The sequence below is a fragment of the Schistocerca cancellata genome, chromosome 4, assembly GCF_023864275.1.
Source record: "Schistocerca cancellata isolate TAMUIC-IGC-003103 chromosome 4, iqSchCanc2.1, whole genome shotgun sequence".
NCBI lineage: Eukaryota > Metazoa > Arthropoda > Insecta > Orthoptera > Acrididae > Schistocerca > Schistocerca cancellata.
In genome coordinates, this window is record NC_064629.1 from 141,354,488 (window position 1) to 141,426,576 (window position 72,089).

At 43.3% G+C, this 72,089-nt stretch overlaps 1 protein-coding gene and 1 pseudogene across 1 annotated transcript; both read left to right on the plus strand.

The window, feature by feature from the left end:
* Positions 1 to 9,426: 9,426 nt before the first annotated feature.
* On the plus strand, positions 9,427 to 51,043 carry LOC126184096 (U-scoloptoxin(01)-Cw1a-like). The gene is made up of 4 exons (XM_049926457.1): positions 9,427 to 9,493; positions 11,652 to 11,717; positions 47,595 to 47,705; positions 50,208 to 51,043. The coding sequence occupies exons 2-4, from the start codon at positions 11,652 to 11,654 to the stop codon at positions 50,385 to 50,387; spliced, it is 357 nt and encodes a 118-aa protein (XP_049782414.1). The 5' UTR covers positions 9,427 to 9,493; the 3' UTR covers positions 50,388 to 51,043.
* On the plus strand, positions 29,746 to 29,863 carry LOC126185792 (5S ribosomal RNA; annotated as a pseudogene).
* Positions 51,044 to 72,089: the final 21,046 nt, after the last annotated feature.

Sequence of the window (72,089 nt, forward strand, 5' to 3'; positions counted from 1 at the left end):
ATACCTCTTATTCATTCTTGCTGTCCTTTACAATCAATCTTTCTTCGTCTAACAGATACAATCACAAGTCCACAGCACTGCAGAGTACGTCGATCACCTGCCATACTTCAATTAAGAATGTATTAGACCTCGCAGAGGCAAAGACAGTGCCACGACAAGACCGAAAGTTGTTTAACAGTAACGTCACTTGCTCTTTGTCTGACGTGCACCTCGAAAACATACAAAAACTAAAATGACATGACCACCTTTCGACGTTACTTCGACATATACTGACTGACAAAAAAGTGAAGCACCCACAAGGCATAGTCGGACGTAAATGTAACTTTGCACAGGAACACACCATCGACGGGTATGTAAATGATTCGAGTTACAATTTTCTATGACAGGTATAACGGTCACCAGAGTGCCTTAGCGTTGTTCATGTTTCGTGTAGTTACTAGGCCTGGTGGGATATACAACGAGCGTGAACAGCGTCTGTCATTGAGTTATCATGGTGAAAGACCTGGAGACGCCACGTACTTTTGCGAGGCAGCGTTCTCAGTAGCTGACAGAGTAGAAAGTGCTACATGTGCGATTAGTCGCACACCAGGGCACACGTCAGAAAACAGGAGAGAAACGATGACGACGCAAGGCGGGAAGACCGCCTTCGGACGGGACTCAAACCCACGCCGGAGTCGAGCAACAGGGCTGACCAAACGGTGGACCTGACACAACAAGAGCAAGTCAGTAACAAGCTATGTAACAAGGAAGTGCAACGAACTTTCAACACAACGTCGTCAACAGGTCAAGTACGCGCCACAATCCAAATCAAGTCCAAAGAAGAAACCCAATATAAGGGCGAAGTCGTTGACGAGTAGTCAGTAGTACAGTGGAGACAGCAGTGAACGCTATCAGACGAAGTACACGACTGACCGAGCGGTCTTTTTTTTTCTTTATTGTGATTTCATTCCCCTGCCCGTGTGGGGCAGGAGAATCCACCATATTTCAGCCAAACGGCTTTATAAAATACAGAAAGGGGGAATCTTACACAAAAAGGGGGATAAAAAAGAGGGACACAAAAAACATCGGAAATGGATATGATAGGAGTTAAAATACAGACTAATATGGGAACATGCACTGGAGGACAGTTAAAAGTCGACATAAAGTTAACAACACACAGCTGGGAATTTGTAGTGCACTTAAAAAACTCTCGAGGCAAAAACAACTTAAAAGCCAGCCACAGTATGAAAACAATCATGGGCTATATACAATCGAGCACACAATTAAAACCACATCACTAGATGACACTGTATAACGGCACCGAACACAAGACTAACGCAGCACACTTAATAATGAATTAAAACCTGTTAGGATCAGCTGGAGAGGGGGGAGGGGACAAGGCAGAAGTGGAAAGGAGGCGAGAAGGAGGGGAGAGAAAGGGGGATGAGGTGGGGAGATGAACCAAAGGAGAGCTGAGAAGGGAATGGACGGGAGAGGAAAACAGCTGAGAAGGGGTTGCTGGGACTCAGGGGGGAAGGAGGAAAATCCACTCTGGGAGAAGGAGGAGAGAGGAAAAAGGGGGCCCTAAGGAGGTCGAGGAACAAGGCAAAGTTAAAGTTGGCAGAAAGCATAGATGTCATGGCGAAGTTCAACATCCAGGAGGGGGAGGGGCTGGAAATTGCCCTGATAAAGGAGATGGAGGGTGTGAAGGTGGAAAGAGGGAGGGATTCAGCGATAGAGGTGCGGAAAGAGGCGGGGGCGGAGAGGAAGGAGGAAACCAGGGGGTGGAGGGATCAAGCCTGCGGACAGTGTAAAGGATGCAGAGATGTTGGAGGAAAAGGATGAGGTGGGGGAAGGGGATGAGGTCATACAGGAGTCGTGTGGGGGAGGGAAGGTGGATACGGAAGGCAAGGCAGAGCGCATGGTGTTTGAGGATTTGGAGGCCCATGTAAAAGGGGGTGGAGGTGGATATCCTGGTAATGCTGGCATAACAGAGGATAGGACAGATGAGGGATTTGTAGGTGTGGAGGATGGTGGAAGGATGCAATACCCATATCTGGTCGGACAGGAGTTTCAGGAGGTGTACGCAGGAATGGGCTTTCCACTGGATGGTCAGGAGATGAGGTGTCCAGGTGAGGTGACGATCGAGGGTGAGTCCAACGTATCTCATGGTGGGGGTGAGCTGGATGGGATGACCATAAATGCTGAGGTAGAAATCGTGGAAACGGAAGGAGCACGTGGTGCGGCCTATGATGATTGCCTGGGTTTTGGAGGGTTTGATATGAAGGAACCAGTGGTTACACCAAGTGGTGAACTGTTAAAGGTGGGTTTGGAGGGCGCATTGGGACTGTTGAAGGGTAGGATAGAGAGCCAGGAAGGCGGTGTCAACAGAATATTGGAGGAGGTGCACAGGAGGGGGTGGCTTTGGGCATATTGGCAGTGTGCAGGAGATGGAGGAGAGGGGAGAGGACAGAGCCCTGGGAGACGCCAGCAGTGGGATAAAAGATACGGGAGTTGGTGTTGTGGAGGGTGACACAGGAAGGATGGCGTGAGAGAATGCCATATGCGGTCGTAGGCATTTTGGAGGTCGAGGGAAACAAAAATGGCTGAGCGACAGGAGTTAAGCGGAGGGTCCGAAGCCACACAGGGTAAGGAGAAGGTGTTGATTAAGGTGCTGATGGATACAGTGGGAGAGGATGGATTCGAAGACCTTATTGAAGATGGAGGTGATGCAGATGGGATGATAGGAAGAGTTGATGGAAGGAGGTTTGTTGGGTTTGAGGAATAAGAGGATGTGGGGAGTCTTCTCAGGTGGAGGTAGGAGCCAGTAGAAAGGATGACGTTGTAGAGACTTGTAAGGACAGTTAGGAAGGAGAAACGGCTTTCTCTAAGGTGTCAGTAGGTGACACAGTCGTGACCAGGTGCCCCAAGCAGTCACAATGCGCCGGCACTTATGTCGGCCACGAGGGACACTGTTGACTAGTGTAGTCTCGTAGCGAGACGGTGGCGCTCTCACTAGGCGCTACTGCCCTCTACCGTCCCTCGATGTCCATTTGCCCCGATGGGCATTCAACTTTCTCGCAGCCCTGTGCCAAAGAAAGAACCCCATTGTGGGTCTCCATTTGATCAGCTTGTCGACTCGTGCAGTATCCAGGTTTGTGGGACATTCAGATACATCAGTCGCCCAGTGCTGGAAGGCCCAGGAAAGTGAGGGCAAGCATACACGTTGTCTAGTTTCCGATCGACCAAGCCTGACCACCACAAGGGAGAATGACCACACTGTGCACCAAGCAAATTGTAAACCCATAACATCTGCGCCTTCCATCCGAGACTATCTGCAACATTCTGTGTAATCCTGCACCATTGGTTGGAGACTAGCAGTAGCCATATTATGGAATTACCATCCAATGTGTAGGCTGCTGTTAACTTCACATAAACAAATGGCTGCTTGTAGTGCAGTTGTGCAATACCTCGGTTGACCGTCGTCGGCGAATATGGGAGTGACTTGCGAAGAGATCGCGGTCTTCCAACATTTTGGAGAGGCGGAACGGTGTTACTCCTGACGCGACAGTGTGGAGAGCCGTCGGGTGTGGCTTCATGTACGGTTGCTAGTGCCTGACGAAACTCTGACTGCACAACGGAAAATACAGACATCCTGCGTCATGATGTGTTACGTCTAATGCGACAGTATCGTGATGCCCTTTCTCAACAGAACAATGCCCAATTGGCCTATTTCTGCTGGAAAAGATTTGTTATTCGTTGTGAGACATAGCGGAATATTCCAGACTGAGCCCCTATAGTTTCACGAAACTCCAGTGACTGACGGCACTACACGTAACCTTGAAAATGGCGTCTGTAACGGAGGTGCGTTCCAAGCAGAGAGGTATCATTGACTTCTTTTGTCGGGAAACCAGAGAATCGGAAATATTTATAGACACTTGCAGAATGTCTACGGGGACCTGGCATCGAACAAAAGCACGGTGAGTTGTTGGCGAGGGGTTTATCATAATCGTAACAACGTCGTGCAAACCTGCCCGATCTTTCATATGCCGGCCGGTCACACACAGCTATGACTCCCGCAGCATTGGAACGTGCAGACACTCTCATTCAAGGTGGTCGGCGGATCGCAATAAAACCTGCTGCTCAAAGGGACATCTCTGTTGGTTGTGCTGACACACTCCTCTACCATTTAGGGTACTGAAATGTGTATTGCCACTGGGTTCCCCGCCGCCTAACAGAAGACCATAAAGTGCAACGAAGGACCATCTGTGTGGAATTACTTGCGCGTTATGAGGCTGATCGTGACAGTCGGTTGTCGAACATCGTCACAGGCGATGAAACATGGGTTTATCACTTCGAACCGGAAACAAAATGCCAGTCCATGTAGTGGCACCACACCGCTTCTCCTCTGAAGGAAAAGTTCAAAGCCACACCCTCAGCCGATAAAGTCATGGTGACTGTCTTCTGAGACTCTGAAGGGGTTATTCTGTTTGATGTCCTCCTTCATGGAGCAACGATCAATTCTAAAGTGTGCTAGTTACTTTCAGGAAATTAAAGTAACGACTTCAGCGTGTTCGTCGGCACAAAAATGCTAACGAACTTCTCCCTCGCCATGACAACACAAGACTTCACACGAGTCTGCACATCCGAGAGGAGCTCACGAAACTTCATTGGACTGTTCTTCCTCATCCACCCTTCAGCACGGATTTCGCAACTTCCAACTTCCATCTGTTTGTCCCAATGAGGGCTGCACTCAGCAGGAAAAAGTGCATGGATGACGGTGAGGTTACTGACGCAACAAGACGCTGGCTCCGACGTCGACCAGTAGAGTGATATCATGTGAACATACAAGATCCCCCAGTACGATAGCGTAAGGTAGTCGCATTAAATGGAGATTATTTTGAAAAATACGATTTTATAGTCAAAGGAGTGGGTAATGGTATCGTGTATTGGAATCCTAAATACAGCCAACCTACTTTCCGAAAAAACAGTGTTGTGTTACTTATTGAACACCCCTAGTATGAATGATTCATTCGTTTCCTAAGCTCTATATTTTCGAAAGCATTACGCGTAAAAATACGACTGATGCAATGAATAGACAGCAAATTTACAACGGAGAAATAACACAGCCAACGGGTTGCAAATAATTTTTAATACATTGACCTAGGTTTCGACACGTCTAAGGATGTCATCTCAGAATGAAATATTATGTCTTTATATTTTTATACAGCCTTAGATACCTGGGCCGGTAGGAATCTTACAGTTTTGAATATGGCTGTCTTTCAGAAACCGTATCTAAGTTTCAACGGAGAGATAACACAGCCAACCGGTTGCAAATAAAGACAGCCGTGTTCAAAACGGTAACATTTCTACTGCGCCAGGTATGTAAGGCTGTATCGAAGTACAAAGATTCAAAAATGCCATTCTGATGAAGACATCCTAAGAGGCGTCGAAACCTAGGTCAATGTACTAAAAAATTGTTTACAACCGGTTGACTGTGTTACTTCTCCGCTGAAACTTATACAGGGTGAGTCACCTAACATTACCGCTGTGTATATTTCGTAAACCACATCAAATACTGACGAATCGATTCCACAGGCCGAACGTGAGGAGAGGGGCTAGTGTAATTGGTTAATACAAACCATAAAAAAGTGCACGGAAGTATGTTTTTTAACACAAACCTACGTTTTTTTAAATGGAACCCCGTTAGTTTTGTTAGCACATCTGAACATATAAACAAATACGTTATAAGCGCCGTTTGTTGCATTGTAAAATGTTAATTACATCCGGAGATATTGTAACCTAAAGTTGACACTTGAGTACCACTCCTCCGCTGTTCGATCGTGTGTATCGGAGAGCACCGAATTACGTAGAGATCCAAAGGGAACGGTGATGGACCTTAGGTACAGAAGAGACTGGAACAGCACATTACGGCTACATGCTAACACCTTTTTATTGGTCTTTTTCACTGACGCACATGTACATTACCATGAGGGGTGAGGTACACGTACACACGTGGTTTCCGTTTTCAATAACGGAGTGGAATAGAGTGTGTCCCGACATGTCAGGCCAATAGATGTTCAATGTGGTGGCCATCATTTGCTGCACAGAATTGCAATCTCTGGCGTAATGAATGTTGTACACGCCGCAGTACATCTGGTGTAATGTCGCCGCAGGCTGCCACAATACGTTGTTTCATATCCTCTGGGGTTGTAGGCACATCACGGTACACATTCTCCTTTAACATAGCCCAAAGAAAGAAGTCCAGAAGTGTAAGATCAGGAGAACGGGCTGGCCAATTTATGCGTCCTCCACGTCTTATGAAACGCCCGTCGAACATCCTGTCAAGGGTCTGCCTAGTGTTAATTGCGGAATGTCCAGGTGCACCATCATGCTGATACCACATACGTCGACGCATTTCCATTGGGACATTTTCGAGCAACGTTGGCAGATCATTCTGTAGAAACGCTACGTATGTTGCAACTGTTTGGGCCCCTGCAATGAAGTGAGGACTTTTGAGGTGGTCGCCAATGATTCCGCACCATACATTTACAGTCCACGGTGCTGTCGCTCTACCTGTCTGAGCCAGCGAGGATTGTCCACGGACCAGTAATGCATGTTCCGTAGATTCACTGCCCCGTGGTTTGTGAAACCCGCTTCATCGGTAAACAGGTGGAACTGCAACGCGTTCTCTGTTAACGCCCATTGACAGAATTGCACTCGATGATTAAAGTCATCACCATGTCCCTGCAGATGCTGCTCGCCGACCGTGGTCCGTGTTTGTTACAACACGCAACTGAACGTCGGAGGTTTCAAGCGTCAACTTTAGGATACAATAACTCCGGATGTAATTAACATTTTACAATGCAACAAACGGCACTGATTACGTATTTGTTTATATGTTCAGATTTACTATCAAAACTAACGGGGTTCCGTTAAAAAAACGTAGGGTTGTGTTAAAAAACATACTTCCGTGCATTTTTTTATGGTTTGTATTAACCAATTACACTAGCCCCTCTCCTCACGTTCGGTCTGTGGAATCGGTTCGTCAGTATTTGATGTGGTTTACGAAATATATCCAGCGGTAACGTTAGGTGACTCACCCTGTCTACTGTTACCGAAAGACAGCCATGTTCAAAACTTTCATCAAATTTACATTCTGCACCCTACAAATGTTTTATGGGAGCCGATCTGGTCAAATGACACATACCCAAGCTGTAGTCAGTTTCGTTCCATACCTTATGTAGTAACATCCTGTCAATGGTCATCACAGCAACATTGATGCGTTCTCGCGTTCTCTGAGCTGCACCAGTGTTCTTCGCAAAGGGGTTCCGTATACACAGTTCTTAACGTAACCTCAGACGAAAAAGACAAAAGGTGTCAGTTCAAGCGACCTGGGGGGGGGGGGGGGCTAGAAAGCAGAGCCACATTATCTTCATCACTACGCTCAATCCAGCAATGCTGAAGTTACTCGTTCCGATATAGAAGAACATCGATGCTTCAACGAGGCGGTGCCTCATCTTATTGGAAGCTGAAACTCACGAAATCCGCAGACAGTTATGGAAACAACCACAACCGCCACATATCAACGTAAGAGGTACTCGTCACAGTCTTCTCACAGAAGAAAAATAGCCCACGCAGCTTCGACTGCAACACTGCATAGAAAATATCAACCTTCGGCGACTATTTTCAGTGTTCCACACCCTCACATTGTGGCGATTAACCTTTCCACATAAATGGGACGTTGCTTCGTCGCTAAATGTCAGCTTGAGGGCGAAAAGTTCATCCTCAAGTGCTGCCTGCATTGTGATGCGAAACTGAAGGTGGCAGCCATAATCTTCCGGTTGTAATTGTTGGACGAACTGCAGACGGTACGGTTGCAACGGCCGTCGCAAAATCTTCAACACGTTATGCCCGGGATTCCAAGTTCGTGGCTTGCACGTACATTTTTGCGGTGTACGATAGTTCCCTCCGCCCTCTCCTGCGCTGTATGCGGCAAACTTGGTCGGCCGATGCTTTTCTGTTTATTCTGTTTACAGAGCAAAGAAACGGCGTCCCTAAATTGTCGATACCAAAGCACGGTGCTGTGGTTACTTGGCAGTTCTTTATCATAATTTGTTATAAATGCGCACTGCACTGTTGTAACAGATAAACAGCTCACACATTCCAACACACAAAAACTCTTTTCTAGCTATGTCGCCATGAACTCGTAATGCCAACTGTGGGGCGCAATGCAAACTCGAAAATGGTTCAAATGGCTCTGAGCACTATGGGAATTAACATCTGAGGTCATCAGTCCCCTAGAACTTAGAACTACTTAAACCTAACTAACCTAAGCACATCACACACATCCATGCCCGAGGCAAGATTCGAACCTGCGACCGTAGCGGTTGCGCGGTTCCAGACTGAAGCGCCTAGAACCGCTCGACCACTCCGGCCGGCAATGCAAACTCGGCGAGTTAACTGTTCTGTCTATGAATCAGTCATATGAGTACATGCAGTACTTTGGAAAATATAGAACTTAGAAAACGAATGAGTCATTCAGCACCCCGGTATAAATACGCGAACTTCTGCATGCCTCACCCGAAGCTGAACCTGAAAAGGTTCTAAAACTAGTTAATTAAAGTGAAGAAACACTTCATAAGTGAATGGTCGCAGCTATCTTTATTAATATTTCGTTTTTGAGAAGTTCCAGAATTGCACTTCAGGGATGAATTCTGCTCACTGAGAGTTTTTGCATAAGTTACTTTTACCTGTAGGGTGACGACATCGTGAAGTAAGAGAATTTATGACCGAAAAAAATACAGCTAGTTAGAAGACCTTTTTTTCCCCTTACCGTCATACTGAAGTACTTAATCCCTAACAATTTATACGCAGCATAAATTAACCTAAATCTGTAAATATTTGAGTTTGGAAAGTTATAGACAGATTATTGGCTCTACGATGAAGTTTCCGCTCAGCGACTGAGCAGTTGTGTAAGAGACAGTAATTCGTTAACAAAGACGACGCAGAGTACTAAGGCGAACAGTTCACGTTAAAATCCATAACTCAAAAGACTTAAACACAAAGCAGTAGTCGTATCCCAACAGCTGTACATAAAGTGTAAGAGAATGTTATCATGTTAACCGCTTGCCATTAAAAGCCGAGAATATCAGTTCTGCCAACTGCAGAAAACTGGGATGATGCAACCCGCTTTAGACGCTCGAATGTCAACGGGATTGCTCCGTGACGGCCGACGTAGCCGCCGCCGCTCCAATTTGGTCGGTGTCCGGTGAGTCCGAGGAGACGCCGGAGGGGGAGGGTCGCGAAACGAGTGTGACCTCCCCCCCTCGACCTTGTGTGGGGCAACGTTTGCAGTTACGCCAACCACCTCCGAGTTTCCGTGAGAGCGCGCGGACTCCGTATATAAACGCGAGTGAGATAGCTCTCTCCTCATCTCCACGGCAAGGCGCATCCTCAGAGGAGCGGCGTCCAGTCGAGCAACCCGCAGCCTGCAGCCAGGACAGCTTCAGAGGTATTTTCTGCTAGACTGCACACCCGAGGAGCATTGGACGGTTGTGCCGCGGAATGCAGACTTCCTACGTGATTGTGCGTGCTAGAAGCTGCGTGTGCCACCTTTAGAATGCGTGTTCAGATATTCGGTGCCCACGTTGAGATATTTGTCACTATCTATTGGTTTCAAATCAATCTTCGGGACTGATTTTTAAAACGGGGATACATAGTAGTGATGCATGTTTGGATACGTATTCAAAAGAGTATACGAGAACAGGAATTTTAATATCTGGTCCTGTTTCTTTGCTCTGATCTTGCTCAGATGAATTCTTTGCAGTAATATTTTTTCTCCAAGCTTCAAATCGTGTTCATCAAAAGATTTATTATTCTAATTTCTTTTATAATGAAAATTTTTAATCAAATCTCCTAGCAGGTAGTTTATGGACAATTTTAGTTACAAGTGCTTCATGTGTGTAGAAATCTGTAGTAAGGGTTGCTACGTGTGTCTCATAGCAGTGGTAGCAAACTTCTTTAAACTTATTTCTCGGTGGCTTGAACCAGTGCGTTCTTCGTTAGTGCCTTGTCAAGCGAATAGAAGTATACAGCCGTGAACGGGAATCCGATTATATTTGTGGTAGTTAATGGGTCTATGTATGAAGTTTTCACATGAATCACCTTCTTGTTCGGATTTTTCTAACAATTTTTTGGTTACAAATTCGTTAGAGCACTTTGATCGACAATGTACAGGAATGCCCGTTACTTTATCGAAACTCTGTTCGAGGCAAAAATCACGGGGCCGTTATGGGCATAACATAACGAGAGTTTAATGCGTATGGTGCCGTTTCACAGAAAAAAAAATTGTTGGAACTGTTTGGTTCGAGAGCACTTGTGGGTCTTGACGTCTCTGGTAGCAATTACTTTAAACACTATAATGAGTATTGCAGCTATCACTTATCGTTTTCGTAACGAATTCAGAAGATAATACGTTTTAAAGTCGTATTGTATAGGGGTAACGTTTGTTAATTGCGACCATGTTCACGTTACATGCTACAAACGTTGCTCAATATGACGACCATCTGCCTCCACGACAGCCTGGAACCGCACTAGAGACACCATGTCACAACTGCTCGCAGCCCTTTTTGAACGGTGCATCAAGGAATGTTTATCTGTCGCGACACAGCTCGTGCTTTGCTTGAAGATCGCACACGGCGTCCAGCTTTCTTAGCCATGACAACCGTTAACTTCTTCAACAATTAGTGGTGCAATTGGCCGTTGGCCTCTCCCAGGAACAATTCCGATATCGCCCGTTAATCAAACTTACGAATCGTATTTCAACTACGGTGCACGAAAAGTACCTCTACGTGTTCCCTTAATGCGCCGATATTCACGAAGAGCAGCACCACTATTATTGTTGTTTCGATAAAACAGCTTTGCAGGTAAAGCCGTGCTCAGTTTGTGCAAACACACGTTGACGTCTGCAACTACAACGCACATTGATGCTTTTGTTCCCTTCCTACGTTGCTGCACCAGTACCGGCGCCTAACAACGCAAATCCTGCAGAGTACAGTCTGAATATCACTCCTATAAAGTTTGGTACCAACAGGGTGAATAGTTTCCCGTCTACACTGTCTCAAGTAGCGAAAGTTTAATTATAATCACCATGTGTATCAGATACTTCACAAAATGTAGATTCTGAGTTTTGCATAACAGTGGCTGTGTATATCGCAGTAGAAACCAAGGCACCAATGTGAATTTGAAAAATGGTTGAGTTAACTGCAGGAATACATGCATTTGCGACAGATGGCTGTTTTCATTAGTTATCCTTTTCTTTGTGTCATATCAGTTTACAGAATGTAGTGGATGTTTTGGCCCTCTGTAACGACCTTCTGTAGGTTCTTTCTTCGCTGCAGAGCTCCGTTATAACAATGGGTGAAACGCAATTTCTGTTGTTTTTCATGATCTAAATTGACATAATTAGATAAGAATTTAAAACAGCCAGAGTTTCCACATAATTTTGTTTCTGTATTTTATAAGTATGTGTACTTACAGTGTAATGTATCAGATTAGAAATTACTTTGGGATTCATGTTAAGGACTATAGCTGCGTACTTTAACATTTTTTCTGTAATAGTTGTGTCTGGAACAGTTAATTTTAATTACTTATGAACTGATTGTTCGCAGATGACGCAGTGGTGCAGTTTTTCGGCTTTCGTGTTGCTTGTGTCTGCGGCGTGCTTAGCCTTAGCGGTAAGCTGGCATTGTTTCTCACTCTTATACTGATCATTATTCTTCACAGCATTTTATGTTGTCGTTGTTCCGCACAGGATAACATTTTTGCTAACTCCTCTATGACTGTGTCTTTGTAAGTCCTCTTTTTTTCAATTGTGTGGTCAAGTCACACGAGATCATTCACGTGGAAGATAACTGAATAGTATTCCACTGGTTTAATATTCCAAGTTTTTCGTAAGTTTCACTCCAAAATTATCCTGGAGCACACAGTGACATATCCCTGTTTGTATACTCGTTGGCTCAACTACACCCTGCGACTGTGTTGAGCCAACATCGAATCTATAGCCGGAGGTAGTTGGGCACGGAAACATCGTAATTTTCCCATGGGGCAATGGAAACTCAGGATGGAAGTTTAGGATGCCGTTGACGACGAGGTTATAAATGACGGAATACAAAGATACCGAGTGAGCTGGCGCAGTGGTTAAGCCGCTAAACTCGCATACCAGAGGAATGGGATTCCAATCTCCGACCAGCCATTAAGAGTTAAACCTTTTATTGTTTCATTAAATCGTTGAAGATAATCACTACGAAGGTACCTTTGAAAAGGTCACATTCAATTTCCATCTCCTTCTTTGCCCTGTCTGAGATAGTGCTTAGTCTCTAGTGACATCGAGGTCACCGGGAAATTAAAAGAACCCTAATCTTCCATTTTTCCTTACAGAAGGATGGGCTAATTAGCTATTGACTTTCCAACGGAACAATCTCGTCATTCAGGCGAAGTATGTTAGGGAAACAGAGAAAAATATTAACATAAATTATCAGGTGACAATTTGATCATCGCTGCTCCCAGTTTGCTAATTGATTGGTCACCTCGCTCGATAACAGTGGTATGATGCTCCGTCTTCCAAGAGAATGCACACTCGGCGTAATTTATATACGCTGGCGGTAATAGTGTTGTGGTTCTTAAAGAAGACACCTTGGAAGCTTTAGGTTACGTCCACATTATTACTGATCATGTGCATCCCTTCCGCATCTACATCTACATCTACATACAAACTCTGCAAGCCACTGTGTACTGTATGGCTAGGGCACACCGAACCAATATAATCGATTTTCTTTCCTATTTCATTTGCGTCCAAAGAGACATGTAAAGATGTTGCAGGATAGGTTGTCCTGTGAAACAACTGTTCAGAAAAAAAATGCGATATGTTGCCCCGTTTCCGAGTTGACAGCATTTAATTTATCCAATCAGGACGTTGCGAGCGCAAATACCAGCGGCCCGCCGCATACAATTAGTGTAAGTTGTTCTCACGAGACTGTTCAACCTTTGGCTTCGGTTCGAGCCTTATTATTGGCCCATGTCCTATTTTTGTATCGCTCTCTAGTTCGGTTTTAGGAAACCAAATAATGAACACGTTTCGCGACGCCGTCTCGGGCGAGCCGCTAGAATTTGCGCGCACAAACACCTGACGGGCTAACACGAATGCTAATTAATTCGGAAACGGGGCATCGTATCGAATTTTTATCTTAGCAGTTATTTCTCAGCGCAGCCCATCATGCAACACTCTTACAAGCTTTTCAGGCTGTTCCTGACCACTATGTATATACATCTGTACATACCCTAATGTAGTATCTTATACTTACGATGCCTACGCGATATATACGACAGCGGTAGCATAATGGTTGTACAGTCTTCTTTGAAAACAGGTTCTCTAAATTTACTCTACAAGATTTCTGGGGAACTATGTCGTCTTTCATCCAGGGGTTCCCTTTTAAGTTCCCTGAGCATTTACGTCACATTTCCTTATGGTCTATAAAGACTTCTGATGAAGTCGCCCTTAGAGGTGACGAAACCTGGTCAAGGTATATAGAAAACCTATGCAACCGGTTGGCAGGTTTTTACATATTTTTCAAATCTATACAGACTTGTTACGATCCTAGTAGCATGTGTCTGAATTTGTTCGATATCTGTTGTCATGCCTACTTGATAAACACTCCAAAACACTGGAACAGTACTCTAAAATTGATTTCATTGCCATTTCGGATGCGACTTCCTTTACATGTGTATTGCACTTTCCCAGAACATTTCCATTAGATTTAAGCCTTCCATAATACCGATTTTGCGAGATCGTCCTATTTACTATCGCTTCTTAGTATAATAATGTGAATGTTCAAGATGCTCACCACTAATTGTTAATCTGATACTACTGGGTTCTTTCTCATTGTTATAGACAGTATTTTACGCTTATCTCATTTAAAGGGAGGTGCCATTCATTAGTCTAAGTGAAAATGTTGTCCAAGTTTTTCTGAAATTCCTTACGTTCGTCCAACGATGATATTTTTCTTTATACTGCAGAACTGTCAGCGGACAATCTTAAAATGCTGTTGAACCTGTCTGATAAATCGTTTATCTATACTGAAAACATCAGACGTCCTATTACGCTTCCTTGGGCACACTCAATGTTACTTTCACTCCTGAGGAACTTTCACCGTCCATTATAACGTACTGGGTTTTTGTAGTCAAATATTCGTCGACCCAGTCATATACACTCCTGGAAATTGAAATAAGAACACCGTGAATTCATTGTCCCAGGAAGGGGAAACTTTATTGACACATTCCTGGGGTCAGATACATCACATGATCACACTGACAGAACCACAGGCACATAGACACAGGCAACAGAGCATGCACAATGTCGGCACTAGTACAGTGTATATCCACCTTTCGCAGCAATGCAGGCTGCTATTCTCCCACGGAGATGATCGTAGAGATGCTGGATGTAGTCCTGTGGAACGGCTTGCCATGCCATTTCCACCTGGCGCCTCAGTTGGACCAGCGTTCGTGCTGGACGTGCAGACCGCGTGAGACGACGCTTCATCCAGTCCCAAACATGCTCAATGGGGGACAGATCCGGAGATCTTGCTGGCCAGGGTAGATGACTTACACCTTCTAGAGCACGTTGGGTGGCACGGGATACATGCGGACGTGCATTGTCCTGTTGGAACAGCAAGTTCCCTTGCCGGTCTAGGAATGGTAGAACGATGGGTTCGATGACGGTTTGGATGTACCGTGCACTATTCAGTGTCCCCTCGACGATCACCAGTGGTGTACGGCCAGTGTAGGAGATCGCTCCTCACACCATGATGCCGGGTGTTGGCCCTGTGTGCCTCGGTCGTATGCAGTCCTGATTGTGGCGCTCACCTGCACGGCGCCAAACACGCATACGACCATCATTGGCACCAAGGCAGAAGCGACTCTCATCGCTGAAGACGACACGTCTCCATTCGTCCCTCCATTCACGCCTGTCGCGACACCACTGGAGGCGGGCTGCACGATGTTGGGGCGTGAGCGGAAGACGGCCTAACGGTGTGCGGGACCGTAGCCCAGCTTCATGGAGACGGTTGCGAATGGTCCTCGCCGATACCCCAGGAGCAACAGTGTCCCTAATTTGCTGGGAAGTGGCGGTGCGGTCCCCTACGGCACTGCGTAGGATCCTACGGCCTTGGCGTGCATCCGTGCGTCGCTGCGGTCCGGTCCCAGGTCGACGGGCACGTGCACCTTCCGCCGACCACTGGCGACAACATCGATGTACTGTGGAGACCTCACGCCCCACGTGTTGAGCAATTCGGCGGTACGTCCACCCGGCCTCCCGCATGCCCAGTATACGCCCTCGCTCAAAGTCCGTCAACTGCACATACGGTTCACGTCCACGCTGTCGCGGCATGCTACCAGTGTTAAAGACTGCGATGGAGCTCCGTATGCCACGGCAAACTGGCTGACACTGACGGCGGCGGTGCACAAATGCTGCGCAGCTAGCGCCATTCGACGGCCAACACCGCGGTTCCTGGTGTGTCCGCTGTGCCGTGCGTGTGATCATTGCTTGTACAGCCCTCTCGCAGTGTCCGGAGCAAGTATGGTGGGTCTGACACACCGGTGTCAATGTGTTCTTTTTTCCATTTCCAGGAGTGTATGTGCGAAGTTGCTCCATATGACCATAACTTCTTCTTGCTCAACCATGTGATACAGTGTCGCATGCCTTTCTGAAATCTAGGAAGACACAATCTACCTTCAAGGCTGATGTCTTTCCTATTATAAATGGCTTTGTGCTGCAGGACACTTATTAAACCCATACGGCAGAGGTGTGACAATCATTACGATGACGGTCTGGCTTAACAAGTTTCTTCGTGTCGACACCGAACGATACGGCAATGCAGGTGAGGCACTGGATTCGAGACAGGGACCGAACGAGGTGGTGCAGTAGTTCAAATACAGTAGTCGCATTCGTGACTGCAGGTGCTTAAGACCCTGTTCAGTCCTCCAGAACAAAGTTTTACGTTGTTTTTCTAAATCAGTTAAACCTATCGACGAGACGATTCCTTTGAAAAGGACATGTCCTATTGCCTTCTTCAACCCTTCCTAATATACGCACGTGCTGACTCCAATTACAGCGTCGTCGACGATGCGTTAAACCCTAACCTTCTTTCCTTCCCTTTTCGAGAGAGGAGCCGTGTTCAGATCTTCTCCTTGCCTGCCTGATTCTAGTTTTTTTGCTTTTAATAAACCAGACTTGTAAATTTCCAGGATGATGCCTTCAGTAAACCTGCTGACGATTCCATTCCAATTTCTTGTCCGGCTGATACCTTCATCTACGACGAGACTTTAAAATAACTATCTTTCTTCCTTCAAGAATTATCTAAAATTGTTCGAGCGTAGTACTTAAGAAGTTCTGAAAACGTATGGCAGTCCATCTCTCCCTTCCAGAACATTGCGAGCTAAAGGTGCGTCCTCACAGAACGCGCAGCCTTCCTCAGAATGGTTACGAGTCGTGAGGCGTTGGTGTTGTTTATGCCACCAAACTGAGCTGCGCCGTAAACTGATAAACTCGATCCACTATAATTTCATCAAAGTGTGTGGTTCGTTCGTGAGCTGTGCATTTAGACGGCTTTTCAGGGGTCGTTGACGCGCTCTGTTGCAAGGGGACTTCACGAGAAAAAATTGCCTTTACAAAGGCTGCCACAGCATCATTAGCCGCCTCCGTTACCGAGGTCTAGAAAGAATCAGTGTACGATGGCGGTGGATGTGGAGGGTTGGGTTGTCTGGGGAAGGAGACCAGACAGCGAGGTCATCGGTCTCATCGGATTAGGGAAGGATGGGGAAGGAAGTCGGCCATGCCCTTTCAAAGGAACCATCCCGGCATTTGCCTGGAGCGATTTAGGGAAATCACGGAAAACCTAAATCAGGATGGACGGACGCGGGATTGAACCGTCGTCCCCCCGAATGCGAGTCCAGGTGGACGTGGAGGTAAGCGGGTTCCAGTCCTGGTGATGAAGGAAATTTTCAGTTGGCTGGCAAGCAAGGAGAGGCGGTGGCATAAACGTAATGATCAGCAGTTTTTCGCCAATATTCTGGATTAAATTCCAAATCTCTCTGCTCATGAAGTGAGGGCATATGACACTACTGATAGTGATCCATCCATCGTATGGGGACGTTAACTTCGGCGCCCCCTTGGTGCTATTCGAGAGGCGAAGGCTATGTGCCAGCACCAGCTTTCGTGCTCTCCCTTCTCTCATCATCATCATATAACACGAACATAGCACCACATTATACACGCATCCATCAAACTCATCTATGCTCTACAAATACGCATACGACGCCACTATCACATATTCGCTAGAAAAGAGGCCAATTTGCGCGGAAGAACTGTTTTTCTTTCCGACACACGCTTTGGGATATCCCAGCTAACAGTGCCATACGACATTTACGTTCAGTGCATGAGAGCGAACCGCGCAAACTTCACTGTCGATAGTTAGCATACTTTGCTCGATAACTTTCAACAGACATATCAAGCTTGCGGATGAATCTCTGCTGCGAAAAGTCCAAGTTTGTTGCGAATATGTCTTTGTAAGCGATCCTGTTATTTGCTCAAATGGTTCAAATGGCTCTGAGCACTATGAGACCTAACATCTGAGGTCATCAGTCCCATAGACTTAGAACTACTTAAACCTATCTAACCTAAGGACATCACACACATCCATTCCCGAGGCAGAATTCGAATCTACGACCGTAGCAGCAGCGCGGTTCCGGACGGAATCGCCTAGAATCGCTCGTCTACAGCAGCCGGCCCTGTTATTTGTCTCCTTCTTTATTTTTGCTGGTTCCGCTAGAGTGACGCGATATTTGAATCTTTGTACAACATTTGATAAATACTATCGAAATGTCCAGTACTGCGTGCAATTATTTAAGTGAAAAGATTTTCCACCTCAGAGTTTTTCCCACTTTTTAATACTTGGATTATTCATTGTTGGCGGTTATTTCTTCTTGTTGTTAAATGATGGCACAGCACAATAAACGCTGAACGTACTATTTTGCCTCGCTCCATCTTAGACAGTGCGCAGTCACTAACCGAACCAGCTGCGCGTCCACAAACATCAGATTTGTGCCGCAGGGTACAGCATGGACGGTGAAGCGAAGCGCAGAGCGATGGATGTGGATCCACCTTAATACGTATGTCCATCGCCAGTGCATACAAACTGGTTGACCACTAACAATTTTGTAGCGTACAAACTGGCTGCTATTCTTAATGAAAAGCTGCGATTTTGACTAGAAAGGCAGCTCAGAGAACAACTCGTTGTAATTCTATTTCTGCGAATCGTGTTTAGAATCCTGGCCCAGGCAATCTATATGAATCTTTTATCGTCTAAAAATCGGCGGCCAAACTCCGTTACGGCTCCACTCAGAAGATTACTTCGTTCTTGTCAAAATAAGAAACGTATAGTCTCTAATAGTCTGCTGAACATTAACTTACGAAAAAGATCTGGAGTTGAACTGTGTTTGGTTTTCATAACGTTAACTTCATCAGGTCATTTTGCTGCCGTTTATGTAATATACGTGTATATAAATTCATTTGTACATTAAGCTTCAGCAATGGTTATGCGCCCTACGTCCTAAGCGGTTATGCTATTGGACAGTTAAAAAAAATCTGATTGTAGACAAAAACGACAAACAATGAGGCGTCATAAACTACTCAGTAAAGATTTGTCCAACTTGCAGGTCTGCAAACGGACATGGGCTTAGATTTTAGGAGAGCAAGGAATGAAAGACTAAGTCTTATGGAACCAAAAAATACGCTGATGCTAAAAAATTAAGGACGAAAGTAATGTGTCACTACCAAGACACGAAGGTCGATAAAACTTACACGATACACAGAAATATCTGCTGCAGTATAGTACAGAAGGTAACTGAAAGAAATACCCAATGAAACGAAATCTATTACTACTTTTATTCAGACATAATAATTACTCTGAAGTCACTGCAGTTTATGAAGGCCCTCTGAACGTTACAATAGGCGGTGCATGCTTCACGATAGGGTGTGTGAGCATCACAGCGAGCAATGCGTGCTCTGTAACGTACTCCTACGTTGGCCACAAGGATTCTACGGGGTTCTTGTGGCAGGGCGTTCTGTTCCTCTACAAGCGTCGCTGACAACTGCTGTAAAAGATCTTTAGGGTGTGTGCAAGTGCTGTAATACACCTCCCCACCGCATCCAACATGTGCTCAATTGTATTTAAGTCGAGGGAACGGGCAGACCACTGCACTCGCCGAATATCCTCTCGTTCCAAGAGCTCTTCCACCAGCGCTGTTCGAAGCGGTCGCGCATTGTCATCCATAAAAATAAAGTCAGGGCCGAAAACATCCCTGGAAAGACACACATCGGGAAGCAGTACAGTGTCACAGAAACTTTAGTTGATTAGTGTACCGTGTTCAAAGATTTTGAGGTTTTGAGGTCAATACGCCAATGCAATATTATGCCTCCCCGCACCGTTAACACCTACACCACCAAGACAATCATGTTTGACAATGTTCCTGGATGCATTACTTGTTCGCACCGTATTAGGGGGCCGGCCGGTGTGGCCGTGCGGTTCTAAGCGCGTCAGTTTGGAACCGCGTGACCGCTACGGTCGCAGGTTCGAATCCTACCTCGGGCATGGATGTGTGTGACGTCCTTAGGTTAGTTAGGTTTAAGTAGTTCTAAGTTCTAGGGGACTGATGACCTCAGTAGTTAAGTCCCATAGTGCTCAGAGCCATTTTGAACCGTATTAGGGCACGTCCAGAATCACTACTCAGACTGAAACTGCTTTCATCAGAGAAGAACAGGTGATTCCACCTCTCGCTGGTCCAGTCCCTACCTTCTGGGCACCACCGTAAACATTGATGCCGATGTACTGGTGTCTACGAAACACGACGAGTTAATCGTCGGTCGGCAAAGATACCACCGCGATTTAGTCGCCGTGCCGCTGTGGAGCGTGAGACTGCAAGCCTTGCAGTCCTGTTAAATGTAGTTGCAATTGCATCCGCCGTTTGACGAGGATCCCTTCTTGTCTGCTCCACAGTGTACTGTAGTAGTTAACAGTGGTCGACCACCTCCTCTATTCCGGGCAGCAATGCCTGCTGTTTGTAACACTCGCCATGTATGTGAAACAATGCTGTGACCAATACTAAACTCTTGGGCTAAACTCGGCTCACTAAGTCTTGCTTCTAGTCTCCCGATGATTCTTTCCTGTGCGAAGATATTCAGGTGTTGTCTCAGGGCCTTGTTGTAATGAAGAACAGCACCACGGCGCAACGTAACTCGTTGATTCATATATACTGCCCTTTCCCGTTCCTTCTACTGCTTGGTTTTGTAGGGCCAGCCCCATTTGGCGCTCTAGTCACGCTGACCTCACGCCATGTGACGCCCACCTTTCTGTGCACTACTTTCATTCATTTCTACCGTTTAATTAATATGTTATGTTACTTTATCTATCTCTCCCTTCAATTCTGCAAAGCAGTGTAATAACTTTACTGTGAAATAAAAATAAAGCGTAAACAAAATAAAAGCAGTCTGTTCGAAAGGGCACCTTTGCATACCTGTGAATTCAAAAGCTGCTTCTACTTAACATTCAGTACCGTATTGACAATCCCTGTGCAGGATAACATGCTTGGATACTCCTTTGGATGGTGTCAAGAAGATAGTTGAGACGTTGCTATTGAAGGTTATCAACACTGTTCGACCGCGGGACCCTTGGGACCATGCACTCTGTGAGGACGATCTCTGCGTCAACACACTGCAGTCGCCAGTTGGTCTCAAGCAAGCTGAGTCTGGCTCTTGTGAACACATACCGCAGGGCACTGCATTCGTTCGATTCCTGGCTTCTTGAGATGGCCGTTCATGAGGTGTACGCGATGTGTTCATGCATTTTCGTCCGACCCATCGCTGAAAGGGGGGCGTTTGATCTGACAATAAGTTGGAGGACCTTTTACAGATACAGCACAACTCTCGAATTACATTCGATAGCGATGAGAGTTGTCTGACATCCGAACATGATACTGGCCCAAAACATGACTGACGTAGCTCCCAGCTGAACCCGGAGACTACATGCCTGACACATTCATTTGTGCTTGGCTCTCTGCACACTCTTCTACGACGATGGTCACGCGTCAGGCAGATGCTGTCTCGTCAGTAAAGTGAACCCGACATCAACGATCCTGCTTCAATTCCAGGTCGTCCCACGCCCGCCTTCTTCGCGCACGACAGTGCCGGGAGGCTTGTAATGTTGCTCGTGATGGACACCCACGGGTTAAATTGTTCGTATGGAAACGGTTGCGTATTGTCTCGGTCGATACAGCCTCACAGTTGCCTCCTAAATAGACAGCGCGCATTGCTGTGGTAGTCTCCCTGGGGTGCCTCCGCGTCACATAGATAGCAGTCATCGGATGGTGTTGTTGACTTCGGGGGATCACTATGAGGCAGATCTTACAATGTTTATTGTCTAACGATAGCAGTTCAATGCTCGAATACTGTCGCTTAGGTGCTCGCGAATTCGGTGAGCAACTTCCAAGACTTACAACCCTTCTTGCCATAATATGGCAACGCGCGGACAGTCAAAGCTTGAAATGATTGCTCAGTGTATGTGGACAGACCAGTGTATCCAAAACAGATTGAGTTTTGCACGATTCGCTACACAGCCCGTTCCAGTGAACTGCTCCGAGAGTGTAAGTTTAGTTTTATATACCATTACGCGCTTGATTACACACTGAAGCGACAAAGAAACTGGTATAGGCATGCGTATTCAGATACAGAGATGTGTACACCGGCAGAATACGGCGCTGCGGTCGATAACGCCTATATAAGACAGCTAGTGTCTAGAGCAATTGTTAGACAAGTTACTGTTGCTACAATAGCAAGTTATCAAGATTTAAGTGTGTTTGAACGTGGTATTACAATCGGCGCACGAGCGATGGGACACAGTACCTTGGAGATAGCGATGAAGTGGGGATTTTCATGAGTGCACCTTGAATATCAGGAATCCAGTAAAACGTCAAATCTCTGACATCGGCCGGCCGCTGTGACCGAGCAGTTCTAGGCAGTCCAGTCCGGAACCGCGCTGCTGCTACGGTCGCCGGTTCGAATTCTGCCTCGGGCATGGATGTGTAGTAGTTCTAAGTATGGCATAGATGTGTAGTAGTTCTAAGTCTATGAGACTGATGACCTCTGATGTTCAGTCATATAGTGCTTAGAGCTATTTGAACATTTCTTCGACATCGAGGCGGCTGGAAAAAAATCCTGCAAGAACGGGACCAACAACGACTGAAGAGAATCATTCAACGTGACAGAAGTGCAATCCTTCCCCAAATTGCTGCAAATTTCAATGCTGGATCATCAAGAAGTGTCAGCGTGCGAACCAATCAACGAAACATCATCGATATGGGCTTTCGTAGCCGTCTGACCTTGATGACTGCACGACGCAAAGCTTTACGCCTCGCCTGGGTCCGTCAACACCAACACTGGATTGTTGATAACTGGAAAAGTGTTACCTGGCTGATCCGACGAGTCTCGTTTCAAATTTTATCGAGCGGATGGACGTGTACGGGTATAGGGACAGTCTCATGAATCCACAGACCCTGCATGTCAGCAGGTTATTTTTGAAGCTGCTGGAGGCTCTGTAATAGTGTGAGGCGTGTGCAGTTGGAGTGATATGGGACCCCTGATACGTCTAGATACGACTCTGACAGGTAACAAAAAATGGTTCAAATGGCTCTGAGCACTATGGGACTCAACTGCTGTGGTCATAAGTCCCCTAGAACTTAGAACTACTTAAACCTAACTAACCTAAGGACATCACACACATCCATGCCCGAGGCAGGATTCGAACCTGCGACCGTAGCGGTCGTGCGGTTCCAGACTGTAGCGCCTTTAACCGCTCGGCCACTCCGGCCGGCGACAGGTAACACATACGTAAGCATCCTGTATGATCACCTGTATCCATTCATGTCCATTGTTCATTCTGACGGACTTGGGCAATTCCAGCAGGACATTGCGACACCCCACACGTCGAGAATGCTACAGAGTGGCTTCAGGAACACTCTTCTGAGTTTAAACACTTCCGCTGGCCACCAAACTCTCCAGGCATGAACATTATTGAGCATATCTGGGACGCCATGCAACGTGTTGTTCAGAAGAGATTTCCACCCCCTCGTACTCTTACGCGTTTATGGACAGCCCTGGAAGATTCGTGGTGTCAAGTTTCCTTCGGCACTACTTCAGACATTAATCGAGTCCATTCCACGTCGTATTGCGGCACTTCTGCGCGCTCGCTGGGCCCTACACGATATTAAGCAGGTGTACCAGTTTCTTTGGCTCTTCATTGTATAACTATACGTAACGAGCGATTGCCTGTGGTCGAAAGAGTATTGACAAAGATAGTGGTTTTACAATACGTGGATGTAAATTTTTGTAATTAAGACTCTAAGAGCCTAACACTGAGTTTAAAGCGACCTAAAATAGATAAAAATGGAAACAGTATGTCTCCAGGACACTCGGAGGTAGCAGTATGGTACATAAAGAGGATACATTCGGTAAAATGAATAAATTTTGTCTCAGTTCTCGATCTCCTAAGAAAAGTTTTTACATTGATCGAGTTATGTCTCGACGAGAAAGAATAATAATAACCTAAGTACTGGAAGCTACTGAATGTTCAGCAGGGTTAAAGCGTCTATTTTTTGCACAGTATAGGATGGCTGTTCGCGTCTTCTTTACGAACTGTGACCGGTGAGCTCCGGTGCATACGCTGGCACATATAGAAGAAGTTTTGAGTAGCTGTCGAAATATTGTATGGAACTTAAAATTCGTTTACCTGGCTGAAAATTGAAAATTTATGTTCTTTGTGTCACACTGAAAATGCGACAAACACAAACTAACGAAGGTGGTAAACTGGTGAAGATCATGAGCTCCTCACTCGGGAAAGTAGGGCTCCAACCTCCATTCGGTCATACCACTTTTAGATTTCTGTGGCTCACCAAAACATTTTACGCAAATGATAACATGCAAAAAACAAAAAAAACGAAACAAAAATTACACGATCGATGACTCGCTTCTCTATGTTTATCAATGTGAGCAGATATTCCGTCTGTCTCGACGAAGTCACTATAAGGGCTTAGAAACGCTTATTTGTTTATGAACAAGAAAATAACTTTAAAGAGAAGAAACTACTCCCATTTCTCGCCATTAGATGATATTTAATCTCATAAAGAGTATATTTTTGGCTGTGTATATTTGTGTGGCAGGGTAACGTGAGAAGAGGGAGCTATTCACTTGAGTGGATGTAGCTGCAGGTATCCGAGTAAGCGTGAACACACACTAATCTAGTTTTCAGAGTCTAATATTCCTTTATCAACAAGGGACACACACTACAGGAACTGATAAAGCCACAGTTTGGTCCATTCCCACACTATTCTCAAGGATGGAAGGTGATGAAGTGCCAAAGGTGTGTTACCTCAGTAGTGACCTCCATACAAAGGGAATGGAGTTCGCCTCCCGCGAATTTCTGTCGAGACAAAGTTCGGCTTTACACGTGGTGAAGCTGAGTTTTCGTCATTATCTGTCGGATTACTTTCTTGCATACCTCAAAGTGGAGAGTTCATTTCTAAACAGGAATTATGTGAAGAGAGTCTTCAATAAACGAGGGCTATTCGGAAAGTAAAGTCCGATCGGTCGCGAAATGGAAGCCACAGTGAAAATAAAAGTATTTTATTTGCAACAGTTTGCTATATCTTCCATCTACTTCTCTTCATAGTCGCCATTTCCACGTAAACATCTGTCGTAGTGTTGTACCAACTTTCCAAACCCTTGTCATAGAAGGCAGGCGCCTGTGCTTTCCACCACTTCTCTACGCTGGTCTGCAATTTGTTGTCGGTGCCAAAATGTTATCTTCATAGCTAGCGGTTCATGTGAGCAGAGACGGTCAGACGGAACCAAGTCGGGGCTGCTTTGTGGTCGATCAAACACTTCCCACGAAAACGTTGCAGGGGACTGTCATTGTTCCTGCAACGTGAGGCCAAGAACTGTCATGAAGAAGGAAATGCATGACAGGTGCGTTATATGGGGTTGCATAAAATCAGGTAAAATCTCGCAACGGGCACCCAAACCTGGCGGGAGTCCGCCTACTTAGCTGGGTGCTAACGTGCTTGCCTCCTGAGCAAGCGGGGTCTGCTTCGATTCCCGGCCGGGTTGGAGATTTTCTCCCCTCGTAGACTGGGTGTTGTGTTGTCCTCATCATCATTTCATCCTCATCACCAGTACGCAAGTCGCCCAATGTCGACTGAAATAAGACTTGCACTTGGCGGCCGAGCTTCCCCAGATGGGGTTTCCCGGCCAACAATGCAATTTCCGTTTTTTATCTGGCGGGAGACACTGTTGTTCTAGGCATCTTTACGTGTTCACTGTGTGCTCAGAACTAAAAAGAGCCACGTGACGCGATAGATAGGCGTGGTAGAAATATTGTCCAACACATCTGTGCAAAAGCTTCATCGGGTTTTCAGTGTCGTTACCATTTCGTGACCTGTCGGACCAGTCCAAACAGCCCTCGTATCATTCATTTGCTTCAAATTTACCACGAGAAGTGGAAAGTCTACGGGTATCCATTGCATTCTCTATAATACTTTTTGTCGCTTAATCATGAAACAATGTAATCTTTACCGCAGAGGCAACAAGAAATACAGCGTAGTGGTAGAGCGCTGATGTATCTCGTTCATAATATCTATCTGCTGTCTTCACCTTAATGTTTCTTCGCCGGCCGCGGTGGCCGTGCGGTTCTAGGCGCTACAGTCCGGAGCCGCGCTGCTGCTATGGTCGCAGGTTCGAATCCTTCCTCGGGCATGGGTGTGTGTGATGTCCTTAGGTTAGTTAGGTTTAAGTAGTTCTACGTTCTAGGGGACTGATGACCACAGCAGTTGAGTCCCATAGTGCTCAGAGCCATTTGAACCATTTTTTTAATGTTTCTTCAGTGTCAGTGTTACTGCTGCCAATGCAGGCGTTTCGAAGGGTATAAGATATTCAGATCTGTAAATATATACAATAATTTTATGTACCATTAGGATCATATTTGACGAAACAGTAGATACATGCATATCTACATTCTTCTTTTTCATGTAGTGATTTTCTTAGATGGCATTGCCTCACAAAACGTGTCAGGTCTGAATTAAAATTTATAGTTCGGGAAAAAAGCTGTTGTGTTTTACAGAATACATTTCTTTTGAAGCAAATACCAAAATCAACAGTTTCATCAATTTCCAAAGTCTTTAATCAGTGACTCTAAGACGTTCTGATTTCCATACTAGTCTCTTCGTGTGATCCCCCAACATAAGTAACAAGTAGAAAACACTGCAATCAGATTTTTGTAATTTTTGCTATTTATGGTACGTGAATTTCAGACCTCAAGCAACAATATCCCAAACCAGTTCGAAGCAACTATCAAAAATTCTCGAAATAATCGACTTTGAAGTTTTCCGAGCGTCCTTCATACACTGAAGTAATGTATGTATTTCGAGAAGTGGTGTGGTACTGTGGTAGACTGCTCCGCTTCCCTGTAGGGGGGGGGGGGTGTTCTATACCCAGCCAATGCAAATTTTTAAAGAAAGGTGCATATTCTACGGGCATTTCCGTGAAGCGTAAAATACATAAAGCTGGGGGAAAAAACAATAGGGCTCGAGATTGGTAATCAGCTCATGGCTACTTCGAGTTTGATTTTAGTCATTTTTTCGTTTCTTCCGTTCATTTCGAATACCTACGTCATCTCAATACAAAATTCATAAAATATAAACTAAGAATCACATATCCAATTGTCATTTTTGAAAGAATTCAAGTCTTTTTATTCCCAAGTGAATATCGCATACAAAAATCCAGTTTTAATTGCAAATATGAACTCTTAATTACCGATCTTTTATAAAAGATTGTCTAGAAATTAATTTTTTCGTCTTTGTATAGCTTACGCATCATGCCGATGTTAGTGGAACAAGTACCTTTATTTAAAAATTTATCATGGCTGGAAATCGAGCTCAGGCTACCCACATGGCAGGCGACGATTCTACTACAGAGCCATGCGGCCCATTGAAAGAACGACCTTGTTTTAGGGTACTGAAGACGCCTAGAAAGCTTCAAAGTCGATTTCCTCGACAACTTTTGGGATCTACAGCGAACTGGTTTGGAACACTGATATTTGAGTTCTCAACTTGACGTACTTTTATCATTACTTACTGTGTTACCAGTAAGATTTTTATAGCATACAACCTCTTTGCACCCTGTGTTCCATTTTCGTCTGTGGATGTAAAATTTGTTTCTTCTCGGAATCTGTCCTTTATTAAGCCTATGTAACTTCGTACCAGGGTGCGACTTTAACTAATGTATATTCTGAATTGTAAAAATAAACCGTAATACAACATTCAAAATCTTGAGATGCCTGAGTGGACCCATTCCGAAAGCCAATAAATTAAAAAAAATTTCACATATCATAAATGTAAAAAAATTAAAATCTATTTGGTATCCCTGTAAGGTCTCCAAAAAATGGCTCTGAGCACTATGGGACGTAACATCTATGGTCATCAGTCCCCTAGAATTTAGAACTACTTAAACCTAACTAACCTAAGAACAGCACACAACACCCAGGCATCACGAGGCAGAGAAAATCCCTGACCCCGCCGGGAATCGAACCCGGGAACCCGGGCGTGGGAAGCGAGAACGCTACCGCACGACCACGAGATGCGGGCTGTAAGGTCTCCAACGCTAGCTACTACGATGGTACACGACACATAGATAGCCGGCTCGAGGCCTAATAACTTCACATTACTAATACTTGGCAAGTAGAGGAGAGGTAATGCCATAGAGATATTCAACACCAGACTCTGTTGTAAGGTACTCGAAGACTACGGATTTCCAGTTAACTCCTACCGTGTCTACCAAGTCTAGGAAACGGATGCGTGTGTCACTTCTAGGAGCTTAGATATCTGTGACACGCTGAGGTGCCATGGCATCCAGATGAATTTCACAATCATGGTACAGTCAAAATCACCAAAAAATGCATTTTCTGCAAAAGTGAGGCATTTCACATTCGCGCTGAAAATGACCTCGAAATGCGACATCATTTGTGCGGGTCTAATAAGCAGCGTGAGACAAACTACCATCAACGTAGGAAAGGCGTTTGTGAAATGCGAGAAAGCAAGAAAACATTCCCTCGGTGCGTGTCGTAAAATGAGATTCTAATCTGAGGCTGCGTAATACTCGGCGCTCACTTTTCCCGAACAAGTGGAAAGAAGTCCGTCCGACCGAGCTGCTCTCACTCACAGCTACTTCTCTGGGTATCGAACAATAAGAACCAAAGGTAGCAGTCGTAATTACGTTTACAGAACTGCAGTTTTTCATTGAACATTGATATTCACATGCACTGGAATCTCACGCCCTGAATCGACTCGTCACTGCTCTACGAATTCCACTGCTGAAAAACTACAGACCAAAGATGTACATTATCTTTCACAGGGTTTGAAGGTCACGAGTGATAACGAGTAAAATCTGAGAAGCCATCAAGTAAACCTTAGATACATTTCCATTGGGAGATCGCTACTTCAGATGAAGTGTAGCTATTACGCTTTTACAACATATCTGACATGCTATATCAGTGCGAAAACGAGACGTTATTTTAAAGAAACAACGTTTAACTGATAATATTCAGTGGACAAGAGTTCTGCAGCACCTTAATGATTCAGATATCGTCATCGTCTAACGGTCACGAGTTTATTTGTGTTGTCTCATTGGAAACTTTCCTTCCCTTGTCTTGTATCTTCTGTGCAAGTTTGTTCTCTCCGTTAGGATTTAATGGACCGTCGATGGTGCTTCTGTTACAGCAGAGATTTATCATAGTAGCGCAAAGACGGTAGAAGAAACTGCCATTGCCTCAGTGAAGGAACATTTACGAAACGAACTTGGAAGTTGCTTAGGAAAAACCACAGAGACCTAACCAGAACGATCAGACCAGGATACGAGCGTAGTTTACAAGCAATACGAATTCATTCCGGTTGATGATTTTACTAAGTGATAAAAGTTGTATTATTGTAACTCACATATATGATATCTTTAAATACAAAGAATCATCTCCCTCTTTTCTTATTGGAAAATACGTGACACTAAACAATCTACCAACGAGAACGAAATGTTCCAAATTTAATATTAATGTTTCACTATTCAACAGTGATAAATCTTACTGAGTGTGATATGAAACTGAATGAACGCATGAAATCAGTCATAAGAATTGCAAATAGAAGTATTCTGGGAAACAGAGCTGCAACTGTAATGGTACGACAAGAAACATAAATGAAATTCATAATCGCGCAGTTGACACCCACTGGAAAGTGTACCTCCAAAGCTACAGGACCTTACGTTGCAATTCTTAGAAAACAGCTGACCTAGTTCTCACGAAAGACTGTTGGATAAATTCAGAGAAGTTATATTCGAGGGTAATTAGAAACAATTCAGCTTCCTACAGAACATATCTCGCTTAGCAACCATTAGGCTAAGACAATGAGAGAACAGGATGTACACCGACGCATGCAGAAAATTGTATTTCACTCATTCCATATACGAATCAAGTAGGACAGAAAATCGCTATAATTGTTCCATAATAGTCTCCAGAATGTGCAGTATAAGGATTTCCGGAATTTAAATGTGGATATCGATTAAAGGGCAACGGCCTTGCCGCAATGGATACACCGGTTCCCGTGAGATCACCGAAGTTAAGCGCTGTCGGGCGTGGTCGGCACTTGGATGGGTGACCATCCAGGCCGCCATGCGCTGTTGCCATTTTTCGGGATGCACTCAGCCTCGTGATGCCAATTGAGGAGCTACTCGACCGAATAGCAGCGGCTTCGGTCAAGAATACCGTCATAACGGCCGGGAGAGCGGTGTGCTGACCCCACGCCCCTCCTATCCGCCTCCTCCACTGAGGATGACACGGCGGTCAGATGGTCCCGGTAGGCCACTCGTGGCCTGAAGACGGAGTGCTTAATATCGATTAAAACTTTGAGCTGAATTGTTATCAAACCTGCACGAAAACAAACGACCAGACATAAACACTATAATACTGTGCAGAGAGAGAACCACATACGACTTCAGTTCAGTTTACAAACGTGAAGTCTAAATAACCAAACTGCAGCGCGAGAAATACTGCAGAATGGCAAAAACTACCAAGTGTATATGTGGAACGAAGTCTTTCGACGTCAACCGCTGCTAAGAAGAATGAGAAGACTCAGTGGTTTGTAGAATATGTAAAGAAACACCGTAATTAACTTGCACTCCAACCTTATATACAAAACGCTGTTTTTAATCTAAAACAACCAAAAATGTACATGAATCCAATTTGCACAATAACCACGGAAAATGCTTTATAAATAAAAGCGAAACGTGTCTGGTGTGATTCTCTATAACTAAATTGCAGTAATCTCAAGACGGAAAACCAATAATAACGGATTGGATATTTGCCTTTTGTAGCCAACCATCTACCACTAGAGCATTCCGAGCACACCTCAGAAACCACCTCTGACATTCTATTACAAGTTCATATTGAATCTTTCAAACTTCAACGCCTAAGATGTGATTAGTAGATATGAGCTACTTCCACGAAAATTGCGTCTTCTTAAGGTTTGCAATATTAGCACAGAGAAAACCAATTTGAGACAACAGGATTTTTAAATGATCTAGTAAACAGAAATAGTATGTCCATTGGATTTACGCTCATAGAGATATTCGCGAAAATCTACAGAAATTTTAGGCGGATACTTTCTTTGCTCATCAGTACATTCCTGAACTTTTTATCTCTTTCATTCAGGATACACATTAAATCTTGGTTCTGCTCTGCTGATAGTGTTCAGCAAAGCCGATGACTTCATTTTTCTTCCATCTACGTTCCTCTGCAATCCATAGCCCTATTGGTTGTTTCCCGACATTGACTATGTCTTATAACCAATAAAATTTTTAACAACCTCTGCTAGTCATAACAAGGTGTTCATTAGGACACAAAAATAACTTCAACTTTAGTAAAAATATTTAATGTTTCTAATAATTGGCGTCTTATGTCACTAAAATACCACCAGCAGGAAAATCAATTAGTGTAATGTAGGCAAAAATAATTTCCGTGTGTAAATGAATGTCTGTTTGGAGTAGGAATTGCCTTTTCTTGAATGAATCGAAGACAGTTTATCAAATCATTAACAGAGATCATCCTGGTGTAAGAGGCCAACTCCTGCCACTGTTAACTGGAAGCAATAATCACAGAATATAAGTACTGGGGTCGTGCCAGACAGAAGTTAAAGTGAGGATGCAAACCAGCAATCTATCTTACTACACTTACTCAAACAAAATCTAAAGTAATATAGTCTCTCCTGAAAGTTTAATTTCCAGATGTATGAGACGTTTATCCAATCAATTACGTTAAATGAAGGTATCCGATAACAAGTCCTCCACAATCTTCTTGTTGTTGAACAGAAAAGAGTAGGGAAATACTTCGGTCCACTGCATGATGTGCATCAGGAAAACTGGTGGATCATGTTCGCTCGTGAATTACATCACATGTACAGCAGACTAACCAGCGTAAGCCTGATGACAAATGAGCGTGATGTGTGGAGAGGTCACATGAACGCCCACACGGTCTGTACAAGAGCTTGCTTTAGTTATCGTTGGAAGAAGGCCACTGGGCAGCCTAAGAAAAAGGAATGGATTCCAGAAAGACCTGCTGAAGATCGGTACAAAGGTCGAGTGGTGGTAGAGTTAAAGAAAGAGAGTAAAATAGAGGAGTCCTGCGAACGGCCGCGGTACGACGATAACGATGAATGAACGCCGGATGATGAGCGTTATGCATTGAAACTCGTAAAATACATAAAATAGGATAAGGACTTCAATAAATTATAAACAACAGTGACCTTAAAAAGCGTTTATTTATTTTGAATATTTTCTTTTCTGTATGCTGTTCTGCAGCTTCTATAAATGGAATTACGAGGGGCACTCAACAAGTGACCGAACGAGGTGGCGCAGTGGTTAGCACACTGGACTCGCATTCGGGAGGACGACGGTTCAATCCCGTCTCCGGCCATCCTGATTTAGGTTTTCCGTGATTTCCCTAAATCGCTTCAGGCAAATGCCGGGATGGTTCCTTTGAAAGGGCACGGCCGATTTCCTTCCCCATCCTTCCCTTACCCGAGCTTGCGCTTCGTCTCTAATGACCTCATTGTCGACGGGACGTTAAACACTAATCTCCTCCTCCCCTCCTCCTCCACTCAACAAGTAATGAAGCACATTTTTTTCCCGGCTAATTTAGTTGAAAAATTTAGAATTTGTTGCGGGACATCGTGGAATATTCCAGCTTCAGCCTCTGTAGTTTTCCTGAAGTTCCGATAGGTGGGGGCACTATTCGTAGCCTTCAAAACCTCAAACGGAGGTTCTTTCCAAGCAGAGAGATGTCACTGAGTATCTTCTGACGGAAAACCAGGGCATCGCATACATTCATAGGCGCTTACAGAATGTCGACGGAGACCTGGCAGTGAACAAACACACGATGAGTCATTCGGCGAGGCGTCTTTCACCATCGCAAGATCGCCCAAACTAGTCCGATCTCCCGCGTGCCCGTCGGCCGCACACAGCAGTGATTGCTGCACTGTTGGAACGTGCGGACACTCTCAGTCGAGGTGATTGATGGACCACAACCAAACACCTCGCTGCATAACTGGGAAGGTTGTTGATGCAGCAAGACGTCGGCTCCAGCATCGACCAATAGACTAGTACCACATGAACACACAACACTCCCGGTAGGGTGGCACAAGGCAGTCGCATTGAACAGAGATAATGTTGAAAAAGTACGATTTTCTAACCAAAGGACTGGGGAATTGTACGGTTTATTTGAATCTTGAATAAAACCAACCCGCTTTCTCAAAAAACTGTGCTGTATTACTTACCGAACGCCGTTCGTTAATTCATTTTTATATTTGTGTTCCACAAGAGCTGCAATTTACTTTTCTGTTTTTCGCCATTTTATTTGTTCTGCTACTAGTTTCGTGAGGTAAAATCTAGCCATTTTAAATATACATATACAGAGTGATTTTTTCCACAGTGTACAAACTCTAGGAACTGATCGATGAGAGGCTACGGAACAAAAAAGGTCTAATTAACTTACGTCCGGAAATGCATAGTTTCCTTGCTAGAGACCATTTAGTCAATCATACATTGTTACAGAGACTGCGGTCAAATACTCGCTGCGCAATGTAGCCACATTTACAGGATGTATGGTTTCCTCGTAGAGGACGGTACTGTTCCTCATACGTTATGCCCTAGCGCCCTCTCCTGCCATAGTAATTGGTAATGTTGTGTCCGATTCACTTCTCTTGTTGACTCACCTTGTAGTGGATGTTATATAGCGTTATACACAATGGTTTCTTATCCGAACTGAGAGCTTGCCGACATGGTGTTTACTTACGGAGAGGCAAATGGCAACGGGCGGTGGGCAGCAAGGTTGTATCGTGAGACCTATCCACACCGACAACAACTACAGTATTCAATGTCTGCAACAGTGTTTCGCCATTTGTCTGAGACAGGGTCGTTTCAGGAAGCAGGAAACCATGTAGGACGTACCCGAAATGTTCGGACACCAGACTTGCAGGAAAATGTGATTAAAGGCAATTGGCCCGCCAATTCAGGGTAAGCCAGACCACCGTGTGGAATATTCTCCATGACAATTGTCACTACCCTTATCACTTACAGCGGGTGCAGGGCTTACTAGCGACAGACTTTCCGCATCAGAAGCAGTTTTGTCACTGGTTTCTTCACCAGGCAACAACGATTCCGGGATTTGTGTCATTCATCCTATTCACAGATGAGGCCACCTTTACACCGAGTCGTATATTCAGATTTCATAACAGTCATCTGGGAGATAGTATGCAGACATCCCATGGTGTTGTGACAGCGAATCAACAGCATCGGTGCAGCCGGGTGGGTCGCGATAATTGGCGACCGTATTTTGAGACCAGTCTTCTTTCCACATCGCCTAACAGGCTGGAACTATTGGTGTTTCTTGTGGGTGACTTTGTCTGCCCTGCTGGAAGAAGTGACACAGATCATTCAAAGGGTAATGTGGTTGTTACATGATGGTGCCCCAGCCCACTTCACCGTTAACGTCCGGTCGCATGTCAGTCGCGTCTTCCCTGGTCGATGGATAGCACGAGGGGGTTCAGTTGCATGGCCTGCTCGTCTACCGGATCTCAACTCGTGCGATTTCTGGTTATGGGGCCATCTAAAAAATTATCGTGTAAGCAGAGCCCATTCCAGATGTGGGGATACTGGAGCAGCGTATTCATGCTGCCTTTGACACTGTTCGGATGCAGCCTGGCCGATGTGACCGTCTGAGACAGAACATGCTACGGCTCGTACACGCATGCTTGAGGCACATGGAAACCATTTTCAACTCAGTCTGTGACTGTGGAAATTTGGAAATTTGTGATAAGGTCTTATGGGACCAAACTGCTGAGGTCATCGGTCCCTGAGCTTACACACTACTTAATCTAACTTAAAGTAACTTACTCTAAGGACAACACACACACACCCATACCCGAGGGAGAACTCGAACCTCCGACGGGGGGAGCCGCGCGAACCGTGACAAGGCGCCCAAGACCGCTCGGCTACACCGCGCGGCGCTGTGAATGTGGCTGCATGGTACAGCGCGTATTAAGACTGCAGTCTCTGTAACAGTGCATGATTGAATTAATTGCCTCTAGCGTGGGAACCATGCATTTCCATACATAAGTTCATTAGACCTTTTTTGTTCCGTATCCTTTCATCGATCAATCCCAAGACTTTGTACGCGGTGGAGAAAATCGCCCTGTGTAGTGAGAGCCAAAACATTGTGCTGCTCCACCTTTGGAACGCAACACAGCAACGATTCTGTGTGGTATATATTCAGCTAGCTGTTGGTGGGTTTCCGGAGGTGTGTCACCAGATGCCTATGTACAGGCCACGCGACTCCCATAAATTGTGACCAGTGGTCTGTGGGCGCGCAGCTGGCGCCCGATAGCGTCCCGGATGTCATCCATCAAGTTCAGATCACAGGCATTTGGTGGCTAAAACATCAGCGTGAGTTCACATTTATGATCGTCAGCCAGTGCGACCTCGTGACACGGACTGCAATCGTTCTGGTAGATTCCTTCGCCGTAGCGTAAAACATCGAGCTTGAAATGGCGCAGGTGGCCCACAATAACGTTCACCTAGTCCAGTGGTTCCCAACCTGGGGGTATTTACCCCCTGGGGGATAAAATGAAATTTTCTGGCCGGCCGGCGTGGCCGTGCGGTTCTAGGCGCTACAGTATGGAACCGCGTGACCGCTACGGTCGCAGGTTCGAATCCTGCCTCGGGCATGGATGTGTGTGATGTCCTTAGGTTAGTTAGGTTTAAGTAGTTCTAAGTTCTAGGGGACTTATGACCTCAGATGTTAAGTCCCATAGCGCTCAGAGCCATTTGAACCATTTTTTTAGAATTTTCTGAAGGGTAAAAACTAAACCATTCTATGGTGTTTCAGTCACGAAACTAAATTATTTACAAAAGATCATTACCGTTATCACTACTGATTATTTAAGTTACCAATAATTACTTTTCTCAGTTAGTAGCATTAATGCAGTGGAGATTACAGGTTCCTCACCATAGTTCATCAACTACACACATATATTGTGCCTTGTCCCAGACATCGCTGATGATAAAAATTAGGCGTATACGAAACAAATGCTAAATATCTTAAGAAAATGTCTTTTCCAGATCGTAGATAGTACCTGCAGTAGTCGAGAAATTGCTTTATTACCCGCTTCGAAACATATATGAATTAACCAATATCACGACACAGCAGTAGCTGCATAAGAGCTACTACAATGTCGTACAAAGTATTGTTATTTTTATTATTAGTATTATTATTTGTGGCTGTGATCAGACAGAAAGCATCAACAGTATAAAGTCCTCCAATCTCTGCCAGTTCAGAAGGAAAGAGTGCAGAAATCAAGTGATTTACGAACAGAAAGTATAGTGCACACATTTTAAGTGGGGTTGAGTTAGCTTTCTTATTTGAGAAGGAGTTGTGGGTAGCACTTGAGAAGCTCTCTCTCTCTCTCTCTCTCTCTCTCTCTCTCTCTCTCTCTAACACACACATACACACACACACACACACACACATACACACAAACTAAATGTCATACATCTTTCATCATTTTAAAAATAAAAGTGTTCCAAGAAAAGTCTTCCATTCTACAGCTTGGTTATGTGCTAAATTTGGTGATAATGTGGGTAACGTGTGTGTTTGGGGGGGAGGGGGGGATGGCAACAGATGGCAGAGGGTGGGGGAGGGGGATGGGTGGGGGTACGAGGTAATGTCTGATTTAACTAAGGGGTAAGAGTCTCAGAAAGGTTGGGAACAAATGACCTAGTCCATAGCTGTCATAGTGCTTTCGATTACTACCAAAGGTCCCTTGGAAGTCCAGATGAATGTATCCATAGCATAACACTACTCCCACCGTCCTGCTGAACTGCTGCTGTGTTCGTTCTGTGGTGCGGTGCATCTTTCGAACAGCCGTATGCCTGGATGTCGGCGTATCAACCTGATATATGTATGTATGTATTAAACTGGGGACCTAGAAACGACGGAAAGGCTTCGACCCGCCGTATCCCTCAGTGGTTCACAATCCCACAACAGGCCACAGCAGTCCACCCACCACCCCGCCACCCCGCACCGAACCCAGGGTTATAGTGCGGTTCGGCCCCCAGTAGACACCCCCCCCTCCCCCCGCCCCGGGAACGTCTCATACCAGACGAGTGTAACTCCAATGTTTGCGTGGTAGAATAGTTACGGTGTACGTGTACGTGGAAACGGTGTTCGCGCAGCAATCGCTGACACAGTGTAACTGAGGCGGAATAAAGGAAACCAGCGCGCAATCGCCGAGGTAGTTGGAAAACTGCTATAAAAACGACCCAGAGGCTGGCCGGCACATCGGACCTCGACATTAATCCACCGGGCAGATTCGTGCTGGGGATCGACACACCTTCCCGCTCGGGAAGCAGCGCGTTAGACCGCGCGGCTATCCGGGCGGGAACCTGATATAATAAGAAACGTAATCATAGTCGGCTACACGCTTTCCGTGATCCGTGATCGAATTTTGACCATCCCGTGCCACCTGAAATCGTAGTTGACGTTGTCGTTGGTTCAACATGGGAACACCTACGGGTCATCTAAGGAGCCCAACAATCGACGGTGCACAGTGAACTGTGTGCTCCGAAATACTCGTCCTTGTGTTGCACCAGTATTCTACTCGACCGTCAGATTTGCCACAGATCGCCGCCTGTGCTGCTTTGCGAAGTGGTCAAGCCTCCGACCACCAAGTTCTGGGACGGTGTGGACGGCGAACACCTTATCGCCTATTCGTGCTTTCTTCGTCTGTTAACCGCTTTCCATACCTGCTTACGACAATAACACGCGAACAGCTGACTAGCTTCGCCGTTTCTGAGATGCTCGTTCCCAGGCGCCGCGCCATAACAATTTGGCCTCCGTCAAAGTCTTTTGTCATTTGATTTGCCCATTTACGGCCCATATTGTAGAATGACTCTCCAGTCTTTCCTGCACCATTTAAATACTTCCCTTATCGTGTCAGGTACACGACACTTTACCAGGCGCCACTGAAGCCAGCGGTGGACAATGGTCATGAAGTTGTGTACTAGCGGAGAAACTCGGCACTAACCAGGTATTTATAGCTGTGCGTCCACGGTCGTACCAAGCAGTGTTTGGCCTTCTGCTTAATGTTTATGACGTCATATCTCCTGAACTATCTGTCGTACAATGATATAACTTTGTAGGTACGTTCAGCGACGTATGTGGATACTGTCTACAAAGTGTGTTGCAACGAAATAACAAATTTACACGACATCCACGATGCCGTAGTTTTTCAAGCATCGTGTGATGTCGTATCTCCTGAACTATGAGTCGTACAATGATATAATACTGCATGCACGTACACGCAGCGGCATATGTTGATACTGTCTGCGGAATTTATTGTGAATAGAGTCAGTAGCAAAGAATTAATAAATTTAAAGGTCATGCATGATACGGCAATTTTTCACGTGTCTCATTGTTCACGACTTCATATCTCCTGAACTTCTCGTCATACAATGATATAACTTTGCACTTATATTCAAAGTGGTATATGTGCATACTGTCTGTAAAATGCGTCACGTCCGCCGCTCGTGGTCTCGCGGTAGCGTTCTCGCTTCCCGAGCACGGGGTCCCGGGTTCGATTCCCGGCGGGGTCAGGGATTTTCACCTGCCTCGAGATGACTGGGTGTTTGTGTTGTCCTTATCATTTCATCATCATCCAGGATAGTGGCGACATTGGACTGAGCAAAAGATTGGGTAATTGTACGGGCGCTGATAACCACGCAGTTGAGCGCCCCACAAACCAAACATCATCATCAAAATGCGTCGCGTACAGTTATTACTAAAAAGTATTAAATTATAACGTCATACCTCATGACGCACTTTTACTGCACGGAAAGTGGAAAAGTAGTAAGCGATAAATATTTTTCCTGTCGTCATTTTTTAGGAGTTGTCAGTGATAAAAAAAAGTCGTGAAGGTTTGAATGCATGTGTAAAGTTTGTTGGAAGTCTTAAGTGCTCTCATTCTCAAATACTGAATGAATAAATTCTGGTTCAAAAATGTTCAAATGTGCGTGAAATCATATCGGACTTAACTGCTAAGGTCATCAGTCCCTAAGCTTACACCCTACTTAAGCTAAATTATCCTAAGGATAAACACATACACTCATGTCCAAGGGAGGACTCGAATCTCCGCCGGGACCAGCTGCACAATAAATTCTGGTAATTCACTCGTCGCTGGCTACGCTTTTACGCTTTTCACCCCCACCCTTACACTCACCCGTACCCCTTTGATAGCTAGGTGGTTCTTACCCCCACAGCGATGGTCGACTAACAGCAAAGTATATGTGTACCAAATTTAATTAAAATCGGTTCAGTGGTTTAGGAGGAGATGTGGGCCGCACACACACACACACACACACACACACACACACACACACACACACATACGTACATTTTTGTAATATGTATGGATGCAAATACACATTTGTTGTCTGTATATACGCTATTTGCTTAATCGAAGCTTCCCGTATTGAGAAAATGGAAGGAGGGACCTACATTTAACTTGAAAACAAAAATTTCATAGCCAAAATCGCATTAATTAATGTTTATTATTGACGACCGGTTTCGAAGGTTGAAACTATCATCTTCTGATCTTCAAAAAATTTATTGGTTATAAATCGTGTTCCATTATGAGTTTACCACTCATGCCATGTCGTCATTATGTTGGAGAATATATAGTGCATTATACATAGGTTTGTCAAAAGTAAAACCATATCGAAAGTACCTTGATCAAATGGACATGTTCACACACGTAGCACTCTACTCAGGCTTGGTAGTTCTATAAGTGCACGATATTTTGTAGAAACGCACATTTGTACAAATTTTTACGGTTACATGACATGTTGTGTACGATATGGCTACATCTCAGTTGAAGTAAGGTCACTTGATGTTGTGATCGATCTGCTCGCGAGTGACTGCTTGTAATGAAGTTTTCACACACTGCAGTCACAGCGGGACCCGTCTGAAATTGCTAAATTTTGCCACTCACTGTTCACGAAGATATTACAGTTGGAGGTTTTTGTGGGTGCTGGATTTTTACTATATGTCGTGCATTTTGAGAAGTAACAAGCCTCAATAGAGTGCTACGTTTGTAAACATATCCATCTGTACTAGGTACTTTTTATCTGTATATGGTTTTACTTTTGACAGACCTGTATGTAATGTGCTGTATAATAAACTCATAACGGTACACGGGTTATAACCAAAGACTTTCTTGAAGAACAGTGGTCAATAATACATATTAATTAACGCGATATTGGCTATAAAAAGTTTTTTTCTATTTACTTATGTTTACGGGTCTTTAATGTTATTTATGAACAATGACATTATGTTGATTTGTCGTATTTATAACGTAACTAGCCTACTTATACCTCCCGAGGAGATCACGAATGTAAAATTAGAGAGATTCGAGCGCGCACGGAGACTTTCCGGCAGTAGTTCTTCCCGTGAACCATACGCGACTGGAACAGGAAAGAGAGGTAATGACAGTGGCACGTAAAGTGCCCTCCGCCACACACCGTTGGGTGGCTTGCGGAGTATAAATGTAGATGTAGATGTCCTAGTATCAATTTCTTTTCCTGTCAGAGATATAGTGTGTGGTTACATTTTACCATCTTTGATTGAAGTCGATTTTCTGATTTGATGTAAAAGTTAGTGGTACCTTTTGTACATAATTATCTATGTACTCAAGAGAATTTGTCAATAAACAGGGTGGAGAAAACTGTGTTACGAAATTTTAACCTCGGATAGCTGATGCCAGTAGGAATCAAAATTACTAATGTTGTGTAGGTCGACAACGCACCATTTTTAAACTACGGAAACTTGGCCCGATTGGCCGTGGGATTGCCCTGTTGCCGTTCGTCGGTTGACGGGCAGCGCTATGGTTGTCCGTTCACACATACCAACGTCCCACGATCCGTCACGGCCCCAATGTGATACGCACACGTATCGAATAAGTCTTACTGTTTGTCTCCACCTCACGTCAGAGGCACTCACACGTAACCTTCGCTTCGGAGCACACCCACGTCACCTGCTATTTAGTCATACAGTAAGCATGGCGGCACAGTACACGATTGAAGAACAACGAGATACGGTTTCTGATTATCGACTAACCGACGGTAATAGACATGAAGCTCGACGGTTTTATGAGGAACGGTACCTAGCAAGACACCACCCACACGCTCAAACGTTTACAGCAATTCACCGGCGACTTGGCGGAACAGGCTCGTTAGTGGGATTTTATGCTGATGCTGAAAGATCTCGAACACGACGGGATGCTGCGTTAGAAGATACTGTTGTCGATCGCTTCCAGGAAGTACCTGCGACAAGTACTCGAGCGGTTGGACATGACATGGGGTCACTCTTCGGTTAGTTTGGGAGGTTTTGAATGATGACGGTCTGCATCCACTTAGTTTCCACCCTGTCCAAGACCTAAATCCTGTGGCGGACTATGAACATATGCTGGGTTTTGCCGGTGGTTTCTGCGACGTGCTGCACGAGATCCGACTTCCCCGCCATTGTGTTGTTTACCGACGAGTGCACCTTCCATCGGGATGCCCTTTACAACACTCGAAACGTTCATTACTGGGCAACGGGAAATCCTCACGTCACGTACGTCCACGGACACCAGGAACGATTTTTGCTCAACATTAGGTCAGGCATTGTGGCTGACCATCTGACTGGGCTGGTTCTGCGTCTAGATGGTTATTCTGCAATTCAAAATTAAGTGTTTGGCAGAAGGTTCATAGAACCACATTGAACCTACTTCTCTACCGATCCACTCTTGAACAGCGAGCGGAAAAAATGAAAACTTAAATCTTTCCATGCAAGTTCCGATTTCTCTAATTTTATTTTGACGATCATTTCTCCCTATGTAGGTGGGCGCCAACAAAATATTTTCACACTCTGAGGAGAAAGTTGGTGATTAAGATTTCATGAAAAGGGCCTGCCGCAGAGATGAAACACCTTTAAAAAATGGCTCTGAGCACTATGGGACTTAACATCTGAGGTCATCAGTCCCCTAGAACTTAGAACTACTTAAACCTAACTAACCTAAGGACATCACACACATCCATGTCCGAGGCAGGATTCGAACCTGCGACCGTAGCGGTCGCGCGGTTCCAGACTGAAGCGCCTAGAACCGCTCGGCCACACTGGCCGGCAGAAACACCTTTATTTTAATGATTGTCACCACAACTCATGTATCTTATCCATGGCACTCTCTCCCTTATTTCGCGATAATACAAAACGGGCTGTCCTTCTTTGAACTTTTTCGATGTCCTCTGTCAGTCCTAGATGATGCGGATCCCACACCACACAGCAGTACTTCAGAAGTGGACGGACAAGTGTACAAGCAGTCTCTTTAGTAGACCTGTTACGTAGTTCTAAATACTCTGCCACTAAATTACAGTCTTTGGTTTGCTTTCCCTTCACAACATTATCTATGTGATCGTTCCAATTTAAGTTATTCGTAATTATAATGTGTAATTCCCAAGTATTTAGCTGAGTTTGCAGCCTTTAGATTTGTGTGATTTATCGTGTAACTGAAATTTAGCGGATACTTAAGAGCGCTCACGTGGTTGACTTCACATTTTTCATGATTTCGAGTCAACTGCCACTTTTCGCACCGTGCAGATATTTTGTCTAAATCATTTTTCAATTCGTTTTGATCAACTGATGACTTAACATGACTGTAATTGACAGCATCACCTGCAGACAATCCAAGAGTGCTGCTCACATTGTCTCCTAAATCGTTTACGTAGATGAGGAACAACAGAGGGCCTAGAACACTTCATTGGGGAGTGCCAGATATTACTTTTGTTTTACCCGATGACTTTCCGTCAGTTATTACGAACTGTGACCTTTCACGAATCCAGGCACACAACCGAGACGATACTCCATAGTTCAAATGGGCTCTGAGCACAATGGGACTCAACATCTTAGGTCATAAGTCCCCTAGAACTTAGAACTACTTAAACCTAACTAACCTAAGGACATCACACACACCCATGCCCGAGGCAGGATTCGAACCTGCGACCGTAGCAGTCCCGCGGTTCCGGACTGCAGCGCCAGAACCGCTAGACCACCGCGGCCGGCACGATACTCCATAGGTACGCAAGTTTCCAGCGCAACAAACAATTAGAATCTACTAGCATAGCTAACGGAAGTTGTGAAAAATTTAAGTTTTTAGAGGAAAGGGCTAGGAGCAGGAATGGAAGCTAAATCACCTACTGCAGGAATGCAGCTGCTTGATGCACGCGAATTGATGTCAGCTCTCGGCAAGTGAGCCCTTAATGGAGTTTCCTGTGACCAGACAAAGTGCAGCGCCCTGCGCGTTACGACATAAGAGGGCAGCGATTAGAAGACGCGGCGTGTGGGCTAGGGCGCCTTCCCGCGCGTAATTGGACCAGCGCTGCGCTAATTTGCGTCAGTGCGTGCGCCTGCCCGCCGCTCGCGATTCCGGTTTCTCACGCCGACGTCCGCCTCCAGTCTTTTCCCGCGTGATGTGTTAAGTCACGTCACCTCAATTATGCAGATAATACAGGTGAGCTAAATAATAGATAGCCTTATATTCTCGTAGAAAGTAAATTTTAAACGTCGTATCGCGTGCCTGCCTTCCCGTGACGACGCTCGAGTTTAGTGGAGGTAAATGCCAGTTCTGTTCCTGGCCTATGTTTCCTATTCTGTACGAGAGAAAATTCGGAATCTCTTTCACCGCCGGCCGAGGTGGCCGAGCGGTTCTAGGCGCAGGTTCGAATCCTGCCTCGGGCATGGATGTGTGTGATGTCCTTAGGTTAGTTAGGTTTAAGTAATTCTAAGTTCTAGGAGACTGATGACCTCAGAAGTTAAGTCCCATAGTGCTCAGAGCCATTTTTCTTCTTCACCATAAGTTCTCTCCGTTTTTTCTCGACTATTGGTTAGCTGTTTACCAGTGTCGGAAGCAAAACATTCTGCAGCAGTCGAGGTGGTTTGATGGTTAATTTTGGTATATTCGATGAAAGTAGAAGCATGTAATGCAAATTGAAGGGCATCACTGGCCTCAGCTGCACAGGGACATTACGAGAAGTCAGCGGCGACGAGTGAAAATGTGTACCAGACCGCGCTTACAACCCAGAGTCTCCAGTTTACGAGGGAGGTGCGTTAACGACTGCACCATCCGGGACACAGCGCGATCGCAACTACGCGAACTATCTCGGACCGCCTTACCGTGTCGATTCACACTCCCACCGAACGCCACCTATCCCCTGTCGGCTGACTCACGCTTGCTACTCTGAGATTTCCACATGAGATCGTACGCATTTGTCCACCCGCATTGATGAAAGTGGCTCCATTGCCCATCTAGGCATATCAATTATGCGAATGCGTAGTGTCTGTTCTTTCGGACATTTCCTAAAGAACGGGCACCACATATTCACAGAAGGCTGTAAACTTGGTACTAAACAAGTCCCATAAGAGGATCAAACAGCGTAACAACTGGCGAACATCATGTCAGCAGGCAATGCGTGTTCAATCTATTGAGCTGACAGTTACCGATTTTGGACCTATATAATGATCCAGAAGTGCAATAGGGGTACAATACCCTAACCATGAGAAACACATCCATACCGTAACGCAAACCTCCACTGCGCTGCACTGCTGTCACTACACATGATGATCGGTAAAAGTGCAATAGGGGTACAATACCCTAACCACGAGAAACACATCATACCGTAACGCGAACCTCATCTGCGCTGCGCTCGATTTATAAATTTCTGTCCTCAAGAACATGTTCTTTGATGCCTGTATGGTTTTGTTGAGAATATTATTGTACAATTTGTAATTCCTACTCTTATTCAGATCATCTGATCTCTTGGCTGCTGCATGAAGCTACCTTTTTCCTCCACAAGAAAGTTAGATGCCCTTAGTAATCGACCTCTGTAACCTGATTTAAACAGATTTTCCCTCACTAACAGTTTAAATAATATTTCTTCAAACATTGGTAAATAAATTAAATTTGGAGTGTACATCAATAGCAAATATACAGGAGGCAACTGGTATTTTCTTTTCTATAAAAATCATTCATTGTGTAAATCATGCTGCAGTCTTGCAATATGTGATATTATGGAGTTAGGGGATAAGTGAACAATGGTCCATTTCAGTTTTCTAACAAGTGACAGAAAGTTGTCCATCATTGTCAACGAACAAAGAGCAGATTTTAATGTGATTGAAGAGTTACAGCATGTGGATACCATAGGATGCTGCTGTGACTTCTTCCTGCTTCCTTAACATACATCAATGATCTGCCACTGAACATGGCAAGTGATTCATTCTTTTTCCAATTTTCAGATGATACAAGTGTGACGGTGAAGGATGTGGAATGTAATGTAATGATTTAGCAAATATGTCAATGGATTGCATTAGTTTATGGCTTACTGATAACTAATACATTTTTAACATCAACACAGTGCACTCAGGTTTTGACATGGAACTCTCATAGAGGTAAAATTTCACTTTCATGAGGTTATCAAAAATCATTCAAACGTTGTTGATTGTCATACTGAAAACAGATGAAATGCTCTCTTGGGAGTCTCACATGCATAATCGTGCACAAAAACTAAAATACTATAAGAATAATCTTCTCTGATTCTGAAATGGATCGCTTATTTGTTTTGCATTCTGTCATTCAGTTATACCCTATGTTATGATATTTATGGGCAGCTTAGTGCACTTAAGTGACTATTTTTAAACTAGGGAAGAATAGTTTTAATGATTTGTGGTGTCAGGTCATGAATTTGGTAAAGATAATTCTTCAGTAGTCCTAGACTGCTGTCTCAGCCATCCCTGTACATACGTTTCCTTCTGAGATTTTTGGTTAATGATGCACTCATCCAAAGGGAACTGCCACAGTCACTCAGTGAACACCAGTCAGAAAAATAATTAGCACTTGGATATAATTTATTTAACAGTTAGGAATGAAGTTGTCCACTATTCCACACATTTCATTTCCACAAATTTCCACCAGAAACGACAAATTTTAATAATAGAACCCATATTTACAAATCAAAATTGAAATGCTTCCTTGTGGTACATTTCTTTCATACTGTAGAGGAGTTATATTTAGAACCAGTTTAGAAGCTTCCACACTAACATACACTCCTGGAAATTGAAATAAGAACACCGTGAATTCATTGTCCCAGGAAGGGGAAACTTTATTGACACATTCCTGGGGTCAGATACATCACATGATCACACTGACAGAACCACAGGCACATAGACACAGGCAACAGAGCATGCACAATGTCGGCACTAGTACAGTGTATATCCACCTTTCGCAGCAATGCAGGCTGCTATTCTCCCATGGAGACGATCGTAGAGATGCTGGATGTAGTCCTGTGGAACGGCTTGCCATGCCATTTCCACCTGGCGCCTCAGTTGGACCAGCGTTCGTGCTGGACGTGCAGACCGCGTGAGACGACGCTTCATCCAGTCCCAAACATGCTCAATGGGGGACAGATCCGGAGATCTTGCTGGCCAGGGTAGTTGACTTACACCTTCTAGAGCACGTTGGGTGGCACGGGATACATGCGGACGTGCATTGTCCTGTTGGAACAGCAAGTTCCCTTGCCGGTCTAGGAATGGTAGAACGATAGGTTCGATGACGGTTTGGATGTACCGTGCACTATTCAGTGTCCCCTCGACGATCACCAGTGGTGTACGGCCAGTGTAGGAGATCGCTCCCCACACCATGATGCCGGGTGTTGGCCCTGTGTGCCTCGGTCGTATGCAGTCCTGATTGTGGCGCTCACCTGCACGGCGCCAAACACGCATACGACCATCATTGGCACCAAGGCAGAAGCGACTCTCATCGCTGAAGACGACACGTCTCCATTCTTCCCTCCATTCACGCCTGTCGCGACACTACTGGAGGCGGGCTGCACGATGTTGGGGCGTGAGCGGAAGACGGCCTAACGGTGTGCGGGACCGTAGCCCAGCTTCATGGAGACGGTTGCGAATGGTCCTCGCCGATACCCCAGGAGCAACAGTGTCCCTAATTTGCTGGGAAGTGGCGGTGCGGTCCCCTACGGCACTGCGTAGGATCCTACGGTCTTGTCGTGCATCCGTGCGTCGCTGCGGTCCGGTCCCAGGTCGACGGGCACGTGCACCTTCCGCCGACCACTGGCGACAACATCGATGTACTGTGGAGACCTCACGCCCCACGTGTTGAGCAATTCGGCGGTACGTCCACCCGGCCTCCCGCATGCCCACTATACGCCCTCGCTCAAAGTCCGTCAACTGCACATACGGTTCACGTCCACGCTGTCGCGGCATGCTACCAGTGTTAAAGACTGCGATGGAGCTCCGTATGCCACGGCAAACTGGCTGACACTGACGGCGGCGGTGCACAAATGCTGCGCAGCTAGCGCCATTCGACGGCCAACACCGCGGTTCCTGGTGTGTCCGCTGTGCCGTGCGTGTGATCATTGCTTGTACAGCCCTCTCGCAGTGTCCGGAGCAAGTATGGTGGGTCTGACACACCGGTGTCAATGTGTTCTTTTTTCCATTTCCAGGAGTGTATTATTTCTTGTCGCCTATGTATTACTCTAAATAATTTTGTGCTCTTTTTCTAATTTTTTGTCTTACTGTTTTGTTTGTAAATTTTCTTACCATCTTTCTGTGCATTGTAATGGCCCACTTAAAGTTCCAGTAGCTTTGGCTCACACAGTCCTGTAGACTCTGATAAATTATATTACATTAATTTAACTTAAAATGCACGAAGGTTACATACTCCACTCAGCTAATATTTTTACCATAATATGTGAAATTTTCCAGCAAGAGCAAGGGCTCGAATACCCCACATACAATGAAGTTCCGCAAGGTCTCACCTTCACCTGCAATCAGAGAGGTCCTGGCTACTATGCAGATGTTGAAACACAGTGCCAAGTAAGTGAACAGAGTCCAAGAGAACCATTCACTAACAAGAAGTCACATATTTGCATGAAATACAACAACTCTTTGCATTGAAAATCATGTCTAAGGCCTTTTTATCTCATGCTTATTATTTTAATGATGAAGTTGGAGTTTTATTCAGAATGAGAAACACCTAAAATTGAGCCAGTTCCCATTTGATTCCATGAACAGATACAGTGTGATAAATATTTAAATAATGCTTTGCTTGAAATCATAACTACAGGGTGTTTCAAAAATGACCGGTATATTTGAAACGGCAATAAAAACTAAACGAGCAGCGATAGAAATACACCGTTTGTTGCAATATGCTTGGGACAACAGTACTTTTTCAGGCGGACAAACTTTCGAAATTACAGTAGTTATAATTTTCAACAACAGATGGCGCTGCAAGTGATGTGAAAGATATAGAAGACAACGCAGTCTGTGAGTGCGCCATTCTGTACGTCGTCTTTCTGCTGTAAGCGTGTGCTGTTCACAACGTGCAAGTGTGCTTTAGACAACATGGTTTATTCCTTAGAACAGAGGATTTTTCTGGTGTTGGAATTCCACCGCCTAGAACACAGTGTTGTTGCAACAAGACGAAGTTTTCAACGGAGGTTTAATGTAACCAAAGGACCGAAAAGCGATACAATAAAGGATCTGTTTGAAAAATTTCAACGGACTGGGAACGTGACGGATGAACGTGCTGGAAAGGTAGGGCGACCGTGTACGGCAACCACAGAGGGCAACGCGCAGCTGGCGCAGCAGGTGATCCAACAGCGGCCTCGGGTTTCCGTTCGCCGTGTTGCAGCTGCGGTCCAAATGACGCCAACGTCCACGTATCGTCTCATGCGCCAGAGTATAGTGCACAGGATTGATGACGGCGATATGCATGTGGGCAGCATTTGGTTTACTGACGAAGCTTATTTTTACCTGGATGGCTTCGTCAATAAACAGAACTGGCGCATATGGGGAACCGAAAAGCCCCATGTTGCAGTCCCATCGTCCCTGCATCCTCAAAAAGTACTGGTCTGGGCCGCCATTTCTTCCAAAGGAATCATTGGCCCATTTTTCAGATCCGAAACGATTACTGCATCACGCTATCTGGACATTCTTCGTGAATTTGTGGTGGTACAAACTGCCTTAGACGACACTGCGAACACCTGGTGGTTTATGCAAGATGGTGCCCGGCCACATCGCACGGCCGACGTCTTTAATTTCCTGAATGAATATTTCGATGATCGTGTGATTGCTTTGGGCTATCCAAAACATACAGGAGGCGGCGTGGATTGGCCTCCCTATTCGCCAGACATGAACCCCTGTGACTTCTTTCTGTGGGGACGCTTGAAAGACCAGGTGTATCGCCAGAATCCAGAAACAATTGAACAGCTGAAGCAGTACATCTCATCTGCATGTGAAGCCATTCCGCCAGACACGTTGTCAAAGGTTTCGGGTAATTTCATTCAGAGACTACGCCATATTATTGCTACGCATGGTGGATATGTGGAAAATATTGTACTATATAGAGTTTCCAGACCGCAGCGCCATCTGTTGTTGAAAATTGTAACTACTGTAATTTCGAAAGTTTGTCTGCCTGAAAATGTACTGTTGTCCCAAGCATATTGCAACAAACGGTGTATTTCTATCGCTGCTCGTTTAGTTTTTATTGCCGTTTCAAATATTTCATTTTTGAAACACCCTGTATGTTTGTTACTTCAAAATAACTTTCTGAATTAGCAAAATATCAGTGAAATGAGATGCATGAAGATTGTGCAGCAAAATACTGATATTGTATAAATGAGCGAACTTAATTTAGTATGGCACTGCCTCCTACTGAGTTTGAGATGTAAATATTGTTGTAGAGGTATTGTTTCTTCAGAAATTCAGAAAAAGTACATTCTATTTCTAAATAATCTAATAAAAATCTCACTATAAATGGAAGTACATCCTCAAGCAACATGCAAAGAAATTATCAAATCACTGAGCTTATTTCAGACTCAGTTTCATAAAGACAAATTTTAACTACAAATAACTGTAATTGTCACTTAGCATGTTTGACACATGAAAACACAATGTTGGCCAATAAAAAAGGAAGAAACTGTAGAATATGAGTGCCTGCCATTTTGTTGTGAGCAATTGTCCAATATTGGCATAAGCCATACTTTTTATTTCACTAAATTATTTAATTAAAGTTTAATATGTAATAGTTAAAGACTAGATATCTTATGTTCCTTTTTCTGATATTAACTTTGTTTCTCCATTAAGATTGATGTTTTCTCACATGATCATTAAAAATGTATAGCTTTTATAATGTTCATATTTCATGACTTAAAAATTCTCATTAGTTTCAACTAAAAGGAAATTTATCGGCTGTGAGACATTTTGAAAGTGTAATACTTACCACCATTGACAATACTTTGTATACCTTGTTTTGAGTTTACTATTATATTCAATACAAATGCTGCACATGTGAAAAGATGTATTGCATTGTTGCAGGTATGGCACTGGTGTCTTCCTTCAGGCCAGCAGTTCAGCTTTCTTTGCCCAAATGGAACAGTTTTCAACCAGAATTTTCGTGTTTGTGACTGGTTTTACAATGTTGATTGTCCTTCTTCAACAGATTTGTATGGGATAAATGATGACTTATACAAGGACAAAGACGGAAATTACATATAGAAAACCTTGAATTTAATTTTCATAAGAAAATACACATCTGAATGTCACAGGTGCACATAAATCATTTCATAGAAGGAGCTAATAAAAAACAGCTAATAACCATCTAAAGTCAAAATACTCACATGTCCAACAAACATGGATTAAAGCAGAATATGAATATGAAATGTGATGAGCCGAGGGTTTCTCTTCTACCTACAGAGAGAAAAAGGAGAAGGAGAATTGTGAGGAATGTATAAGTAGTTAGATCTGCAACACTGAGGAAGAAAGTTGTGAAATAAAAGGACTTATTAACCTTTACTTATACTTATATGGTCTCACAACTCCTCCTTCTTCCATTTCTTCTCAACAGAATTAAAATAAGTAAATTTTGATCAGAGGTACTCACATCTGATTAGTTATTTTAATGTATGAGTTTTGGTCTACCATAATTTCCAGTTTCTACTGGAGGGTGAAGCTGTTTCATCCAGCAGTATTTAAGTCACAAGATTTGTTATGTTATTCAAGGCCAGTTTCAGCCAGAGTTTTTTAGTTTCCTGCATTCTGTGTTTGTTTGTTGTAGTACAAAGAAATATAAAGAATTTTTCAGTGCTGTTAAAAAAAGAACAAAAAAGAGTTCTCAGTCATAACTGTTGTTACATCAATATTTATATAACTTGTGTACAATTTATGGAAGAAATTAAATCATTCTTGCATCATTTTTATACTCAAATTGTAATTTTTTTAAAACCTCCTGTTAAATTATGGTCCATATGTTAATAACTCAATCAGTACAAGTACATTTTGAAAAGCCACAAAACAGTTTAAAAAAAAATAAAAAAACATTTTCAAAGAACATGACAAAACAGAACTACTTATTTATTTTTTGTAGTTTGATCACTGTTTGGTAGTAATGCTGTATTAGACAGAGCACATATACTCAAGCTGTGGATGTGAGGTCTATTTACATAAGACTGGAACCAATGCCGCTAATCTACACTACATGATCAAAAGTATCTGGACACCCCTATGTAATAGAGAAATGACCATTAGAGGTTTTAAAAGGCAGACCTGCCAATAGAAAAGGAAGTGGGGAGATTTGTGTTGTCAGTAGAGAAGCAGTAACAGCAGATTTGGTCAGTTAAGAGTGCTCAGTGACTTAAATGTGAACTAGTCATTGGATGCCACCTGAGTAACAGATGCAACAGAGATGTTTCATCCCTTAAAGCTTTCAAAGGTGACTGCTGCTGATGCGTCTGTGAAGCAACTGCTGCAGCTAAATGAAGACCTCATATTCTTAATGACAAGGACCATTGAGCACTGTGGAGGATGGTTGTAGAAAATCACCTGAAATCAGCCAAAGAAACACTCACGAATTCAAAAGTGCTGCTGGCATCCCAGCTACCACAATGACCAAGACCAGTTTGAGGTCCAAGCATCACAAGCTGCTGTTAGAGGCACCAAGCTTAGAGGGATGCCAGAGGCACCACAACTGTAAGAGTGGTGCACAAATGCTAGCTCTGTGTTTCAGTTTTCAATTTATTGCTTGTAGCACAAATTTTTTATGCACATGAATTTTTAACTAAATATAAAGTTTTTACAATTACAATTCTTTTTAGTTTACCTTACTTCTTATTACATTTTAATTCATGATAAATTCAAGTTATAAGGGCATTTTTGGATAAGCCACTGCTTAACTCTCTTTTTAAAAGTATCCCCTGCAAATATCTGAACTTTGATTGGTAACAAGTTATTGCAAACAGCTCCTTTGACATAGGGGCTTAAACTATGTCTTAGTGTGGCAATGTTGTTTGCAGATAGTATTCACCTGTGCTTGTACATTTTTCTTGATTTGAATTTGGTATTACACTTTAGCATTTGTGTTTGGCCTAATTGATCTGAGAGGTGACGATTTATGACATTTGTTGAGATGAAGTCATAATTCATGGCCATGATCAATTGAACTACTATTTGTGTTAGCTATTCTGGTGGGTACCAGTCCAAGAAGATCTTTAGCCTCATGAAATAGGATACAACCTGTAAAAAGTTTGCTCTCCTGACCATCATGTAAAGCGTTGATGTTCAGATCTCCCAGTATGACAAAATTTACACTTCTACCACCCGACATTAATTTACTTAAAACTTTATGAAGTGATTTTAGAAAAACATCAAAATTTCCACAGGGAGATCTATATACACCTATGACATAAAGGAACAGTGCAAAATGTGAGTCTGAATTCCCTTGTAGCACTTTTTCTGTGGTGGTTATGAACTTACATTTTTTTGAGTAGATGGCAACACTACCACCTTCATTATGTATTCTACAGTGGGATGTAGCTAGGTTGCAGCCTTCTAATTTCAATATTGAATGTAGTCCGCTGTTTTCTGATGTTCTGTAACTATTACTACATGTGGAGATAGTCCCATGATAAATGGTTCAAAAGCATCTATTTTGTTTTCTAAACTCTGTACATTATAATGCAAAAGTGATAAATTATTATTGTGTGGAGTGAAGTCTGTTTGAGACACATGTGAGACGCATACACTTCGATCTGGTGTTGCACTGGTGGAAAGCTTCATTATCCTAAAAAACATCGCTCTTGTCCTGCCAATGTATTGTTTCACTGACCTGGCATTTAAAGGTTGATTCTCCCAAGTATTCATTATTTTTGACCTTGAGAGGGATTTCCTCCGTAGCACCAGCCCCACAATCAATTTTCTGTTTGCTACTTCTTGGATCTGTGTTATAACTAAGTCATTCCCTAGTCTGTTGAGATTAACCCATGGGATGTTTGGAATCTTCTTCCTATGCAGCTTATGTCCACAAATGTAATATATTTCAATCTTGTGCATGTATCTAGATTCTGTTTGGGAGTTTTTTGAGCATTGAGGCTTAAGATTTTGATGACATTTCTTCAAAATTGTTTATTTGTAATTTTCAGTGACGTACGTTATTTTACCAGCTAAGTTCACATGTTCGCTTATGAAAGTTGATCCCTTCCATATTCGAGGCATTGAAAATATTTATCATGTCTGGGGCAAGTAACAGTGCAGAGCTATTATGCATGATAAAGATGGTAACAATTAGTGAAGTGTTTTATGTTTCAGGTCATGCATTGGATATTGTGACATCAGGGACATGTCCACCAAGGACAAGTGAATGTCACAATTAGTAGCAAAAACTGACACAGGGGAGAGTGTAGGAAGGGAAAGGGGGTGAGGGGGCACTAAATGTTAAGTCTCTTGTACAGGAAAACTAGTCCTGACAATGATTGTATGTAGCAAGTTAAAAAGGTTGGTGTACAGTGGTTATACAGCTCCTAATATGCCACACATTTGTAGTCAGCACTAAATAAAATGTGAGTTGGTTTAAAGATTGATGCCACTGGACAGTGGATGACATGAAATGAGTAATCTGGAGCAATGAGTCACAATATGTCCTGTGGCAATACCATAGGAGGGTTTGGGTTTGGCAAATGCCTGGAAAAAGTTACCTACTATTGTGTTGTGCCAACAGCGAAGTATGGATCAGATGGTATTACGATACGGGTGTGTTTTTCATGGTCATGATGTGGTCACCTTATTGTACTGAAGTAGATACTAAATGCTGACAGATTCAAACACATTGTACAGCATTGTGTATTGCATACATTAAGAGAGAGTTTGGAAATGATGATTGTTTGTATCAGCATGGCCATGCACCCTGTTGTAAAACAGCATTTATGTGGCAATGGTATGTGGAAAATAAAATTCGTGCAATGGACTAAACTGCCCAGAATCCCAGCCGGAACACAATGGAACTTCTTTAGGATAGGATACAACATCAACTTAGCTCCAAACCCCAGTGTCCTACACTATGACTTCCTATTATTACCTTCTCTGGTTTCAATTCTTGAAGAAGAATGGGCTGCCATACTTTCTCAGCAATAAAGATACATCACTGAAAGTGTCTCCAGAAGAGTTCAAGTGATCATAAAGGAAAAGTGTGGATACACCACTTATTAATGTCCACTAACAGGTATCTGGATTCCTTTTATCTGATAGTGTACCTTTCAAACCAATGGGTAATTGTAAAGTTGTCAGTAAGCCAAGGCTTGATTTAAACACTGCAACACTTTAGTCCTACTGGAGGAGATATGCCCTTGCATATCTTTGAACTAACTTAACTAGGCATTTTTGTAGAGGAACCAGCAGTTTAATGTGGATTCTCAACCACATTGCAATTCTATGATTTTCAAATTAGCAGATACTGACAGAGGTGAAAAAAGTGAAAAGCGATGGAAAAAAATCCTACGATTGGCTATGAATCAAATACAGAACCTCTTGATCTATTTCCTGGTACTTTCCCACTGAACCATTGAGCGAAACTGTAATTATGTTATGAATTATATACAGTTTTTACAGTATACATATGGAAGGAGACATAATACTTAAGTACAAACAAATTAAGTACAAAGAAACAGCAATAACTTTACAAATGCACAAACTTTAGCAAAGAGAGGAAGTTATTGGAGAAAATGGAAACAAAATTTATTTTTATATAATGATCATTTTATTTCACTTACTCTGAGGACACAAGTAGAATAACTTAGGCTGCTGTATATAATATGAATGCAAACTGGATTCAGACAAATTTAAAAGTTATAATCAAGTCACAGAAAGGAATGGGTTCTACTAGTAATGAAAATACACTCCTGGAAATTGAAATAAGAACACCGTGAATTCATTGTCCCAGGAAGGGGAAACTTTATTGACACATTCCTGGGGTCAGATACATCACATGATCACACTGACAGAACCACAGGCACATAGACACAGGCAACAGAGCATCCACAATGTCGGCACTAGTACAGTGTATATCCACCTTTCGCAGCAATGCAGGCTGCTATTCTCCCATGGAGACGATCGTAGAGATGCTGGATGTAGTCCTGTGGAACGGCTTGCCATGCCATTTCCACCTGGCGCCTCAGTTGGACCAGCGTTCGTGCTGGACGTGCAGACCGCGTGAGACGACGCTTCATCCAGTCCCAAACATGCTCAATAGGGGACAGATCCGGAGATCTTGCTGGCCATGGTAGGTGACTTACACCTTCTAGAGCACATTGGGTGGCACGGGATACATGCGGACGTGCATTGTCCTGTTGGAACAGCAAGTTCCCTTGCCGGTCTAGGAAAGGTAGAACGATGGGTTCGATGACGGTTTGGATGTACCGTGCACTATTCAGTGTCCCCTCGACGATCACCAGTGGTGTACGGCCAGTGTAGGAGATCGCTCCCCACACCATGATGCCGGGTGTTGGCCCTGTGTGCCTCGGTCATATGCAGTCCTGATTGTGGCGCTCACCTGCACGGTGCCAAACACGCATACGACCATCATTGGCACCAAGGCAGAAGCGACTCTCATCGCTGAAGACAACACGTCTCCATTCGTCCCTCCATTCACACCTGTCGCGACACCACTGGAGGCGGGCTGCACGATGTTGGGGCGTGAGCGGAAGACGGCCTAACGGTGTGCGGGACCGTAGCCCAGCTTCATGGAGACAGTTGCGAATGGTCCTCGCCGATACCCCAGGAGCAACAGTGTCCCTAATTTGCTGGGAAATGGCGGTGCGGTCCCCTACGGCACTGCGTAGGATCCTACGGTCTTGGTGTGCATCCGTGCGTCGCTGCGGTCCGGTCCCAGGTCGACGGGCACATGCACCTTCCGCCGACCACTGGCGACAACATCGATGTACTGTGGAGACCTCACGCCCCACGTGTTGAGCAATTCGGCGGTACGTCCACCCAGCCTCCCGCATGCCCACTATACGCCCTTGCTCAAAGTCCGTCAACTGCACATACGGTTCACGTCCACGCTGTCGCGGCATGCTACCAGTGTTAAAGACTGCGATGGAGCGCTGTATGCCATGGCAAACTGGCTGACACTGACGGCGGCGGTGCACAAATGCTGCGCAGCTAGCGCCATTCGACGGCCAACACCGCGGTTCCTGGTGTGTCCGCTGTGCCGTGCGTGTGATCATTGCTTGTACAGCCCTCTCGCAGTGTCCGGAGCAAGTATGGTGGGTCTGACATACCGGTTTCAATGTGTTCTTTTTTCCATTTCCAGGAGTGTATATCTGTTAAATATCTCATTCATTTATATTTTTAGTTACCATCTTTCTGAAATTCATTTCATGAGCCTGTAATGCATTATGTACTTGTTTATTAAACAGTATCTCCCCACACCCCACCCCACTAACCACATGCTTCACCCCCCCCCCCCCCCCACACACACACACACACAAAGAGGCTAGTAATGTGAACTGGCACACACATACTGGAGCTGGTGAAGCGTTGTGCATGCTGAAGTTGATGGAGAGGCATCGATTGGGAGTGGGTGACAGAAAAGAGGAAGGGGAAACTGGTAGGGTAGGGGGAGTGGGGGTACAGTGGGTTAGCGGAGACTGAGGACAGGAGAATTATGGGAGTGAAGGATGTGTCACAAGCATAACTCCCATCTATGTAGGTCAGAAAATCTGATTTTCAGAGGAAGAATCCTGATGCACTTTTTGGTAGCATCCATTGAGCTCAGGCATGCTGTGGTCAGCACCATGTTGGACCGGGTTGGTGAATCTGGCACATCTTACACCTGGGTTTTCCATATGGATATGGTCCATGTGGCAAGGGGCTGACATGGGAGTGGTATAGGCGTGGATCAGGATGTAGTGTAGCATGGGTGGGTGATGGAATAACATTTCATGAGGTATGTGAAGCATCTTGGATAGGACAATCCTCATTTCAAAGTATGATGATAGATAATCAAAGAAATGGCAAAGGACATGCTTTAGTTATTCTGCTACTGCCTGACACCTAGAAGTTAAATGCACAACTCAATGAAAAATAAGTTTTAGTGATTATTATATTTTTACAGCTTAAGTGTGTTTTAGTACTTTTTAATTTACTGTAAGAAAAGCATCATTTGTGATGAATGTGGAAGTTGCTCCAGGTGAATTGGTATGGGAGAAACATGGCAGGACTGTGGGTTAATGTTTCATTGGGAATAATACAGTGGGGAAGCTAAAATAGTGTGAGATAAGGCTCTTGCATGGTGTTGTCAATTCTGTAGTGAAGTCAAGAAAATTGTGGAACAGGGAAAAAAGATTTATGCGCTTCAAGCAGAATTAGAAATGGCGTATTTTGAATTAGATAGGTTGAAGGGGAAAAGAAACAATGGGACCTGGGAGAAGGTGAAAGTAACAGGGAAAAGGAGAAAACCTCAGAAATCACATTTCAAATTCCAGTTAGCAATCAGTTTCACTCGTTACCTGAAATAAGAGCAGAGCCTCAACCAGTTTTTGAGACTAACAGGGTGCAGCAGACTGATACGAATAACCTTATGGCTGGGTCACTAGAAAAATCACATAGAAAGAAAGAATTCTTCCTACTAGTGAGCAATCATTGGAGAGATGTGGGCCAATTGCCACAGAAAAAGCTAGGTGCAGAATACCATGTCACATCATGGAACATAGTGTCAATCTTATCTTGGTGACAAAAAACATAGGGGCCTTGGATGGAAATTATGTATGTGAGGATAAGTTAAATATTGTTGGAGAAGCAGGAAACAGTCTAGCTGGCAACATAGAAATAGCATTAAAGGTGACATGGAGAAAGCAGCTACAGTACGCACTTATGTGGGGTATGTTGAAATTTTGTTGCGGCATGACCCGCCCTGGGTTAACATGGCTCTTAGCCACATGAACAAAGAGCTGAGCTGGTTGCTTTTGACTGAATCAAAGTCTCACATCTCTCTCGTGGCTGTTGCTGCATTTGGGAGAAGGAGATACACTATCATGGCCTGAACCTAAATAGGCAGGGGAGGTAAAAGTGTAATGGGGGCCACAAGCACACAAAAACTCTCCGTGATTACAGGAATGAAAGGAGCACGTTTTCTAGGTTAGAGTCAGGTTACAGACAGAGAGTATTGAAATAAATAAGAGCAGTACAAGATGATAATATGTGTAAATGTTCTCCAAAAAATAAAATTAATTTGTTTCATCAGAACATTAGAGGGTTGAAAAACAAGACAGATGAGCTTACTGCATGCCTAGAAAACATTGAAAATTCTGAAGGGATAGATGTTCTGTGCTTCTCTGAACAACATGTAACCACAGGGATGGAGAAGTTAAATATCAGGGATTACAGACCAACATCATTTTCATAAAGGTAGAGCTGCAACATATGTAAAGTTGGACACAAAGTAAAAACTAATGAAAGAAATAGGTTTTGTGTTGATCAGTACCTAGAAGCATATGCTTGCGAGCCGTTACTGCAGACTACTTCTCTGATAATTGTAACAGTCTAAGATCCTCTCTAGGAAACTTTCTGCTGTTTATGAGAAATCTAGATACATTATTAAGCTACCTGAAAGACAAGCAGAAACATTTAGTAGTTGGTGAAGATTTCAGTATAGATTTCTTAAAAGATATGAATAGGAGAAATGCACTAGAACTAATATTTTGGTATCACAATCTAATTTCAGTAAACAATTTTCCAACTTCTGTGCCACAAAATAGTAGGAAACTGATTAATATCATTCTTATGCATGGTGCTCAGGCTGAAACAATTATTAATGTGTACCCAGTTGCTAATGGACTATCTGCTCATGATGGAAATAAACAGTATGGCACCTTACAACATGGAGGCAGGATCATATGAAGCAGTCGGGCTTATCAATGAGAACCGGATACAACATGTTTAGAGAAAGCTAAGAGGTGTGGTATGCAATGAGGTGTATGTAGAAAGAGATGCTACTGTCACATTCAATTTAATCCATAGTAAATTTGTGCCAATATTTGAAAGTTGCTTTCTTAAAAAAATTATTAAAAAAATCATTAAAAAAACAAGGAACCACTGGATAATTAAGGGAATTGAGCCAGAGTAAGTCAAGATCCAATATTACTCGCATAGTACAAAAAATACTTAAGTACTTTAAGGAAAGTTATTAAAATGTCCAGAAGTGTGCATGGTCTAACAGTAATAAGTAAAGCAGATAATAAGATTAAAACTATATAGAACATTGTCAAATGGGAGACAGGACAGCCAGTCAGAGTACAAGATTCCACAACAATTAAACTAAATGACTATGTAGTGACTGATAATTCACAAGTTGCAAGTACTTTTAACAGTCACTTTCTAACCATTGCAGCAAATATAGGATTAATTGCTCAGTTGAAGAAGCAAGAGAATACATTAAAAATGTCATTTCACAAAACTTTAAGAAACTAGAAGTAGCACCAACATCCTTCACTGACATTAATACAATTATGAAAATTTGAAAAAGAAAGCTCTTGTGAGGTTGATGGAATTTCCAACAGAATACATGCAATGTAATACTTGCACAGGGTATTTTTCCAGGCAGCATAATATACGCAGTTATTAAACCATTTCATAAGAAAGGTGGCAAGACAGGCTTAAAAAAATTATTGTTCAATTTCCTTAGTGACATCCTTTTCCAAAACTTTCAAAAAAGTAATGTACGTAAGAGTAGTCTCACACATAAGTGGAACTAATTTACACAGCTGATTTGAATCATACTTAACAAACAGAATGCAAAAGGTTGTACTGAATAATTAAGACAATGTCGAGCAGGTAGAAAATTCTAGTGACCTGGGTAAAATCACAAAGGGAGTGTCACAGGGTTCAATTTTGAGGCCACTTCTATTCCTTGTACATGTGAATACTGAACAGTCAACAATCAAAATTGGTACATTTGCATATAATACTAGTGTTATTATAAATCTCATTAGGGATAAAACAACAAGAGAGTTAATAAATGATATTTTCTAAAGAATTATTAAGTATTTCTCTGAAAATGGGCTCTCCCTAAACTTTGAAAAAACAAACTACATTCATTTCAGTATAACCAGTAGAGTCATATCAACAGTTGATGTAGCACATGAACAGGGATCAGTAAGTAAGGTAGAACATCCAAAATTTTGGGAGTATGCTCAAAATTTTTGGATGTACACGTACATGACCACAGTCATGTGTGTGTGTGTGTGTGTGTGTGTGTGTGTGTGTGTGTGTGTGTGTGTGTGTTGTGTGTGTGTGTGTGTATTCTATCTCTGATGAAGGCCTTGTTGGCTGAAAGCTCGTTTTCTGACGGTATTTTTGTTTTGACTATCTGTGACTCAGTATCTTCCCTTTATAGTAAGTAGCAACTATCCATTTCATAAAACTGTTACATTCCATCCTGGGTTTTCCACTGTTAAATATATTCCAATTAGCACAAGAGACTATAGGCTGTAGTCTGGTGGGATACTAGATGTAAGTTAATGTATCATGCCAGTGAATGGTATTGCTTTTACTACATTGTGTACATAGCACTCAAAAGTATATCCAGTTTTATTATTACATTTAAGAATAGTGAATATGTGACATGGATCACACATCCTTTACTTAAATTAGCCAAGTTACTACTATGTGCATTACATTCACTACACCATTTAAGTGCAAATTAATCACAGATTCATTTCTAATACTGAACACCACAGTTTAATTTCATCATATCATTATATCTCAGTTAATCACATCAAGTCCATAGTAAAGGCATAACACATGCATTGAGTGAATTCTTATTTCAGCAATAAGGTGCAAGACTATTGTTCCAAGGACTATAGGTTTAATATCCAGACAGTCCTTTGATTATCATCTGTCATTTTTCACTTCTTTCATCATTGGCAATGTTTGTTAATATGATAAACACTGACTTACACTGGGTCGGAGTCCACATTATGTCATACGTCCCCCAATAACTCAATGTGTAAGTCAGTTCAAAGATCAGAAGAAGACAATGACATATATGCCACCTCTAATAAAATCATTCTTAGTAAAAACTTGTGGCATTCAAACCATTCTTCAAAATGATGACAACTTCTCATTAACTGCTTCGGAGAGCAGTTGTAAGCAGTTTTTGGTACCTTGAGCTATTTTTCTTTGTGGGAGATAAATTCATCTCTGGACTACTGAATGATGTAAGCAGCAAAAGTGAAATTTGTGGAATTTATCAGAGCTTCCATGTGTAAAAATATTCACATACAGATAGCTGGTAATGTTTGTGTAAAGTTACATAAATGTTCTGCGTGAAGCAATAAATGAAACAAGCAGCTGCATACCTTAAGATGATTACCAGTAGTGGCTTATTGAAAACTGGTATTTTATCCTATTATATAAATATATAGTAATTTCCATAACTATCCATTTGAATAGTTTAGCAACAGTCATAACCGTCAGTACACTTTGTAGCTGTAACCTTAAATGATGATACTTACTGAACATGATGTGTAAATGAATGGATGAAACATATCGTGAATGAACTGAATACTGCATGTCTTTGTATATAGTCAAAAAGTTAAAGGAAGCTGTCTGGTCTTTTCAATCAAGAAATAAAGGAAATATGATATCTTCAGTGACTATAAAACGTAGAGAGTTTCAGAATCTAAGCAAAGAGGAGCACATACAAAAATATGATGCCCCAGTTCTTAATTGAAGTTCACAGGTAACTCTCATTGCTTCTCAAACTCATAACAATGCACAACCTCACTGACAGCCATGGTAGTGTGATTACTACTTGGTTTAATGAAACAAAAGCTGTCAAAACAACAGTACTTATGGTGTTCCCTTGCCTAAAAACCTTGTACAATTGCCTAAAATGAGTAATTTATCTCACAATGACTTTGTTGTGCTGCTTGGAGGACCAAAAAGCATATTCAAAATTGAGACTTCAAAAATGAGAGATGAATTTGAAAAGTTTCATGAGAGAAAACATTGTCCATTATAGGCTGTACCTTTGTATCATTTGTTTGTTGAGAGATTGGCCAATTTTGATTACTGTATTATTATCAAGCACATATACATCAACAGTATGTACTATATCACATGTGATGTGGTATACAAATTAAATTATCAGTCCACATGTGAAGTCACACACGAAACTGTCCATATACATTATAACTTAAGGACAAAAACCCTCCCTTTCACTACAAGATAACATTATACCATGTGTGAACCACAACTACTCGTCACACGGAATGAGTGCAATATAATGGATACTGTTAATTTATATGTGCTTGATAATGACTTAGTAGTAAAAATTGTTTAGTTGCACAACAAATAAATGATATAAAAATATACAGCTTAGAGTGGATAATGTTTTCTTTTATGAAATGTTTGAATGCTATAGACCGATATGTAAACAAGATTATCAATTTCAATATTGACATCTTGGGTTGTCAGGTGTTCTGCCAGATATCAGCGTCATTCTTCCACAAAATTTCGGTAATGTAGCACGTACCTTCATCAGGTGCGGGCTGAGACTGTTCCTAGAGTGGACCTGGTCCAGTATTTATGTCTGTGGCTATCCCCCTCCACCAGCAGTTGCAGGTATTTCCTCTGCATTCTGTGCCTGCTTGCTGTGACCTGCTGGGTCACTGACGTTCCATTTTCTGGACACTGTAGTTAAGGGCATTGCCTCTGCTGTCTGTACCCACCAGACCCACTCCTGGGTGTTCCATCTTCAGCCTAGCGTGTTTGGAGTTCTGTCTGGGTTGCCAGGCATTCTCCCTGAGGTCCTCCCCCATTCACTGCAATCTTATGGAGCATTGCCTTTCCACTTTCGGTCCGCTGCAGTTCTGGGTGTTCCCTCTGTGGTCTGCGCCCACTGGACCTGCTCCCGGACGTTCTGTCTTTGAGCTGGAGAACGTGGCACTCTGTCTCGGGATTGTTTTCTACTTCCACCTTTTCAGTTCTTCTATTCATGGAGTGCTGCAGCTGTCTCCATTGCTCCTTTAGCAGTTCCAGAGCATGATCCCAGGCTCTGCTTAGCTAAAATCTCGTGTTGCGGTTCATGAGATTGTCACTTACTTTTATCTCTATCAGTTCCCTTATAACACTGTCCCTAAATCTAGCATAGTTAAGATTAGATCTTGTTAAAACTATAGTGTCAGAAAAATTAATTCGGTGGTTTCCTGGTCCCAGTGCACAATCTACTACTGATGATTTATCCATCTTGCCAAAGCAACAATTGTCCTCATGTTCCTTAACCCTTTAACTGCTCTGGGTGTGTTTGTACCTGTCCATGTGTGCTCTGAACGTTTTTACATGCGTCACCAGTCCTTCTACCTGGTACTCTGAATGATTCTATGTGAAGGACTATGCCCAACTAAACAGATGGTTTGAGTGATAAGCATAAAAAAAAAACATTCCTAAATTTCTGCTTAAAATGTTATGCATGCAACACCAGTGTGATATAAACTCTGACAAAATTGCATCATTTTTGGAAATGAAATTTTTAGCCATTTAACTTCAGTATGATTTCAAATGGCATACACTTACAAGCTATTTTGCTTACATGGAACCCCAAATAAAATATGTTATTGCCCTCATTTACTATCTGTTGAAATAAGTTTTCACATTGTCTGAATTGCCTGCTTTCCCAGTTCCACAAGATCTTACTGCACGTAATTACGTATGGATAAGGGGGATGGGAGTAGGGTAATATGCCCTCTAGTATAGTCATTTTTTTAACTCGGAAGAGAACTTTAAGAGCAAGGTAACATGCTAGCCAAACAGATCCTTGCAAGTCCCTGTTTCAAAAGTTGTCAATCCTCCCACTCCTATTTATGTATATACTAGAAACTTGTAAATATATCAGAAGGAATTTGAAACAAATAAGTAAATATTTTAATATCTATGAACATAATACAATGCAGTAAAAGAGGCTTTGTGTTGAGTCAGTAAGGAGATCAGCTTTTAAAACTTCCATTACATATAGTGTGATTCAAGTTTACAATAGTTTTCTACAGGAGATAATAATTTTTTGTAGAACCATAAGAACACTGTTATTAGATCACACCCATTCAGCAGCAGAATTTTTGGCATACTTGAAATACAGGAAATTTGAAACAAGACTGTGCAAAGTGTGCCACTGCAAGCTCTTGTACTCCTCACTTTTAAGCCAGCAACATTTATTGAGCACAAACACCTTGTGTTACAAGAGAAATTATTATAAGCCATAGTTCCGGATAGAAATTAATAAGTGATTTACCGTCCAAGTACTACTAATTTACTGAATATACATTTTGTAAGTATGATATTCAACAAAATTCCATGAAACCTGGTGGTGGTGTAAAACCACATGTTCATAAGCAAAGCACTATGTAACACAAATCTGAATCAGTCCAAGAAAACCTCAGTACTGATCATAGTTCACCTGTGTGAGCAAAGTCTGGTAACAGCAACTGAGAAAAAATCTGTGGTCAGGAGGCCTTACATGTGTCTTGTCAGGAAATCTATGTAACTAGCTTGTGATATCATCAGTTTTCACAGCACAGGCACTACTGCTGGACATGGGCAATGTTACACATACCAGTATGTCTGTCTGTTCCAATCACACATACCATATTTACCCAGCAAAACACTGTGCTGTCCAAATCAGTTTTCAGATTGATGACATATTTAATTTTTTCTAATAAAACATAGGAAAATTTTCCAATGCATGCTAATTCTAAGAAGAAATATATAAGCTGATATACCTATTATTTATTAATTTATATAATGGAGCTTCAAACAGGTGGTCAATTGCAAATTCATCTTCAGACTCAAGATTTTCAGTCATCTGGTGGGATTTTATTTGTTTCTTCAAACTCAGCTCGCTCTGTTCATTCTTGAAATCCAGAAGATAGTAGTTAATAATGCTGAGGTTTGTGCCATGTTTCTTGACCTAATAGTTAAACATGAGGCTGTTTGCAGATAACATACTTTTACACACAGAAATGAAATTGTTACAAATTTATTAGACCTATAGATGGTAAGTGATTGATGCCAAGATTATCAGTTGAGTCTCAACGTTAATGAAGCATACTACATGTAAATATGTGAAATATATTGGATACTGTTTCAGTATGAGACTGACATTTAGTCTCTAGAATCGGTCAGAGCCATCAGGTATTTAGGAGTACCTCCCTAGAACAGTTTTACTAAACTGTTTAGTCATTGTATTCACATTCATATTTAGACTGAAATTCTTTGCAAACTCCCTGAATCAATTAAGATGAATGCTCAGATGATGCCCTGTCTCTAATGACAAGCTAGTATACCTATCCTTCAAATCAATGAGGCAGGTAAGCCACCACTTTATTATTAGGTTGCAACTTCATATAGTATGACAAACATACAAAATGTATTCTATACTCCAGGAACCTACACACTGTACAACTACAAATGAAGCCTGTTTCATGTACTGTTTATATACAACATCAGTTGTAAACTGTCCTTTCACTGCTAGAGCCTGAGTGATGTAACTGAACAGCAAACACTGAAAGTCTGTTAATAATGACATTCCTAACTTTTAGTATGCCTACAGGTTAACAATTGAAATTGCCAACCCCGCTCAGTTTAAAAATTTATTGGCACTTCATTAACTTGAAGAGTTACAGTTAGCAACTTGTTATTGACAGAAAAAATTGAATTCAAGTGACATTATGTACGTGAGAGTTTTAGAATTTGCACATTTTGTTGTGAACAGTACTTGATGATTGCTATTAGCTACTGCAGCATGCTTTATTTGACATGATGCAGCATCAAAAGCTAGACTATTGCATAAAGTGTATTATCTTTTCTGTTTTGTGTTCTTTGAGACTGGATTATGGGCACACTGTTACATGGGTGTCTCATGTGTGGTGTTTTCTGTATCAGTGTATTTAGTGAGTAATTAAATTGTTCAGTCTCAGTATAGTTGTGTGCATACTTTGAATGAATAGTATACTCCTAGAACTCACAAGTGATACCTAATGAGGTTGCACAGTGGGAGCACACTAAACTCAGGAGGACAACAGTTCAAACCTGTATTGGATCATCCAGATTTAGGTTTCCCAGAATTTCCCTAAATCGTTCCAGGCAAAAGCCAGGATGGTCCCTCTGAAAGGGTATGGCTGATTTCCTTCCCCATCTTTGACACAATCCGAACTTGTGCTCCATCTCTAATGATGACAAAGTTGACAGAACCTTAAGCGCAATTTTCCTTCCTTCCACAAGTTGTGACCCCAAGTTGAACAGTTTACTTTCTACATGCATGCCGATACATACTGTGCTCCACTGTGGAGCCCACCATCTCTATTAAAGAAGAGCCTCAGGCCTCACAATAGGGATTAACTCAGCCACCAGTTACAGCTGTTGATAACACTATTCGCATGAGAATCAGGAATATAAAAATTTCACCTTTCTGGCTAACCATCGCACAGTTGTGCTTAATGCAAGTTGCCGCCATATTTTGCTACTGCGGTGTCGATTCTGACAATCAGAAATTTATTATTGTTATTTGGCAAGTAGATCATGATTATATAGTGAACAACTGGTGGATGTATTTGACAATATTTTGCCTTTCTGATGCTGATTTGGAGCGTTTTGTGCTATCTGCGGAATTGCGTTTTACAAAAAAACACAGTGAGGTAGTAACTGGTACTTACCCCTTCAAAGTGCTCTTTCCCTACACACGTTGGCAGGACAAGGCCTGAAATCTGAACATCACTGAAGCCTCTTGGGTTCCAGTATTTGCCTCCATATGTTCGGATAATATTGTCAGATTTTTCCCTACCTACCCATTGATGAACTAGCGTGAAAAGAAGACTCTGGCGATTTATGCAGATCCATTTTTTGTGAGGTGAACTCTGAGGTTATGGTGGGCAGCCCTGAACCAAGCATTGTTGCCTCATTTGTTTCAAGGGGCACTGTTTCTCCGCTGCTACCCACTCTGATGCTGTCTATGAGCCATCTCATCACTGAACTCGCCGGCCTTAACGCCTGGTTGCAGCGACATGAAGATACCACTCGCCCACCTTCTAATAATAGCTGTGTGTACAGGCGGTGTTGGTTTCACAGATGGTTCAGAAAAGCAACTCGACATTGTACCAAACCATATGATTACTCAAACTTCCCAGACGAATGCTAGTAGGTGCACATACTTCTCGAGATCAGTTAAAGCACCTGCAAGCCATAAACGACGGAACGGTATTCTAGGTGACAGGATCACAAAGACTTTTCGTAACAGTCAGGTGCATTAGAGACACTATCTTGATGGATTCATGCTCTGAAATTAGCGTTTAGCACAAGTCACATACTGTGCTCCGTTCTAATGAACAAGTACCTATTCTCACAGCAGCTAACGGCTCCCACATTGCTACATTTGACAAACTGCAGTTGACTTTGGATTTCGGCGGAAAGCTACAATCCACCTGGACCTTTGTGGTTGTTGATGTCATAGGTGCAATCTTAGGCGCGGGTTTTTAGCGTCATTTTTCTGTCATTCCAGATATAGTGCATCAATGTCTCTACAAAGTGTCATACTCTCCTCCTACCTTTTTCAAGTCAGATTGCATTGTTGAGTGATACTACCAAGCTCCATCACTCGAAGACGACCACAACAACCGCGCCAGCCTTAGTGCATCAACAGGATTCGTTACCATTTCCATATCCACTCAGACCACACATGCGTGTGGCATGTAGGAAGGTGTTTGCACATTCTCAAGAAGAAAAACGGAATGTCGCACCCGGGCCGTGATTATCGGGGCCTCAGTTCCCATACGATTCCAGACAGGTACCCAGTGCTGAATGTAATGGTCTTTAACTAAAATGTGGCGGGCCCATGTGTCTTCAGTGTTACTGACTGTGCAGAAGCCTTCTCGCAGATCAGTGGCGAAGAGGGATAAGTTTAACTACACCATTTGGGCTCTTCAGTCACAATATGATGCCTTGCGGCCTCCACAACGCAGTACAAATATGGCACTGTTTTATGCGTGAACCTGCCATTTACATTTTGTTACATGGATTATATTCTAATTTTCCCCCGAAGCCTCGAACACCATTATCACTATTTACGACAAGTTACAAGATTTTGGAATCATCGTAATTCTGGATAAATGCTTTTTTGCCAAGCAAGAGTTACCATTCCTGGGATACAATGTCTCAAAAGCTGGAATCATACCTCTGTCCAAGAAAGTGAATGACAGCCAACAACTTCCTCTGCCACGGACGTTAAAAGGACTACACCGTTTCTTAGGATTAGTTATTACTAGAGCACGGATTTTTAGGTCGTAAAAAAGTGTGTTTTAGGCACCTAAAATAGGCTCCTTCAGTAGTTCATTTAGGCTATATAAAACCTAAAATAGGCTCTAATAAAAATTATGCAGAGAAAATAAAAATAAATTAAAATACACCCACGTTCGATTCTAATGTGTGACTCAAATCTATGACCGGTTCCCATTCGCTCACCGAAGTTAAGAACCGTCGCGCTCGGCGCGTACTTGGATGGATAACCATTCAACCCTGCCGAGTGCTGTTGGTAGTGAGGCAAGCAAAGGAATTGTAAACAGCCTCTAACGGCCTTCGCCGAGACGTAAAGCCCCAAGTTTACTTCCTTTTTCTAATCTTCGAAAACACAAGAACTCTATGTCAGATTAACGAAATAGGTACTTTTTAGGGTTTTAATGCCGAAATAGGCAAAATTAGGCGTCAACGTCGAAATACGCAATTTTACATCCTATAGAACTAACGGTATTCAGTTTAGTTAGTCATGAAACGCATAAGTACCAACTTATATGCAAATTGGAGCTTAGGAAAAAAAATAGGTTTTAACCTAAAGATCCGTGATCTATTTTTTACATACGAATAATAAACCACCTATGAAGAGTATTTGGTATTAACAGGGATAGCGATATAAAAAAATAAAAAAAGACCGAAGTGTTAGGCAAATACGAAGCATGAGCGCATATCAACTAGCCACCTTGCTGCACGCTGGGCAGAAAATATTTCTTTCCATCTATCGTATAGTGTGGAAATACTTGGAGCCACTGCCTTATATGATGACATAGGCACTTTTTAGGACATTAAAGCCGAAATAGGCAAAAATAGGCACTCACGTCGAAATAGGCTTTTTTAGGTCTTATAGAATTAACGCTATTAAGTGTAAATAGTCATGAAACGCATAAGTACAAATTTTTATGCAAATAGGAACTCAGGAACAAAATAGGTTTTTACCTAGAATCCGCGGTATAGTTATTACAGAGATCACATTCCGCATTTAGCAGCACTTAAGGAACCACTCGACCTTTTGCTTGCTAGCAAATACACCTCTGAAAACCGAAGTGTTCTCTGTGGGGGTTTCTGCCTTTAACTCTATGAAATTGGCACTCGTTGATGCCTCCTTACTGGTACATCCTATCTAAGCCGAACCTCTGGTTTTAATGGTTGATACTAGCCAGTTTGCTGAGGGAGCTGTCTTACAGCAACATATTTCGACCTCATGGCAAACTCTGGCTTTTTTTTTTCAAAAAGTCTGTCGCAGTAACAACTGTGTTGGAGTGCCTTTAACGGATTTCAATATTTCTGGGGATCAAGCATTTCAGAACATGGTTTGAAGGGCACGTTTTACGGGGTTTACAGATCATAAACCACTCACGTCCCTATTTCGCCGAATTACTGACGTCAACTCGCATCGTCAGTGCCGCCTCGCAGATTTCATTGTGCAGTTCACCACCGACATTCACCAGATCACCAACCACGCCAGCGTCATTGCTGAATACCTGTCATGGGATTGCGCATCACTTACCACCATCGATTGGGAAGGTGTGGCCACCAATTCTTTCCTTGTGTAGTGTCTTCAGGGTCCATGATCCAGGAGATTGCACCTGCAGCAAGGTTCTAAACGAAACATTTCGTGTGATGCATCTTGCAACAAGGCATGTCCCTCATCCCTATTCCAATTTTCAACATTTACCATGACCTATGTTACCCGGGAATCAAAGCTACTGCAAAATAGCTTGCTGATACAGTAGTCTGGCCCGGTTTGTAGCATGATTGTCGCCATTGGGCGAGATGTTGTCGAAGCTGCCAAATTACACTGATGTCCAAAATTAAAGCAATAAACCGAAATTTTGCAAGGTTGCATTTATTTTTACACGAAACAGTATAATCAGGTGATAGTAAAGTAGAAAAAAAAAAAAGAATACAGAATGTAAGCAACTGCAACATGCATAGCGGTTGATAAAAATGCTCTTCGTTCTTTTCCAATTTAACGGATGTACACATACATTCCAACAATTGGTTAATACGCTCAGCATGAGGCGTGACCACCTCTGGCAGAAATACACGTCTGAAAACGATCGGGCATGCTGTGAATGATGTCACCAATCTCATGTTGAGGCAATAACGCTCATTCTTTCTGCAGCGCTGCTCGCAAGTCTTGGAGTGTGGTCCGTGGATGCTGACGTGAAGCAACCCGTGTCCCTAGCGCATCCGACATGCTCTAGGGGATTCAAATCAGGAAAGCGAGCAGGCTGCGCCATTCATGCAATATCTTCCATTTCCAAGAAAACATCAACCACGCATGGTCTACGAGGTCGAGCATTATCGTCCAACAATACGAAGTCTGGGTCCACATCACCTTCCAACTACCGTACATAATGTCCCAAGATCTCGTCAAGATGCCTGATAGCAGTTAAACCTTGCCTGTTTAAACGTACAATTTCATGAAGAGTTGTTCGAGAGGGCATCATAATCCCTGCCCACATCATTAGTGACCATTCTCGATATCAGTGTCTTTCCACAGTGGTTGGGTGCCGAAATCGTGTTCCACGTTCCCTCCAGATGCGAATCCGTCGAGAATCACTAACCAGACAAAATCGGGACTCATCTGTGAAAAGAACATTGAGCCACTTTTCAAGTGTCCAGCTGACATGTTGACAGCTCCTCTCTAGACGTTTCCTTCTGTGAAGACACGCCAGAGGTACACATACAGCAGGTCTCTGGCACTAAGGCTGCTCTGCGGAGCCTTCTGTACACCGTTTGCCTCGCTACAAGACGTCCAGTGGATGCTGCGACGTCAGGTCCAGTTGCCGTGCAGTGATAAGGCGGTACTGTCGTGCCCTTACAGCCAAATAACTGTTCTCTCTTTCTGATGTCGCATGTGGTCGGCCCCGCCCTGGCTTTTGGGATACAACTTCGATCTCTATAACTGTCGCCACATCCGCAAACCATCAGAAAGATTTACATTAGGCCATCTGCCGCATCAGTTTTCAAATGTCCTTCTTCCATTCTTCCCATGGCCCTCCACGGCAGAGAGTCTCGTAGGTGTTTTCTCTGTGCCATGGTACACCGTTTCTGACTGTGTACACAGCGACTGCGGATGTGGGACTACTTGACAAACACTATCCTGTTTGGTAGGTGCTCTGACTTCATCAATGGTGTGGTTGACCATTGACCAGAATGCCATCTTCCATGCAGATCAAGATCAAATGGGAACCTGTTGACAGTTTGTATGATTATATCGTGAATTAGACACAGGACTGGGCAACAATGGTTTGTTGCTTTAATTTTGGACACCACTGTACAAAAATATCTCGTATGTATCCTTTTCAGTCTCCTCTTTCCCTGTCCCTTCAGGACGTTTTGCCCATATCCACTTGGATATTTTAGGTTCTATTCCTGTTTTACAGGGTTTCCGTTACACTGTAACGGGTATCAATAGGTTCACATATTGGTTTGAAGCAATCCGGTCACGAACATTTCTGCTTCTTCCATTGTCGGGCTTTGCTCACTGTGTGGTTTTCAAGTTTTGGCATCATTCAGGATCTTACTACAGACAGGAGCAAACAGATTGAAAGCCAAGTATTTGCCGAGGTACAGCGCTTGTGTAGG

Coding starts and splice junctions, on each gene's coding strand:
- LOC126184096 (XM_049926457.1), top strand. CDS start 11,652: ATGACGCAGTGGTGCAGTTTTTCGGCTTTCGTGTTGCTTGTGTCTGCG. Junction 11,718..47,594: donor CGGCGTGCTTAGCCTTAGCG/GTAAGCTGGCAT, acceptor GAAATTTTCCAG/CAAGAGCAAGGGCTCGAATA. Junction 47,706..50,207: donor ATGTTGAAACACAGTGCCAA/GTAAGTGAACAG, acceptor GCATTGTTGCAG/GTATGGCACTGGTGTCTTCC.